At 40.0% G+C, this 58,390-nt stretch overlaps 3 protein-coding genes across 4 annotated transcripts; 2 read left to right on the forward strand and 1 right to left on the reverse strand.

The window, feature by feature from the left end:
• Positions 1-818: 818 nt before the first annotated feature.
• LOC119745340 (zinc finger protein GLI2-like) lies at positions 819-32,917 on the forward strand. Its single transcript, XM_038221632.1, is given in 14 exon segments — positions 819-951; positions 13,406-13,693; positions 17,627-17,735; positions 18,570-18,754; positions 22,605-22,757; positions 24,051-24,327; positions 24,855-25,077; positions 25,895-26,203; positions 26,810-26,959; positions 27,718-27,882; positions 28,874-29,170; positions 30,126-30,210; positions 30,213-30,497; positions 30,867-32,917. Coding segments are annotated over 14 exon segments (4,029 nt in total). The 5' UTR covers positions 819-869; the 3' UTR covers positions 32,288-32,917.
• Positions 32,918-41,629: 8,712 nt separating this feature from the next.
• Positions 41,630-45,496, reverse strand: LOC119744668 (fas apoptotic inhibitory molecule 1-like). 2 transcript variants are annotated; one of them, XM_038220732.1, is made up of 5 exons: positions 45,388-45,496; positions 44,075-44,210; positions 42,923-43,145; positions 42,380-42,429; positions 41,636-42,036 (listed from the first exon to the last, which is right to left on the reverse strand). In XM_038220732.1, exons 2-5 carry the CDS (start codon positions 44,183-44,185, stop codon positions 41,884-41,886), a joined length of 537 nt encoding a protein of 178 aa, XP_038076660.1. In that variant the 5' UTR covers positions 44,186-44,210; positions 45,388-45,496; the 3' UTR covers positions 41,636-41,883. The 2 variants fall into 2 exon arrangements, with proteins under 2 accessions (XP_038076661.1, XP_038076660.1); XM_038220733.1 differs by lacking the exon at positions 45,388-45,496 and having other exon boundaries at positions 41,630-42,036; positions 44,075-44,200.
• A 113-nt stretch (positions 45,497-45,609) lies between these two features.
• Positions 45,610-55,445, forward strand: LOC119744669. The gene is made up of 10 exons (XM_038220734.1): positions 45,610-45,763; positions 46,955-47,054; positions 47,483-47,577; positions 48,334-48,417; positions 49,096-49,210; positions 50,129-50,380; positions 51,842-52,013; positions 53,030-53,144; positions 54,008-54,087; positions 55,198-55,445. The coding sequence occupies exons 2-8, from the start codon at positions 47,037-47,039 to the stop codon at positions 53,086-53,088; spliced, it is 795 nt and encodes a 264-aa protein (XP_038076662.1). The 5' UTR covers positions 45,610-45,763; positions 46,955-47,036; the 3' UTR covers positions 53,089-53,144; positions 54,008-54,087; positions 55,198-55,445.
• Positions 55,446-58,390: the final 2,945 nt, after the last annotated feature.

Raw genomic sequence — 58,390 nt, forward strand, 5'->3', positions numbered from 1 at the left:
AAAAGTCAGTGTAACTATATTTGCTATATACTTCCAACCCCCCAATTCCATCCATTTCTGAAAATTACAGCAAAAGCAAATGATGTATATTCCCTTTAACCGGGACACAAATGTGCATTTTCAAGGATTGCATTTAAAAAAATTACATTGCACGGGCCCTTTAACAAAGAACCCTACATGTATATATTCAACTTACTGAATTTTTTCATTCCTCAACTTAAAGCCTGATATACCGGTACATGTACATGTAGATGGTTTTGCTATAATTGGATTGTTGAGTGTTGACCCAGTGAGCTGAAGGCACTGTTTCTGTCTCCCGAAATCACCCTGGGGGCGACTCCAGTTGAGTTGTTGAGTTCAAAGTTCAGCTAGGATGCTCATCATGGAGTGAGGCTGAGAGCCAAAAAGCTTTGCGGGTTGGGTTACCACAAAGCACAGACATTGTCAGTGTAGCATTGTCGATGGACATTTACATGGGAGTGTTTCACTTCTTGGCTTTGTCTTAAGATATTGAAGTGTAAATTTTTTGACTTCAAGGTTGTACATGAAGTATGTATTTGATGTATATGTTGTACAGAAGGAATTCAAGGAACCGCATCTGGTGTCTTGGAGTAGTCAGTTGATACGGTTGAAGTTTTCACGTTGAATCAATGTTGCGAATCGTGTTGTAATTGTATTCATACCGGTCGGTCTTAAAAATTTTACCATCAGGAGAACAATATGTATGTTCAAAATGCTTCCCAGAATAGTTACACTGTAAAATGTATACTTAAACATATACTGTACTTATTTTTTTTCATTTTTTTTTTCAAGAAATGCAAGCAGTAACGTTAAGACAGTTGAGGTGAGTGGATGACCGAGGCTGAACGATGGCCACAGTCAGGCGTCATGAAGCCGAGACGAAGAAGAGAAGAACCAGCAGTAGCCCTAGGAACACACCTGAAGAACAAGGTACCGTCACCCCATTGCCCAGAATTAATCAAGAACCAAATTGTAATGCACCTATCAATTGTTAGACGCACCCATATGACCCCCGGGAATGGTGCGTCATTGTCCAACAGTGGGTCATCCCTTTGTGGCATCTATACAAATGTATAGTTTTGATGCTATTTGGCAACCTCTTTGACCGACTTTTTACAGATTGTGATGCACCTACTGAGGAAAAGCGGCAAACCCTATTGTTAGGCCCCCCAAAAAAGTCTCTGGTTTCTGGTATGGAGCTTGCCCAAAAAGTGGTGCGGCGACGCGGCTTTTTTTTTTTTTTACCTGATTTTTTTTGCCTCATATGTCGGCTGATGACTGCAAATGGTGCCCGACTAAACTTAGTGCAAATATATGGGAGTCCAGAGAGGCCACACAAAGCTTATTCTCGATCATAACCCCATCCAAAAACACGTTAAAATTGTGCAGCAGCAGGATTCCAGTCAAACCAGTGAGTTTGGCAGTTTTGAGACATCATCTTTCATTGAGAAAAAAACTTTTTCATTTTGCCGACGCGCATGGCTACAGCGACGCGAACGCATACCAGAAACCGGAGACTTTTTTTTTTGGCCTTAGACACACCAAATCGTGACTTGACACACCCTTGTGTCACAGCCCTGAAAAAGGGGAGTTCATGGGGTCTGCCTTACAATTGACAGGTGCATTATAATCAGTGGCTGTGCACTGAACTTGTAGTCAAGTCTATCACAAGTCAAGTCACAAGTCAATTCACAAGTCAAAGTCACAACAAATGGGATGAACAATAACAAAGGAATATACCTTTGTGGCAGGACCATTTGAATAGCTTGTGACTTGGGACTGAATGACTTGTGATGGACTTGTGAGGACTTGTGATGGGCCGCTCTACAAAATTGATATGTAGTGTACATTGTCCCTTGATGATGTATCAGGAAGATGCACATTTTAACACTCAAGTTTACCTTTCATTCAACAATGAAAGTCTACTTAAGCGCTGTTTGGGCTCCGTGCACAAGTACCCCTTCAACGGCTAGAAAAGAATAGTAGGGGGGAGACCTAGATGGGAGACCATCGCAAGTTAAATTTGAACGTATTCGCATGCCGACGACACCTGATGCTCAAGCGCGAGGGCACTATAGCTTAGCTCTTTGCACATTCAGGATAAATAAGTTGTGCGTACTTTGCGCGCGAACCAGTACAGTACGCACATGTAGTGTCCCGTCCAAGGGGCTCTCAAAAGTGGTAAAAACGCGCCCTCTTTTGTTGGCGCTCGGAGCCCATAGTGTACCCAATGCTGTCTGAAAAGCCGGTTCACAATTTCACCTAAAAAACCATTCGCTGCGAAATTCTCCGGCATTGAAATGTGTTCAACTTTTGCGAATTCGCAGCACAAATACTTGCCACGATGCCACAAAATCGTGTTCACGTTTGCTTTCGCACCGAGTGTGAACCGGCCTTTAGACCTTGTGCGAAAAAGGGGCAGAAGCTGATTGAACTTTTCAGCTTTTTTTGACGTCTTAATTTTTAGAAGTTCTCTAAACAAACCACTAAAATAGCGCCTTTTGAATGGCTGGTTTACGCAAGGCAACCCTCACTTGACGATTCAAAATAAAGCCAAAACTGAGGGTCCCCTTTTCACAAAACCCATGTGCCAACAAAGGAGAAAAAAAATCACCGGAATCATTGCATTTTAGATGCCCCAAGTCATATCACTCAGTTAAGTTCACACCCCTATCATTCAAGAATTAACGGTATTTATTTTATCTTCATGAACTCAGTCAAATATTTAGGGAAAAAACAAACATCCATAAGGTAATTGAAGTGAGCCCTCGTGTGTCAGATAATGTCATATAAGCGTCTATTGTTATTGCTGTTTGTGGAGGTACATTTTACAGTTGCGGTAATTGTGTTTCCGAGTAACAATTTTTTCGCTCCCACCTGGCCAGTTGCCATGGATGGCAACCCATCCCGCTCCCGTCATTTATCGCAATCGTTGGCCGAGATGAAACAAAACAGTAGACGGTAATGGTAGGGTCAAGAAGTTAATGCCATCCGGTGGGGATTCATGCTCCTTGACAACTTGGCATCCAAGACTCGGTATTCCCTCTCCCCCCCCCCCCCTTCTGTCTAAGACCCTTGCACTTGACTACTGTTGATAAACTGCGGGTCATAATCGTTGGGAGAGTGGTTAAATTTAACAGTTTACGACTGTGTTGGTGGATTGAAGAATCTCACGTGGATTTATGTTCGGGACTTTTTTGTTGTTTGGGGAGGTTGTAGTGATAAATCTTGCTTTCCTTTGCTGATGGTTGCAAATTGCTGTTCCTTGCTCTATGGGTACATGTAAACTTACAAAAGAGCGTGATGTTTGTAATTTGTACAAATTTTGTAAGCGTTTTTTAAAAATGCGCCGTGAACTTAAAGTTCTGTTCTGCACTACTATTTGACATCCCTTTTTGGTTAATTTGATTGAAAAGTGCACATCTTTAAACATTTAAAATTGTCCATACTTTGAATAACTGAGGGCACTGCTGGTGTGATGTCATTTCAGGAAGACACTGTTCAGTTTAGGGGTTTGCTGTTAAAATTGTGAACCCGGAATTTGCTCATTAAATTTGTAAGAAAGGTTTGCTCATCGGCTTACTACATTTTGTACCATGTACTGACACAACAATGAATCAACGAAGAAAAGAAAATTGACGACAGCAAAAATATCCAAACTTCCAGAAACTATTTGTGCTGAAATAGCTGTAACATCGAGGTTTCTGCCCGGAATGACTACACAGTTTTGCTCATGAATATGGAATTTCGCATTATCATAAAAACAAGGCACCAAAATGCCCTTGAAAATAGCAAAACGAAAATTAAAATAAGGTTAAGCTGGACACAAAAGTGCATTTTCAGGGATTTCATTAAAAAAATTATATTGCATGGGCCCTTTATAATGTCTGCAATGTTGATGATGTTTTGAGTTAATTGTTCAGCAGTCCTGTTCCATCCACATTCCTTCCTTCAAACCAGTCCATGGCGGCTTGATCATGTTTACTGACAGGGCTCAACCACCGGTATTATTCACTGACCATATTGGTCCAGTCCAATTGCTACTGGATCAAAAGATTTCGCCACCCATTGTGAGGACCTCTTGATTAGTTCTTGATCAAGTGCTAGCAGCCGCTCTTTAAATACGCTGAGCCATCCTTCTCTGTTTGTCAGTGTGCGCTCGGCAAACATGCTCTGATCTTACCACTGTTTGCCAGGATCTTTTCCATGAATGGATAAAAGCTCATGAATACTTTCGGCATTACACAGCGTGAGTGGATTTATACTCTCCACTCTGCCATAGCACAAAGGATGAAGTGGGGTTCTCAATAGAAACGTTTTCTAGTGGAGGATCGGTGGCGACGACAGGACGTTCCGCCTACCTTCTTGCTCCAGTGTTACTGACTGTGCTTCAGCCAGCTTGGTCTTGTTTGGTCAGTCTGAACAGTTTGTGTAGTGGTACTGTGTTGGGTGCGATCGGTCGATTTGTGCTATTATTCAGTTGTGCGGAAATATGTTTGTGCGATTTTCCTGTAGGAAATTTCAGACTTTACCTCCCTTTTACAAAACAGTCCTTCAGAGTGGTGAATTAGACAGAAAAAGTGGTCGATGGGTGGCAAATGTGATCAACCTAGAGCGGAACGGTCGACCGATAGCAAAGTGCGACAGACTGGTAGCGCAGTGTGATTTGGGCGTAGACCTACTGATTGCCCCCAACAGTTACACTTGTAGACAGAGTTCGAAAGTTGAAGTTTAAGTGGCCCAGTGTTGTTTGCACGTTGTTTGTCAGTGTCTCGAGTCAAGTCGAGTCATGACGTGAGAAAAGTATTGAGCAGTCCGTCTGTGACGGTCCGTCCCAATGTTTTGTTCAGTACATGTGCATGTAAAATCTAAATCAATAGATTCGGTGTAAAAAATAAGTGCAGCAAACAATCAAAAACTGCCTTCAACAGTTTTAGTGACGAGTTGGCCTGGGCATGGCGAGTAGTGGATTTTTCTACTGGGCGAGTAGTGGATTTTTCTACTGGGCAAGTAGTTTTCCCAAATTCTCATAAAAGCAGGAAAATAGCATGCAAGTCACACCACGTTCTTCAGCACTGAGTTATCCTTACTCTGCGACGTTTTTGGTCATTTACTTGATTTTTTTTTTAATTTTTGATTCATGGAATCCTAGGGAGAGAGAGGTGGAGGGAGTGATTCCCTGTTTGCAGGGGACGTATTAAGCCGTGAATCCTTAACCCGGTACCGGTACCTGCTTAGACTCGCGCCAGGACGAGCACTCGAGTAGATGAAAAACCAGGAGTAAAACAACGAGTATCATGAACTACTCGCAAGTTCTCGAGTAATCGACTTACTCGCCCAGCATTAGTGACGAGCTTCCAATCTTTAGGCCTATTACGTTTCTGTTGTGTATAAAATGTTAAATCAAGTGCCTCATGAAGTCCATCAAACTGTTGAAGTTAAACCTGTTTATAGAATAAAAAGGATAGCCAGTATCATTTGTCTTGATCCCAAAGTTGACACCAGTCTGTTTTGCGGGGGCTTCCTTTCACTGGGTCCGTAATCCAGTGTAATTTTTGTTGACTCTGGGTACCGCGGACCCAATTTGTGGCCACTTCACCAACTGCTCCTGTTTGAAGTGCAACCACTTCCCTGTCAGCAGCCTGGAAGCCCATTAGGACTATTTGTTATAAACTTATTCTCTGTTTACCATACCGATAGCATCATTTGGGTTTTTTAAATACGCAGGACCCCGACTGACATGTTTATGAGCTCGGATGATACAAAATCACTTCAGGGAGTATAGGGGAGGCTAACTCTAGTAGTAGAGAAATAAAAATGTGGAAGTTTCAGTTGGAGTTTTGGGAATGAGGTGAGAGATTACGGGTCAAAGGTCGCCTCATTCATTTCCCAGCGTTAACCCCGGGTTAGAATCAAGGCAGGGGACCACCCAGGTGTTTGTTTGTGTGTGGGCCCTGTGTCCTGAAGACTGGCTGTTTTTTAATAGTCCAGAGCACAACATCTCCTGTGCTTCTTTACAAAAGAGGAGACCAACAACAGAAGTTATAACTTGGGCACAGAGGACGGTGTGGTTTGTGCACACCCACACGGATAGGAATTGATCTTGGAACACAATGGATTTCCTGGTCTTCTTAATCAGCCGCCTCAAGGATACAATACTAGGCGGCAGGCGCTGCCTGGCTTAGTGATGGAGGCCGACATTCCACTGTTATATCTCACAACCGGCCACTGGAATCGGGCACAGGTGCTTAGCTGATTATCTCAGCTTTTCCTGGATCAATAATAGAAATCATCGAGTCAATTTCTTCTGGAATTTAATTTTGTTGTTGAAAAGGGAACAGTCATCCTGTGTCACCATCATGGGATAAACACAAAACATCATCATAGTTGGATTAAAATATAACTGATGTTGCGTGCCCAGGGGATCTTACCGTACCTTTGATGTCAGGAAGCTGTTTGTCCATCTGTATTGAAACGTACAAAGGGAACCTGTTTAAAAAAAGTGTTTGCGTCAGATTAACAGGTTTTCTGATTTGATTGTGTGTCAAATGCTGAGAGAAGTTGCATGTGCTCATTCAGTGCCATTTTCATTTGTGGAAGCTACTTTGAAGCAGTTCATCGAGGAGCTTCTTAAGTATCATTTTAAGGATATACCGTGTCCTCTGGTTGGACTTCTTGAGTAAGTATCCTACATGTATGTTTCCATTGTAATCCTGCAGGATCCAGTATAAAATAGCAATCAAAATTTCTTCATGGATTTCATAAGCATTGAGCTTTAATATGGAGTTTGTTTTGTGGTACTGGAGTTTGTTTTGTGGTACTCAAGGGGCTTCGGACTTCATTTTTTTATTTTGAGGTGGAGAGGAGAGGAGGGTGGGCACGCTGAGAAATGGGGGTTGGTGGAGCACTATTTTTATGCACAACATTTACATTTAACCCTGTAAAGTTAGTCAAATTTTATGTGCACATAGATCTCGTCCATCTACAAATAGTAGCGTTCTTTTATAGTCCTACATGTAGCTGCTAGATGTTGTTAGGGGGTACTCAGCAGGCTTCACAATTTGTTTTAGGGGCTTAAGGGTTTGGGGAGAAAGACGCCTTATTTTCTACAGTTCAGGGGGAAGGCCGCCTATTTTCTCGTTGCCTAGGCCAAAAAAAAAATAGTTCTGCTTCCGATTACATGGCATTCGAAAATAGGGTACCGGTAGGTAGGTAGGGATTTTTTTTTTTTTTTTTGGCAATTTTTTGTGTTTACGATCATATGGAGGCGTCTGCGTGTAGTCAAGGGTAAATGGTATAATGTGATGGTTTTGGGTGTTTTTTTCTAATTTTTCCAATAAAAAAAATTAGGGTAGGGGCTGTCAGAATAGGGTAGGTAGGGAAACCGGAAGCAGAACTATTATTTTTTTGGCCCTATTATGACTTAACAACCTGACACCTAAACTACATGGTACATGTACATGTATCTGTTCATGATGTTCTTCACTCGTTTGCATTCCTTTTTTTCATCAACTTTTTTTTTTACCCTCAACCTAAATCAATGGGGATTGGTTATTAGCCACAGCTAACCACTCTAATAATGTTGCCTTTCTTTCCATTCAATGCCGGCAGTCTGTTCCTTGTCACGTTAACACCTATAATCCATACAGCATTTGTAAATAATCAAGGATCCACATATGCCACCCAGGGCATGGCGTAACCTAATACAGCCTGGGATTTATTTACTACTTGGAGTGCCTCAATCATGACGGCTTTTACTCATGACCTGTGCAACCAAAAAAAAAGGGGACCTTCAATGACTTCAAGACTTGCGAAATAACAACTTGTAGACCACAATCCCTGAGAGAAATACCGGTACAGTGTGTAATTGCAGCAGGGTACTAGTGTTGTACTACAAAAATAACATGTGGTTGAGAAATCGATGAGTACCATAAATGTACATAACATGTACCAGTATGGAGTGGTATAATGATTATTATCCCTCGAAACATACATTCTGTGCCAAGTAGTCTTTTCAGTCAACATCAAACAAGTGACCATTTTCAACATTTAAGAAATCTCAGACTACATAAAGCAGGACTGACTGGCTGTGACTGTTTATATAACTCGACACAGTTTTGCTTTGTGCCAACAACCTGTCTGCTTTGTCTATTCATGGTCTGTTGACCCAGTTTGACTAGTCACAGTGCTTGTTTGATATGATCTGACTGCGGGTGACTAGCCTGTGTTAGAAGTATATAGCAGAGGAAGTGGCTGGAAATTTTGACTGTCTGTGACTGTTTAAATAGCAGGAGGGTTAAATAATTGATTGAACTGATATTGCACTCACTCCAGGACCAGCCTGTTCGCGGTCACATTACATTAAAATTCCTAATTAAAAATGATAAAAGTATAACTTAGCATAACGATGTTGACTTCTGACTGTAATTAGTTTACTTAAATTAGAACCCTTTGGATAATGTGCATTAATAATAAAGTACAAATAAAAAGGGTTATTCTGTGTCAATTCAACACGATATTTCACCCGACCCCTAACAGAGTTAAACTATATTTGGTGTGATGATTGGCCTGTATGAGAAGCCCCCAGAACTGAAATCTTTTGTGATTTGGCTCGTAAGTTTTTGAGATACGGGTCAACAGACTTTTGACTAATTAGCATGACCTCCAACTTTAAAAACTTGTATACATGTAGATCTCCAAAACTATAGCACCTACAAAGCCAAGTTGTACATCATATTAAAGCTCTTTGAAAGGCCTCCATTTCATAAAATAAAACCAAAATTGTAGCATGGAGCACAGAGAAAATGCGTACCAAAATGACATTTGACCTTGGATTACAAAAATAAATACGCTTCAAATTCATCATTCATTTTTTTCCCCCTGGATGTTAGCATGATGTAAGAAACAATCTTGGAAAATGTTGTGATGGGCGCTCTTAAAGTTTTTTAATTATGATTTATTTTAGATAGCATGTCTGAGTGCAAACAGTCCCGTTTTTGTCTGAGTTGATTAAAAAAAACTGGTTGTGGGGAAAATATTTTGGATTTTTAGGTCAAACTCATAATTTTGCAAAGTTTGTCAAATGTATACCACCAATTACTGAAAGATTTAGGACACAAGTCCTGAAATAATCTCCATTGTTTTCTCTAGACCTCCATGATAAAATCAAATTTCTCAGAATTTGATTGATTGAATCAAGTGAGCCAATTAATGAGCCAGATGACTTACCCACATGGTATGTGGGAGTTATCCCCAGGCCTGGCCTGGTGGGAGTAAGCTCCCTCTCGCTGTCTCATTTGTAAAACAGATGGTGGAGTTGGGAGGAGATAAGCTGGTTGTTCAAGGTGGAGTACCTCTTCCACGTTTCTATTAACCCTAACTGCCCTGAATCCTTCAAAATCCTCTTTGCCAATGCCAAAGTGGAGGAATTGGGAGAAATGAGGTTACATTGCAACACTGATTTCCTAGGATGCACTTTGTCAAGGTCTTTGGCCGGACCTTGTGTTGTTTTTGCTCAGCCATGCATAAATATAGGCCTGGAATGATTGAAATCCTCAGTACTGCTCCAGGATGTCACTGGCCAAGCCTCAACATATTGACAGTCACTGCCGCATGATTTTGCAGGATTCAGGCAGTGGTCACCCATCCACGATTCATATTCAAGAAATAATGGAGGAATTTGCAGGATTGAGGCTATATGCTATTTTTCCATGAGGCCAATTGGAGGATTTTGCAGGATCCTAGCAAAAAGGCCTATGGAGTTAGGGTTAATATCTTCAGCAAGATTTAATCAACTTGCAGAATTAATTCGTTTTGTTCACCAAACTTTCAGTCATTTGTAACAAGAGTAGCATGGTAATTTTTCCTTAGAATCGGAGTGGAAATTTGGAGGTTGTGTCTTTTGCCGTGGAATTGCCCCTACTGGTTGTTTCTGAGCAACTTCATGCGAAAACTTGACTGTTTGAAAGTTGAAACGACGCCAAGTCTCGTCAATGGAAAATTACACGTACTAGAAGTTGGCCTGTCTGATTTCAAACGGGAACTCCAAAGAGTACAGAGAAAAAGTGTCACTTTTGCTTAAAATGTACATGATCTGTAAAGTTAGGCTAAATAATAAAGTGTCTTGTACATATGTATACAAATGTGAATGTACATTTAGGACTGACTTTGTTGGCAGTGTGTAAATGGTATGATGCACATGATGTATCATCAAAGAGCCCACACTTGCCTCTCATGAGGTGGTCATACCGCCCTCTATCGTTCTTCTACGAGGCGAACTGAAAACCATGGACCTTACACTCCTGCACTTGACCCTTTATCTCGTTTTTTTTTTTGGATTGGACTTCACTTTGTTATCTCTGTACAGTCTGCACATGGCACAAGTAATTAACAATGTAAGAGCCACCAGGACACCTAATGATGAGGTTGTTGACTTATTACTCTGGGACCCTGATCTTTCCCGAATGAAAAAAGCACATGAGTTTTTCAAAAAAATAACTTAATCAATGACATCTGTTTGATCATGGTTTTGATTCATAGGCTTTGTTACATGTAAGTGGGGGTCTGTGGTTGGTGTGTTTTGGAGTACCTTGAGAAAGTGAAACTGTGGACAGCCTATCCATTGCCACATCTTTCTTGGAATCCATCTTGGCTGTGGTCACTGACCCTACTAATGACTTCTTGTGGTCGGCCCATTAAAAAAATAAGCTGGATTTTCTTGCGAAAACACAAAGGGATGGGCAATTCCAGTGTAGTGGAAGGAAGCCTAAAGTCAGTGACAGAGCCAATTTATCATGACATCTACACTACTGGTTGAGAGAAACAATCCCAAACTCCTAGTCTGTAATCTCCTTGACCATTACTAGAGGACGAATGTATAAAATTTGAAAAATACATTTTCAGGTTTATTCACTGAGCTCTACATGTATGATGTAAAAGATTTTTCATGGACTTTGTGCTGGAATTGCGCCCGTGTGTGTGGAGCTATAAACATCCCCCATTTTGGTGGATTTTGGTGGACTTGGTCCTGTTGGCCTGGTTTGACTAAATACTGATGGAGTATGATGGACTTGGGTCTGGAGGCCTAAAGCAAAGCATGCATTGGAAGCAGTGTGATTGATGGATTTTGGCGGACTTGGTCCAGTACTTATTAAAAGACAACTTTAGGGTTAGTCTTCAAAGATATTAAATGAAAATCTGACAAGGCAAATGAGGGAAACCATTCAAATATTTAATACAATTGTTTTTGTTCACTGTATGGAAGTCACTTTGCAAGTTAGGCCCCCCCCCCCACAAGTCTTCGGTTTCTGGTATGGAGCTTGGCCCAAAAGTGGTGTGGCGACGCACTTTTTTAAAAACTTTTTTCTTCTTCAAATGTCGGCTGATGACTGCAAATGGTGCCTGACTAAATTCAGCGCAAAATATATGGGAGCCAAGAGAGGCCACATAAAGCTTACACTTGATCGTTACCCCTTCTAAAAACATGTTAGAATTGTGCACCAGCAGGATTCCAAACGAACCAGTGAGTTTGGCAGTTTTGAGACATCATCTTACATTGAAAAAAAAAAAAGTTTAATTTTGCCGAGGCGCATGGCTACGGCGACATGCACACCAGGTGGTCTTAACTCTTTTCAAAGCAAAGAAAGAAGACAAAGTTGTGTGAAAAAAAGCCCAAACCATCAAATTCTCTTTATTGGGTTTACATATAAAAATTAAATTATTCTGGAGGAATTAACAGAATATTTCAAACTGAAGAAACAGTGTTAGAGCGCCTTCTCCTTTGATTCTGCTTCCACCTGTCCCCCCCCCCCCTCCCACCGACTAAAAATTAAAATAACAGCCAGATAAGATTTGTGCAACTGAATTGCCAAATGTTGATAACCCTCGGCTGATAGAGCGATAACCTTCACAAAACCTGCAGAAATTCTGTGTGTCTGGTTTTCAGTAGTGGAAGCTAACTTGAACCTTGATCCCTTGCGAGATTGTCAAAATGTGCTCCAGTTTTTCAGACCTTGCCCTTGCCTGAAAGACGGTGAAGAGTGACTTTGATTTAGATCAAAGTGGTAGTAAAACTAATGTTTTTGTTATGTTTTTTTAGGTTAAGAATAAAGAGTCACGTAAGCTGTGAATTAAAAGCTCACAATGAACGAGTCTCAATAGACCATTATCGTGCTGCCACCATTTCAGTCATGTTCCCCGTATCCAATTACAGTACTGAATGATAATGTTGTTTGTGCAAAAAAGAACCAGACTAATTTTCCTTCCAGCCTCCCTTTGGTTACGTTGATTTGAATGGGAAAAAAATATCAAGACGGCCGCAACATGATAATGGTCTATTTCTGGTATCTCTTTAGTCTTGAGAAAATAACCTGCTATAGAATTTCCTATACTCTAACCCGAATTCCCTAGGCATTTTTGCTAGGATGCAACTTCAATCCTGCAAAATCCTCCAACTGCCTCCATGTAAAAATAGCAAACAGCCTCAATCCTGCAAAATCCTCCGTTATTTCTTGAATGTGGTCCTTGGAGGGCTGACCACTGCCTCAATCCTGCAAAATTCTCCAGCACTGAATCACTGCCAATACGTTGAAGCAGAGCCAGAGACATCCTGGAGCAGTGAAGAGGATTTCAAGTATAATCTAGGCCCACAATCTTGAAACAGTGCATCCTCCAAAATCAGCCACACATTTTTGCCATATAGCCTCAATCCTGCAAAATCCTCCATTTTGCAAAGAGGATTTTGGGAAGGTTAGGGTTTAATGGCTTCTTTGAGAACTATTTTTACTAAAAATCAATTTTAAAGGTACCTTTTAGTCACTTTTTTGGTGCTAACCCTTCCCAAATCAAAAATTTAATACAACAAACAGAAGCACAAAAGACTCAACAATAAATTCTCAGGTATTCAGCAGTGTTCCTAAATCATTTGGTGTTTTATTTTCTCAATTATTTTCTATTTTTGTAAACCTTTAGTCCACAATGAATTTTCACTTGAGGTTCTCACCTTTGACAATTCTTGACTTTTATCTTACAATTTATCTTACAACCCTTCAAAATCCTACTGCATGTTTTGTTTGATTCTGTTGGAGTGAGTACTGCACTATTATTCTTTACATGGGGTTAGGCATACCACCATAATCAGAGTTTAGCAGTTTGGTGTTGAGTTACCATAAATGGTGCTGGATTTTGCAAGAGTGAGAAAGGTTCCTAGTAAATCACTCAAAAGGGGTAAGGGTTAATGCACCTTCTGATGACAATTTCTTGATTAAAGTTCGTCGTAGGCGTGTGATTTCAGAAAAAAATTCTGACAGTGACAGGCTGACAGCTCTTCAGAAACTGCAAAATCTAACATCAGACTCCTCTTGAAATCTTGGTGTCATTCTTTCAGACAAAGAGCAAGCAAGGCAGGACACCCATCGGAGCGGTGGTAGCACCACCAGCCGTGGGGGCCTGAGCACAGTCTGCGAGGAGCCCGCCTCCACCACGGATGAGGACCAACACAGGGACAGCCAACGAGCTAAGTACCTGGCCAGCCTACATGTACGACCGGTCCCCCTGGCTGCCTCGGTTCACCCACACCACTATCACCACCAGGCCCTTCACCATCACCATCATCACTCCCCGCCATACCTCATTGACCCTACCAACGGATGGGCGACCCTAGACCCCCGTTATGGTGAGTTGTAAACTTTTAGAGGTCTTAAAAGCCATGTAGGAACATTTGCAAGTATCTGGAAACGTACCTTTGATTTAACGAGAAGTTCCTTGCTCAAAGTGAAGATGGAACCGGTACCGAAACCCCCTTGAAATTATCCCACCTGAAATGGTTTCATTCAGAAGAAAGCAATCATTGAAGATGGTTTTAAAAAATGGACCCGCGATTTTTTACGTGCGTTAACAACAGAATAACTTTACAAAACCCCCAAAATTGTGATATATATTTGCTCTGTTTTCTCAAAATGTTTAGTATCCACTGAGCTGACACTCCAACAAGTTAGTTGTTATGCACCCTTCTTAAGATTGCGAGCAATTTTGTTGTTTCATACAAACAGATGCACAAAAAGCAAATGTTCCCATGTACATGTACATTACCTTTTACATGTAGTAGGCTATTTATAACCTTCAGTCACCCTAAATATCTTTTTACGGTAAGGAAATCCCACTTTCTATTTAAGGAAACAATCAACTCCCCCCCCCCAAAAAAAAAAGAAAACGCAGTTTGTTTCAAGTTTGAAAAATGCAGGTTTTTCAAACACTGACTTTGTATTTGTGGTTTCATACAAACGCAATACACAGCTCTCCAAACTTGGAAATAAATCCTAGAATCTCAACACATTGAGCGGCCTTGAAAATCGACTAACGTTTTTGCTGAATTTGTGATCTGATCAAAGTTAACTGCTCAGCCACCACTCCCACATCTCGAACCATTGATAGCGGAGACGTTTGGTTGAATATTAATTTTTGATATCACATCTTTCCACCCACCCTCCCACTCCAAATCTAATTTTGTGCTTTATTGACAATTAAAATTGTAGCCAATGGCTTAAAAAGAAAAAGAAAAAAAAGAGAAAGCATTGTTGAACAATTGTTAGATCCAAACTCCTAGTTTAAAGTCCAGTTATTTATTCCCTGTATCGCACGAGACCACGCCACTGGATTATCTCGCCAAGGGCCTCTCCAAAATTGTCGTTCGGGCTGACTTTGAACTTTTCAGAATGATTAGATCAGAGAGCTGGACACAAATTTGTACTTTGATTCTTTGGAGTTTTGAGGCCGCCCAGAGTGTCGGCAATAGTACCGGTTCTAGGCCATTGCGTCAGAAAGTAATAATTTGATGGCATTGTGGGTCAGAGAGACGGTAATTAAAAAGGGGTTTTGAATAAGCTGTCACCGCTGTCATGGAAGTTTACGGTGCTTGCATGCAAGGTATGGTGAAATCATTAGACTTTTAAAGATCTGGCATAAGTTAGTTGGCATTGGACAGGTACTTGTATATGGGGTTATACATGTATGTGGCTCTTATCTGAACCTTGGGTTTAGAAAAAAATCTGTGCCAGAATTTGTGCCAGAATTTTGTTGCTGTCATAGATGAACAATTAAAAACGTCTCAATCACAGATAAGTGATATTGTCAATTGTTCAGTTCCGGTATGTCAATCACTATGGGCTCCGTGCGCCAACGAAAGAGGGCGCCCGTTTACCTAGCAACGACGTACCATAGGCGGGACATTTAGTTGGTTGACGCGCACCGTAATGTAATGTACATGCAGTGGTACATGGTACGGCCGAGCGTCGCGGCAAAATTGCAGTCAGGCAAGATGGCGTCGGTCGGTCAACTCCCAACTGTGCTTTCTTTGCCGGTGAGGGGGTACTTGTGAACGGAGCAGATACCCCCTGTATCACTAGTACACAGTTTCTAGCATTATGTAAATGTCTGTGACAGAACTTTTAAGAACTCAGTGAATTAACCTACAAACTTGGTTTTTTTTTAGTTAAGGAGATTGCAGACTAGGAGTTTTTGGATCATTTTGTTGAATCGTCATGGTTAATGTCATGGTTAATGTTATCTTTGGGATCATTACTGACTGTTATGTTTACAAATTGTGTCGAATTTGTCTTTACTTTTCAGTCTCTAGATGTATCAAAATAGCCAATTCAAATTAATGTTAAATGTTGAAAATGCCATTGTTTTGTTGACATACTCTCAAATGGCGACAAATAATACTCAAAACATCCTCCAAATTTTCTGTATGGCAACGAGAATTTATACTCGAGCAGTCCTTACAGAACTTAAATTCTCCCTTTAATCCCGCCATATGAAAGTCTTCACTGCAAAACAAAAGGCCCCCATTCTGAGAGAAGTATACTGATGCTTGAGTTTGTGGGATAGTAAAGTGACCCAGGCCTGCCCTAGTGCCAATATGGCAAGTGATGAGGGACATATTCCAAATGGTGTTAAACTGATTCTGGGTTTTATACTGTTTAGCTGTGGACATTTTATGGTTTACACAATGCCAGAGCCTGTGGGATGTAAGTATTTATAAACAGATGAGAAAGTGGAATTCATCCTGTACCAGAAGCAGTATTAAGGCTTTCTTAAAGGGAAAATACAACATTTGCAAACATCAAAAAATAAAACTACCAAATCATTTTGAAATACCTTGCTGGACTGTTAGTGAATGACAGTGTAAAGCATCCTGTAAAATCATGGCACCTGGTATACTGTCATTTTCAAGAAAAGTGGTATTTTTGTATCAATTTCCAACGCTGATCGGCCGATCAGCGTTGGAAAAAACTGGCTTTTTTTCAAATACTGGCCCCAGTTGACCATCGCACTTGTTTGCAATCGATTACACACCTACACGTATGAACGGGTACAAGCCAGCTAGACAGGTTCCCTGACCTTACAATTCCCCAATGTATGTAAACTGCTCTGTTTCTTCTTAAATGGAGTCAGGGAACCAGACTACAGGAAAATGATTGTTTTTCTTGCTTTTTATAGCATTTTTGAACCCAAAACCTCAAAAAAGTCAGTGTAACTATATTTGCTATATATTTCCACCCCCCCCCAATTCCATCCATTTCTGAAAATTACAGCAAAAGCAAATGATGTATATTCCCTTTAAGTATGCATTAAAGAACTGAAATTTGAAGTCTGGTTGAAAAACAAAGTAAACTCTGTGATGCACAGTCGAGATGGATTGTTTTCAGTGAAATTGTCATTGAAGACAGAAGCAGTATGAAGGCTTTCTTGTATGTGCTAAACTGAAATTTGAAGTCCGGTTGAAAAGCAAAGTACCGGTAAAGTCTGTGATGCACAGTTGAGATGGAATGTTTTCAGTGAAATTGTCATTTTAAGACAGAAGCAGTATGAAGGCTTTCTTGTATGTACTAAAGAACTGAAATTTGAAGTCCGGTTGAAAAGCAAAGTAAAGTCCATGATGCACAGTCGAGATGGAATGTTTTCAGTGAATTTGTCATTTTAAGACAGAAGCAGTATGAAGGCTTTCTTGTATGTGCTAAACTGAAATTTGAAGTCGGGTTGAAAAGCAAAGTAAAGTCCATGATGCACAGTCGAGATGGAATGTTTTCAGTGAAATTGTCATTGAAGACAGAAGCAGCATGAAGGCTTTCTTGTATGTACTAAACTGAAATTTGAAGTCCAGTTAATAAAACAAAGTAAAGTCCGTGAAGCACAGTCGAGATGGAATGTTTTCAGTGAAATTGTCATTTTAAGACAGAAGCAGTATGAAGGCTTTCTTGTATATGTACTAAACTGAAATTTGAAGTCCGGTTGAAAAGCAAAGTAAAGTCCGTGATGCACAGTCGAGATGGATTGTTTTCAGTGAAATTGTCATTTTAAGACGGAAAGTTGAGTTCTTTACTGTTCTTGCATCTTCAAGGACAATTGCAACATCTTACATGTAAGATAAGGTATTGATTTTTTTGGTTAAATTGTCCTGTGACTGAGTCACTGACTGAGTCACTACTAGCCAAGTCTTGTCTTGTTAAATTTTAATGAGTATTGATACACAAACTTTCATTGTCAATAGTGTAAATTGAGTTATTTTTTTGTTGACTTCTTCCCTCCCCCCCCCCACTCTTCTCAGTACATGCCATGGATGGACGTCTTAGTTTCCACCCACCCATTCCTGTAGACGCAAGGACGCATGAGGGACGCTATCACTTTGACACACCGATCCACCACCCGCTGCATGGGTAAGTTGAAAGTTTCACTCAAAAAGGGTTCAATGAAAAATTAAAGTTCAAAGTTTCACTCCAGAAAGGCTCATGAAAAATTAACATGCACCTGTGGAGCATGTTTTATGGACACAGTTTCATGGTCAGAGCTTACGGAAAGATTATGAAAAAAAAATCCTCTGGTTTGTATTGGCAGGATTCGAACCCACACAATTGTCTACTCACTGTCACAAACTGTTCTGGATTTGGCAGAAAAAAATCCGCCCACTTTTTGTTTGTGTACATTTCTTGCCGCGCTTGTGAGTGACTTTGGCCGAGCTGCCTGGGTCACCTGACCAAAAGTCGCGATCTAATTAGTCAGTGCAAACTGTTTGATTGACAGACAGGAGGATCGCTCGTTAACATTTTCCCAACCGAAAAAAAATTCCCATCACAAGTCAGTGAATTCTTATATTATTAATTTTTATCATACAAACTAAATAATATTCATTATTGGTGGTTTTTTTTGCCCTTCGCCGATGTATTTTTGTGAAGGGCAAAAAAAATCAATATTGAATTTACATCACACCGACGCAAATTCCCTCGTATGAATAACTTAATTATTACTAGCCCCCTTGGACTAAGACGTTGACAAAATTGGGAACTGCCAACATAGGGCTGGATAGCTCAGTTGGTAGAGCACCGGGATGGCAATCCGAAGGTCGCAGGTTCAAGCCCCGCTCCAGTCAATTTCTTTGTTCAACTTTAAAATAATAATGCACCTAGTCAGTTTCCTTGCGTGGTTTATTTTTAAAAAATAACAATAAATAAATGAAATAATTTTTAATTTATTCCATTCTCCATCCATCTTAGGCATGCATCGGGCAGCAGTCCTTCTCTCTCCGATGTCTCGTTGATTCGGCTGACCCCCCAGAGGGGGTCTACAGACTCCCCCAGCTACCCTCTCTACATGCAGCACTATGTGGACCAGTTTAGGGGCAGTCCTGCCATGTCTGCGCTGTCGCATGCACGGGGAATCAGCCCCAGCGGCTCCTATGGTGAGTCATGTTGTTAATTGGTCAGATTTTTTGTACCAAACGAAGGCACTGTATCGTCGCCATTTTCTGGCTACAAACAGTTAAAATAAAACGTTTATTGAAGAAAGTTAGCAGCTTTACTAATATAAAATTTAAGAAAGTAGAAACAGGTAATTACTTTTTAAATCAAAGTAACAGTGTACCCCAAAAATTGTGTTATTCCATTCCTGGCCTTTTCGCTAAAAAAATATAGCCTATCGAGGAAGTGATTGAAACAGAAATTATAGTCCAATATTGGATGTTTTCAAACCCCATATAAGGTAAGCTTATTATAGGGTAATGTTCAGTCCCAAAAAATTATATTTCTAATTTTTTTTATTATGATAATACCACAAAAATTTGCTCAACCCTAACCGCCCTGAATCCTTCAAAATCCTCTTTGTCAAAGTGGAGGAATTTGGAGGATTGAGGTTACATGGCAAAAGTGTGTTACTGATTTCGTAGGCTGCTCTTTGTCAAGGTCTTGGGCTGGACCTTGTGTTGTTTTTGCTCAGCCATGCATAAATACAGGCCTGGATGATGCTTGAAATCCTCTGTACTGCTCCAGGATGATACTGGCCAAGCCTCAACATATTGACAGTCACTGCCGCAGAAGTTTGCAGGATTCAGGCAGTGGTCACCCCTCCACGGACCATATTCAAGAAATAATGGAGGAATTTGCAGGATTGAGGCTATATGCTATTTTTCCATGAGGCCAATTAGAGGATTTTGCAGGATTGAGGCTAGATCCTAGCAAAAAAGGCCAAGGGAGTTAGGGTTAAAGTCAGTTCCAGTTTCAAGTTCTTCCTATTCCAGACTAGGTGATCATTATTTAGTTTAACGTGATCCTCACAGTTTTTGTATTTGTTTCCAGTCAAATTGGTGTACTGTACAATGTCAGTGAATTCTAAAGTAATTGGATACATGTACATTTAACATGACACGGACACTCTGCATGCCTCAACTGAAATTGATTTTGCTATTTTTTTTTCTTCAGAGCAGTTTTCGTACGTCTCGAAGAGTTTTGCTTGTTTTGATTTTTAACTGGAATTTATTGGAATTTATGTGCACTGGGAATGATTTTGTTTGTCTAACGCTCGTACAAAGTTCATACCACACTTAACTCACATTTTGTAAATCAGGTCAACAAGACAAGTCATCACGAGTGAATCACAAAAAACTCTGTCACATGTCATCCACTGATAGTGGTCCCAAGTCCAGTGACATGCTAGTATTCCACAGAAACTGTGACAAGGGCATTCCTTTGTCATTGTTTACTCCTCTGTTTACTTGTGACTGACTTGAGATTGAACTTGTTGACATGTGATTGATCTCTCGATTGATTGAACATGTAACTGTGTAACTTCATTTAACCCTAACCCTCCCAAATCCTCCAAAATCCCCTTTGCAAAATGGAGGATTTTGCAGGATTGAGGCTACATGGCAAAAGTGTGTTGCTGATTTCGGAGGATGTACTGTGTCAAGGTCTTGGGCTGGATATGTGTTGTTTATGCTCAGCCGTGCATGCCTAGATTATACTTGAAATCCTCCACACTGCTGCAGGATGTCACTGGCTCTGCCTCAACATAATTGACGGTGATTGTCGGAGGATTTTGCAGGATTGAGGCAGTGGTCACCCCTCCCAGGACCACATTCAAGAAATAACAGAGGATTTTGCAGAATTGAGGCTATTTTACATAGATGCAGCTGGAGGATTTTGCAGGATTGAGGTTACATCCTAGCAAAAATGCCTAGGGAGTTAAGATTTAAATCAAATTAATTTGATTTATATCACCCCGACGCAAAATTCCATCTTATAAGAGTTAGGGTTTAAACCACATTTTCACTGACATTTAACAAATGATTTTCAGGAAAGTTCCTTTGCGTGTACATACATGTACCTCTATGACTTGCTTTATCGCTAGTTGAAAGTCCAACATGCTCGTTGTGGTAGGATATTTTTGTAATGAAGCAGTCTTATCTTTTCCATAATTGGATTTTGAACCTTCCAGTCCTGCAAAAATAACAAATTTTTAATCTTGTTTGAGAAGTTAACAAATCAGAGTTAACATTGGGAGTTTTTCTAGTTGCTACCTCAGTGTCATTTTTATTTATTTATTAATTTTTTTTTTTTCCATGGCATAAAATTGTTGGGTGTTTTTAACTTTGGGCCATGTCAACTGACACTTCAACATCTCTTCAAATAAAAACAAATCTTGTAAAAAGGAGATTTACTAAAACAAAAGAGGAAAAAAGACAGAAAAAAAAGGAAAAACACATTGGGTCAGTCTCTTATGGGTTAGTATGTGATGCAAGTGTGATGGTACATGGTGCCCTCTGGAGACATGTGCACAATAGGAAACAAAGATTGTATACATCTCCAGCAATTTCTAAAGGTGAATACATCTCCACAAGGTTATCACGAAATAGAAATATGGATTTTACTCAAAAATTAGGAATTTCCAAAGTGTGTTGACTTGTCACAAATTGAAGTATTTTATGTAAGGGATATTAAATCTGAATTTCAGCCCAGGAAATTAATTCTGGTTAAAATAGGAGCATTTTGAAAGTACATTTTCAAACTCCAAAACTTTAGTACACGAGGGCAAAGAAATGACTCCACAAGGATATAAATTCCAGAATGTGTGTTTGAAAATGTTCTTGTTTTAGCACTACACTGTGAGTGATTAAATAAACATGTACGTATCATTGGGCGTCTGAAGTCTGTACATGTCTGGAATGATAGAGTGATTATTGCTTGACGAAAGACGAAACCCTGAAAGTCATGGAATATAGACCAAGAGATAGTCACATACATGTAGTTTGCATTAAACTAGGACATGAACAGTTTATCTGAAGAAGATATTCATTCATGTACATGCGATCACGTACTGCCTGTTTCTGTGAGGACATCACGTTGGCTTCAAGATTGACCAGAAATTTTCTTCCAATACTTGACCGATAACATTTGCGACTGGATTAGGTTGGGGTTGTAAGCGGATATCAGAGAAACAGTCCTCTCCAGTGGATGACAAGCCCTCCGGCTTTAGTGGACATTCTTTTGAGGAAGCTTGAGGTCAGAGGTCACTGTAAGGTGACCTGAGCTCTGCTGAGGAGATTTCTTTTGACAGGAGAAAGAGCGAGAGAGAACGTGCATGTAATGTAATTTCCTTCTTAGATTTTTGTTTAGCACAGCCTATTAATAAGGGAATAAATATGTGCTTGGTCAGTATTAAACACTCTGTTTCAGACCAGTTGGAGTCTGGATGCTGCTAATTACCCGAGCCGAAGGTGAGGGTAATTATCACAAGGCGAAGGATTGTGAACGTTCACGGGATTTCATAGTACATGTACTAGTAGTCAAAATTTTATGTGACACTGGAAAAGTGTATAAGACCAGCCAGCCATATCTTTATCAACCGTTTAAAACCGGCCACGTGACGGGCTCTCGACCAATAGGAAACTGTATTTATTAATACAGTATAACTGTTGGTTGTCTTGCAGTTAGAAACTATGAATTTCTCAAGAAATATCTTGTAGATTATTCTTAACAACCCCCTCCCTTTCCAAAGAAAAGAATTACTGTAAATTAACTGCTTTTAACCACTTGCTGCCGGGATTATTTTTGGCGGAAAAACACCATTTCTTTTTTTAACCTACGCTCAGTTAGGATATTTCATGATAATTTGACTGACTTTCATGTTTGGATGTTTGCATTATTCAATTACCTCTAAGGTCGATTCAGGTAGAATGGTATACTAAGTATTTTTGTCTCATGAAAGGTCCGTTAATGTTATCTTATTTTTCTCTCGATTTGTTATTTTTGTTTCAGGCGAGGGCGCCATTCCGCCCAGCCATCCCAGCAGCATGCCCTACCACAGCCATCTCAGTCAGCACAGTCTCATTGCTCCGGAGTTCCTCAGTGGCCCGCCCAGCACAGCCGGGAGTATCGAACACCCGGCGCTAGATGTGGGATCCATTGAAGGTAGTTTGCAAATGCAGCATAGACATAGATAGATAGATGATACAGAATGGTTTAAGGGGAAGTGGTAGTGCGAAATTACTGTTCCTGAGGCGTTAGCCAATTTGACTACTCATAACGCGAAGCTGATGGAGGAAGTCAAAATCAGCCAAGATCAGATGGACCACTTATTTCGCACTTCTTTCCCCCTCCCCCAAAAGAAAACTTTTTTTTTTTAAAAGACATGTTTCGTAAATTAAAAAAAAGAAGTTTTGTTTGTCTTTTTATACCTCATTCATACTTAACTTTCACTCTCAAAAACTGGAATAAATTTTATAATAAATCCGTATAATTGTAAGGTTTTTAATACGTTACAACTAGCAACGGTACTTGCCATGGCTCGTAATACGCCGTAGAAGTGGTTACGTCATACGCCACTGAAGTCACGCATTGCCCGGGATGATGTGTCCACACACACACGGCCTAACGTAGCAATACGCACTGTGTCCACTTTTTCATCAATTTTTCATCCATTGGAAAAGAAAAATAACCGCACCCGTCACGTCGTGAGTGACGACTACAGTCAGCTACGAAGCACTGGTCCAATTGTCCAGTCTGAGATTTTTCAACTAGTATATGATCATCTAAATTGCTTGTGTAAATCGTATGGTAGACATGGCGGAGGAGACATTGTTTTGACACATCACTATTGGAGATGACCCCGCGTGACGTCACACTTCTACAGTGTATTACATATCCCTTTTCACACTAGACAAATCTCGGGATTGACACAGGGTTGACGCAGGGTTGAAAACATGCATCGTTCATACTTGAAGAATTTCAACCCTGCGTCAACCCTGCGTCAACCCTGCGTCAACCCTGAGATTGATTTGACCCGGGGTTGAACTCAACCCTGCTCCAGACCAGTGTTGAGATTTTCAACCCGGGTTGAAATTCTTGCCAGGGTTCAAAACAGTGGTAACTGAGCATGATAAGCTCAATTTGCATGAAACAAGTGTGAAACGATGCAGGGTTGAATGCGGGGTTGAAAAATCAAAAACTCAACCCGGGGCAGCACTGAGGTCGCCCAGGGTTGAGTTCAACCCAGGTTGAGAGGCTCCAGTGTGAAAAGGACTAGCATATGCACATGTCAATGGAAGTGGCTAAAGCGCTCCCATAGACGTGTGTGTTACTGCCATAGCCATAGCCATAGCCTTTACATTGTAACCTTTCATTGATCTATTGCTTCTAAAGAAACCTTTACACGCAAGTGCTCACTGATGTCAAGTTGCCTTTGTCCCCCCTCCTTTCTCCAAGGTTCCCGTTTTTCCACCCCGCGTCCCAGCGATCGCCGCAGCCGCAAGAGGGCGCTGTCCATCTCCCCTCTCTCCGGCGAGTGCCTGGACATCAACGCCATGATCCGTACCTCGCCCAACTCCCTGGTGGCTTACATCAACAGCTCCCGCAGCTCTTCCAGTGCCAGCGGGTCCTACGGCCACCTCTCTGCTGGGGCTGTGAGTCCACTGAGCTGGCACCCCTCTGCAACGCCAATAGCGCACCTGCAGCAGCTCCAGCAGCAGCTGATGAGACAGAGGCAAGTCTATATAGATAATTGAATGCCTGGTCAGACCAAAGTTCCGGAATTGATGCGGCGACGCGGCTTTTAAAAAAAAAAATGTGCCTTTTGTTTTCTTCCAAGCTTGGATTGTACTTGGATGGACTACACAAAATTCAGGGATATTTTAGGTACTATTTTGCTTTTAGATACTATTTTGCTATTTTAGGTACTATTTTGCTTTTTTTGGGGTGTCCTCATGTACATTGGTGTCCTCCATAATTTGCCTTGGTGCCCTCGATCATTTGCCTTGATGCAATTTCCCATTCCTTGGTGCTCTTTGGTAAAAAAAATTGAGGATGTGCGGCAATAGAGGGCGCTGTTGGAGCTACCACAGAACATTTTGGAAAAAAAAAAGGATTGACGCGCATGATTAAAATCGACGCGTGCGCTGACCAGAGACCGACTATTTTGTTTGTTTGTTGCCTAAAACAGTATTAACAGAATTATATACACCTTCAGCTACCACAAAATTTCTCACCCATGAAACAATTGCCCACCTACAGGTCCGGCATAGGAAATCCTTTCATGCCGTCTGGCATCCCGCCCCCGTCAGCAGCCGTACAGCATCATCCGGCGATGGCTACCCTGCTTGCCCGCGCCCACCCCCACCCCCACCCATCGGGTAACGCTAACGAGGAACCCACAATGCCAGCGATGACGGTTGACGTGATCGGCAAACACGGCATACGGACTGGAGCAGATAAAAATTCCACGGACTCATCCCAGGTTAGCATTTTTGTTATGAGAATTTCAGCGGTTAGTCCAATAATTCTTCATGAATTCAAGTATAATCTTACTTGAGCAAAGATAATGTTACAACATCTTTTGCATGTTTTTTGGCCCACTTTCAAGACTTGCAAACCACTTATATTTCAAGAGATATATGTACTCTGCAGAAGAGAACCATGTTCTGAAAGTTTGCGTCATGTGACCATGACGCAAAATAAGATCTAGAACTCTCGGTTAAAGTGGAGTAGGCCCATATTGTGCCTAGTACAAGTACACACAATTTCATCGGTATCACGTCAGTCACAAGTCGGTCACATGTTAGTCACAAGTCAGTCACATATCAGTCAAAAATCAGTCTCAAGTCAGTCACAAGTCGGTCACAAGTCATAAGTCAGTCACAAGTCATAAGTCAATCACAAGTCATTCATGAGAATACCGTGCATTCCAAAGATGGCTCAGACTGGAATTCAGTTATGCTTAGAATTCAATTACGCTAAGCTTCTGCTTGCTGATTGCTCAAAGTTTTGTTCTTCAATTTTACAACTCTAGCATGTGTCTCTGAACCTTTCCAACAACTGTTGGTGGACAGAACAGGCTTTACAATAATATATGTGTGAGTGAAAGTGAAAAGCAAGCAAATTTCATGACGTCAGCAATCAAAGTTTCATTGTGACGTTTGTCGTTTCCCTAACGAATTCACTTCGCACTGAAATTTGCATGAAGTATTAACCGGCATTTACATAGATCTTAATCACCTTATGTTCTCTGGGTTGATAACTCCTGCTCTTCGTTTGTTTCCCGTCATCCTGTACAGGAGGGACACAGCCCTCAGAAGCTCCTAGAACCCAACAACAACAACCTGGTGACCAGCAGCCTGGATCCCGCCGACAGAAACCACAGGCATGACGCCTCTCCAAATATAGTCTCCTCCACCTGTCACGTCGACAACAAGAAGGCGTCACCGGGCGGGTACAGGGGAGGGTCGGAGAGGCACGGCAAGGAGGCTGGGGTCGGGGTGGAGGATGGCACCAAGGGACTGATAGAGGAGGACATACCAGTGGTGACGGATTGCGAGTGGAATGACTGCCAAGCTCGATACGACACCCTGGAGCAGCTGGTGCAGGTGGGCGACGGGTTGATTGCAGTCGTAAGGTTGCTTGCGGAGTTTGCGACTGAGACTGCCACTCCTTGGTCAGCCTAGGGATCCTTCCTTTCTGTCAGTCAAACAGTGTGCAAAGGCCAATTAGATCATGACTTATGGTCACCTGACCATTGTAGCTTGGTCAAACTCGGTCACAAACACTGTGAGAAATGCACACAAGCCAAAGATGGGCAGGCTTATCCAAAACACTCTGTTCAGCAACAACTTGAATTTTGGGGTCACTGGATTCTTGAGATCAAAACTCTGTCACACAGTAAACAGCATTGTAGGTATTACAGTTCATTCAAAGTCTTGTATTCCCTGCAATATCCCATTACTTCTGCCTCTGTTTAAGCAAGTGTTGCATGTGGCTGAGTTTGGCAGGGTTTCTAGCCAAAATGCCCTGGAGGATTACTTAATGAAGAGTTCTTGACAGTTGATAATAATGCCTGCAGTGCCTACTTTACTCCTGCATCCAAGAAGTTCCATGAAAAAGTCTGTCTGTCAATCTTGCCGTAAATTTTTATTCTGAGAAGAAATGAAACTGGGATGTTATTGATGAGTTTTGATGGCTTGTCTTCCAAACAGCACATCCTGAATGATCACATCCACAACGAGCGGAAAGAGTTTGTCTGTCGGTGGCGGGGCTGCATCCGGGAGGAGAAGCCGTTCAAGGCTCAGTACATGCTGGTGGTCCACATGAGACGACACACCGGGGAGAAACCCCATCAGTGCACGGTGAGTTGCAAATCATGAACCCGAGGAAAGCAAATCAGTAACTCCTGTTCAGACGGGCATTCAAGAGTTCCCCTTAGGATTCAGTTTGACCTAAGGGCCTGTCTCAACTCATATCCGAGATGAGTTCCAGACAACTTGCAGGTAGAATCATTCTATTTGTCTGGAAGAAGCTCTGCATTTGTCCCTGACATGTTCTGGGAAAATTTTCATGAACAACTGCTTGACTCATCAGTTCTGATAACTTCATTCCAGAAAAATTGCGGGGAAGTTGTTCAGAATCCTGCAACTTATACCTAATGCAATGTCTGGAACTTGTCCAGAACTCGTCCCGGTTATGAATTGAGACGGGTTCTAACTAGAGCTCAGTTTCACACAGGCAAACTCTATGTGCTCCTTTTCCATCAACCAAACTTTTCCATTTAGGTACGAAAGGACTGCCAGAGTCAATGTTTTGCAGAGAGTTGCTTCTAATTGTTGCAAACGTCAAACTTAATTCTGATCTTTGGAATAATTTGGTTAGGTGCGACTGTGTCATGTTTTCACTGAAACCTCTCATGAGGTGGCTTCTGCGCATTGCATGGATCAACTGAGCACCAGAAACTTGACTTGAACTTTGTTTTAAAATGTGCTAAAAGCTTGGCGGCCACTCTGAGCAGTTTTAGTTGATTGGCTTACTTGATTGGCTCTCTGTAAACCGAGGTGTGCATGAGTGGTTTAAGTAACAATGTGAGTAACAATTTCCATTTGTCTGGTGACAGTTTGAGGGTTGTAAGAAGGCGTACTCGCGTCTGGAGAACCTCAAGACTCACCTGCGGTCCCACACCGGAGAGAGGCCTTACGTCTGTGAGTTCCAGGGGTGCACCAAGGCTTTCTCCAATGCATCCGACAGAGCTAAGCACCAAAACCGAACACATTCCAATGCCGTAAGTACTTGCCTTGCTGTCGTCATCTTTATTTTAGTACAGTTAATTGGACAGTACCAATTAAAGTTTTTTTAAAAGATTTTTAAGGTTTAGTTGAATCCGATGTATAGATTTTGATATATTAAAGGCATACAAGATTGTTTGCTTTTCGTGCATTGTTTGCATTTTGTTCGTTTTTAATAATAACACTACTCAAAATCCAAAGTGAATGTTCAAAACCTAACCTGTTGAAGTTTCAGCTCAGTGGATGTTACACTTTTTGAGAAAATAGTGAGAAACCATGCACAACCTTTTGATCATGATTTCATTAAAATGCCTCTTGATTGTTTATTCTCAACAATCAGTCAATTCCCTGATCGTTGGAAATCGCTTACATTTCTTGATTTCTTCTAAATGACAGCAAGCCAGATGCAATCATTTCACGGGGTGTTTAGTACCAGTGTGATCTTTAATCCAAATAAGCTTTTAATAATAATTTGCTAGGTTATGTTTGGGATAAATGCAACTGAACCTATATGCTTTAATTGTTTTGCAGTCCATTTTGCAATTTTTTTTTAAAGTTGAGTCGAGGTGGTTGTGATTGAAGATTCGTCAATTTCCTTGTGTTGATGGAAGAAGAATTATCACAACTGAATATTTAGGTGGTCAGTTGGGATTTGTTAAGGGTTGGGGTATATCTATTGTCGTCTCTTGTAAAGGTTTAATTGAATGAGTTTTTAAAAATATTTGTGTGTGAAGATATCCTAAACCCTAAAAGGGCCAATTGAGTGAAATCTTTACCTGTGTACTCTTCATGAAAGTCTCATCTAGCCAACAAAATTTCATACAAATCGGTCATTGAAATTATTTCCTAGATAGGAAAAAAGTGTGGTGGACCCTCCCCCCCCCCACCCCGTGTCTGTAAGATTGCTATTCTAGGGTAAAGTACTCGTATGTTCAAATTTTTCCCCATTATCATAATTTAATTTTCCCTCCCCATTCTTTCTCACAGAAACCCTACGTGTGTAAGATCCCAGGCTGCACCAAGCGTTACACGGACCCCAGCTCCCTACGCAAGCACGTCAAGACGGTGCACGGTCCCGACGCCCACGTCACCAAGAAGCAGCGCGGGGACAAACACGACCAGACGCCGGGCGGGGCCGGGGAGGGCCAGACTAGGGACCAGCAGCCCGGCTCGGTCAAGTCTGAGAGCGCCGAGAGTGTGGACGGCAGCGTGGTCAGTGTGGGTCGTCGTAATGACCGACCGCCCAGCCTGCCTCCCTCTGACTTGCACATTGACGTGGTGCATGTACGTATATCTCTAGTCCTTTTTGGACTATCCAAAATCTCTGTGTTGGACCTAGACTTGATGACAAGTCGTCAGATAGTCGTATTGTGTCCATGAACTTCAGTCGAACTTCGTCGGCGTGGCTGGTATAAGACTAGTTTGAATCGGCAGGGTTGCCACAAATCTAACGACTTGACGATTACGTTCTCGCACCGTTATTCATATATGCAAGCAGCGCAATACATATGCAGTGCATTTTGGTGGTGAGATCCAGTCGTGCACCACTATGCAAATGAGGACTCATTCATTCCGTTACATGGCGAGTTCTTCTCAATACGTCAGGGACATGTTTTTGCAGATCTGGCGACGTTTTAACGACCAATACACTCAGCTTGGTCAATTGTGTATAGAAATAAACTGTGTCATTGTGATATACTTGATGTATTTGAGTCGTATATGCCCTATAATGAGTTTTGTAATGTTACACAACAAAAATACAAACCCTGAAGGTAATGAGAATGATCTTCCGTGGTGGCCTAGAATACACTCTGAAATCTGAACCAATCAGAGTGCTCGCATAGAATTCCCTAGCAATTCAAAATACTCCCATATGTTGTGTACCAAAATTGAAAATGTTTTTTCTAAGTCGGTAAAAAATCTTTATGCATATGAAAATGCACTGCGTTCCAAGTGTAGACCTTGGCCGAATGATTTAAGGTAAGACACTATTATTAAGAGGACTGGCATCATTCAATGGAAGATTTTGTTATAAAACAGCAAGTGAAACAGCAGGATGCCTCCCATGAACAAATTTATGGAACTGTATAACCTAAAGCTGTGTCTGAACAGGGTCTTGAAGTTGAAATGCGCGAGGCCATTAAAGTACAGATATTTTAAGGGAGCGGTTTTCCTTTTTCATGAAAAACAACATGTATGTCAGTCTCCTTTTTTTTCTGAACGAAACTGCGCAATACAGGACAGCCCGGCGACTGAATGCCTGACGCTGCAACACGAGTACAGCTGCTCCCCGCACAACGACAGCGGCGTGGAGATGACCATTCCCGGGGAAGCCTGACGGATCTGACCGCCATCGAAGACGATAAGATCCAGGATGACCACATCAGCTCCAACATGGGTCCGTCCAGTCACGGACGGCGCGGCGGTGGGGGGCGGACCAGAGGGTCCGCGCTGACCACCCTGCCGTCCCAGACGGTACGGCCCGTCAGTCCGTTGGTCTGTAAGCCGTCACGGCAGAAACTGAAGGTGAACGCGCCGGCAGTGAATCGATTGGCACAGAAGGTCAAGACAGCACAGGGGTTACCGCAACTGCCGCAGATCAATACAAGAAGTGAGTAACACTATAGATTCCAATAAACCTCCTTGTTTGCAAGATTGCTTTTCGTTTCCAAAACTCTAATGGCTTATTAGAATTTGAAAAATGTATAAATGGTGTCCAACCCCCCCCCCCCCAAGAGCTCCTGTTCCACCAGGAACTCCCTTCCACACCCCAACCCTTTCAAATGTGCAATACCTGGGAAATGTCAGATTATGCCATATTCATTGACCCAGTTGTTGACACAGATTTATGCTGCTGCTACAAGCAAGTGTGTGTCATCATTTTTAACATAATTGATTATGGGAAGAACAGATTTGCAGTTTGAATAGTGCAGAGCATAGCTAACGTGATGTCTTCGACTTGTAATATTTGTTTTGTTAGGAGGGGCTATCATCAATACCTCCAGCGAGTTCAAGCCCAAAGATCGCATCATCGTCAAGCTGCAAGCTGAGGAGATGGGTCGTTGTGACAGCAGCCAGTCGTTCCTCGGTTCTATGGATAACCTCGGCATGCGACGCGGCAGCAACGGCAGCACCGTCAGCTCCTACTACAGCAGCCGACGGTCCTCTGAGGCTTCGCCATTCCCTCTCAGCCAATTCTCAAGCCGACGGTCCAGCGAAGCCAGTACCTACTTGTCCTCTCGGAGGGCGTCGGGCGCCAGCTCGCAGTATTCAAACAGGCTCGGGGCCACCAGCTCCACCTATGACCCCATCTCCCCTGGGTCGTCTCGTCGCTCGAGCGGAGCCATGAGTGGCATGAGCGGACCCACAGGCCTCCCCGGGTTAACTCTGCAAGAGCAGCGACGCCTACAGGCTAAGTATGATCAGGTGACCGGACAGCACAATTCCTGGGGCGAGGAGAGGTTTGCTCCCTCCCCGCTACCCGGGTACAACGGGAATCGACACAGCAGCTTTCCCTGTCGTACCCCGTTACCCCACGAGGTACCCGGTGTGGGGATCCGGAGGGCTAGCGACCCGGTCCAACAGAGACAGCAGGAACCCGTCTTGTACCGCTTCAACAGCCTGAACAACATCAACCCGTTGCCCGTACCCCAGAGCATGACCAGCTTGAAGCAGCAGCACCAGCAGCAGCAGCAGCAGCGATCGCGCCCCATGGAAATGCCGCCGGTGATTAACAACCAATGGCAAGATATGGCCGGGGATAACTCCATGGTTCCGCACGGAGGCACGATGGATATGATCGACGAAAACCCAACTGGCGACATGATGCCCATGGAGAAGGACATGTACCAACCGATGATGCCACCCACTCAGAACCAAGGCTACAACAACGGGTACCCTGAACCCAAAATGATGAACAGTGGTTACGGGGACGGCAACGAAATGCTGCAGCCAGGATTAGGGAACGTGAACGGTCAGTATCAGAGGAACCAAATGCAGATGACTGAAGCGCAGTATATTCAGCTGCAACATCAGCGGCAACAGCAGCAACAGCAGCAGCAAGCGTACCAAAACTCACTGCCCAATTCCATGGAGATGTCACCACGATGTAACCAGGTCAGCAGCACGGTAGACAATCCCTACGACCAGCAAGCAATCCCCCAGATGGAGTGCGACGACCCGATGGCCACAGGACTGGCCGCCCTGTCCGCCGACGGCTTGGACAATGTCCAGCCGCTCATCCCCAACCTGGTCAGCCCCACGGACCTAATGAACGGCATTGGCTGCGACAGTCCAATGGTGCCCAACATGAACCCTGTCTCCAATATGGTCGTCAACGACATGTCTTCCATGCTGACGTCGCTGGCCGAGGAGAATAGGTACTTGAATATGATGAGCTAAGAGTTCCAAGCGTGGAGTGAACCACCACAAATACCCCCATCAACGGTGCAAAAGACGGGTGTTCTGATGTTGCAGGATACTTGACAACTTTTTTCAGTATATCGTGCCAGCATTGGTCTTGTATCAGTATTCATGCAGAATCAGTGTGCTGTTTATGTATTCAGTATAACGGCCTCTCGGGCCAAACACATTTGGCGATGGCATTCTAGGCCTCTATTAACTCTAACCATACAGCTAGGCTCTAACAGTCCTGGATCCTGCAGTTGTTATAACCGCTAGTCATTAAGGGTTAAAGAGCTCAAGATTAGTTTTATTGCTCTGATCTTTTCCCTGCTTGGACAATGTGCCCCAGCGCTTGTTTGCAAAATTAGCGCAGTGCGCGTATTTTACTTCAGTTCTTATCTTATTACCCTAACCCTCCAGGGTATCTTGGCTAGAAACCCTGCCAAAGACAGCATTATGCGACACTTGTCTAAATGACAAGCCTGCCCAGTGTAGCAAGATCCATCAGGTAAAAAGTCTCAAGACCAACTTGCCTCAGAGTTGGTGGTTACGGAATGTAGCAGGATACAGCTGTGGCATTGTTCAATGGGATTAGCTCTCAGTGTCTCAGAAGCAGCTGTTTATGCACTGGTGTTGGTAGCTGAACCCATCAAAGTGCACCAGACTTTTCCACCTGATGCACTGTGTTGCGTCTGGCAGGGTTAGGGTTACGACTTTGCAAGTCTCAAAAAATTCTAATATCTGAAGAAGAAAAATTTGATGTTAGAAAGACTACTTAATAGTAAAACTTGAGATGCAACTATCACTGCATTAGTGCTCTGAATTCATGAAAAATATACTAATTTATCTCTGGAAAACAGGTTGGTTAAAAATGAATTCAAGGAATAGTGAACAAGATTTCATTTTGTAAAAATATTGTACAGCTGTGAACCATCTCTCAGGGAAACATACGTGTTGACATTTACTTGAAACAACTTCATACTTGCTATATACTCAACCAATTAAACAAAAATTTCAACAAAAAATACTATCCCACCAGTGTACATGTACCTTGTAATTTGATTTAAGATCTATGCAAAGTTGATTCCATCGTGAAAGTCTTCTTCAGTTGAGATAAATTCATCTATTTAAATTTTTTTTTTTTTTTTACATTTTTTAAACATTTTTACATTTTTATAATTTAACAGATCGCTGTTAAGTAAGATGCTTAAAATTGAAGGAATTTGATTCATTGTTCAGGATACATTTTCTGGACATCAAAATCATTAATTAAATTTGCTGAGAAATGCCTTGTTTTTAAAACAGTTACATTTAAAAAAACTGTTCAGCTGAAAGCAGCTCATTTGTAAATAAAAGAGCTGATTTAAATAGAACTGTCTTTTACTTAAATATAAAAATAGAATATTTCTAAGATATTGCAGTCTTCCCCACCTTTAAGTATTATATTGAAACTATGCAGAATTATTAACTTTTCAAAATGTAACAGTACTTAATGTTACAAAGTACGTCAAGGTCACTTCATAAATATTACGTAAATATTTAATATGAAAAAAAATCTCAATTATAATATAAGTGCCTTATCAATTGGAATGAAAACAAGTCGCTTGGACTTATTACTGACAAGTATTTTAAAAATCTGATCAGGTTACATAAAGATTGACTATTTTTGCACTTGCATTATGTTGATAAAAAGAGTAATTTTTCAAACCTATGTACATATTCCTCCTTAGACAATTAACACAACTCTAAAATCGATCATTTATACCTTGAAGCTGCCTTGGAAAAAAAATTGAAAATCAAAAATTGAAACATCAATAAAATGATGTGTTTATGTATTCAGCTAGATTTGTAATGCTGTAGACTTTCTGCTAAAGCGCAGCAACGGAAATTGTTGTACTAGAGAGCCTGAACTTACGAACTATGAATTTGTTTACAGTATGAAAACTGTTCAAGGCAGAAATATCTAAACAGCATTTAAATACTATAAATGCGTTATCTGTTAGTTGTGTATTTAAGCTTACCTACGGGGAGGGGCAGTGTTGCTTAGGACAAGTTTTTCAAGTAAGCTAAAATGCATCCTTATAAAGCAGAAATGTTCACACTATTTTGTGAATTGAAAATAGAAAGGCTGAACAATCAAACAAAAACAAAAATTTAGTAAAAAAGCTTTAAAAATTGATGCTCTGACAAATTTTAAAAAAATGCTTCTTTGCTTGAATGCTTCATGATCACCAATCTTCATATCAGCAACTTTTGCAAGTTCAAAGTTTTGATTAAAAAAAACGATATCTTAAATGCATTACAAAACTGCTGAAATGTTGTTCCCTATAAAGAAGCATAACACTTTTTTTACCAGTTGAAGACTATATATATGACAGTGTGCTGCTATTTTTAAACCAATTTATAAATTCCCGTGTCGAAGATTATCCTTTCTAAACAAAAAAAGTCCATTTGTTATCGTGCTATTAAAGGTGCACCGAAAATACTATGCAATGGAAACGAGGCTGAAGAGTTTATATAAATAGTTTTTATAGTACAAAATTTATCAAACTAACAAAAACTTATATTAACAACTTGTACATAAATAATATGGTACTTTAATTGACGGTACTGTTTTCCATAAGAGAGTGTGCTCATTAATTAGATATAGATTTTCAGAGAATTTCTTTGCATTCTTCTTACTGTTTTTTAGAAATCATCTATGGAATATTTAATACTTTCAAAACCATTTTGTGCGGATATAGTTGTTTCCATTTTGGATTCAAAATGACTGGTTACTTTTCCTTCTGTAGTAAAGCCTGCTGGAAAATCTTGGACTTTGTTAGAACAAAGGGAAATTATAACAACAAAAGAACGAGGATAATTTTCTGTGGAGTGTTGAGGAGGAATTGGAAGTGCCTATTGGTATTTGGCCGTGTCTAATTTTTGTTTTTAATGGCCAACACTGTTTTTTAGCATTTTCTGCTAGGCCTGGTTTTGAAAAGATATGGTACGTTTCCCAACTTATCGTTTCTCTAAAAAAAACAGTTTTGAGTGTTTTAAACAACTTTCAGGTAAGTGAGAAGAAAATCGAAAAATAGATTCAAAAATCCGAAATAGTGTCTCTAAGGCCTTCACAATACAATTAAGGTTAACAGGAATTTCAAAGCAAACGCCGATTATTTTTTTTTTTCAATTGGAATTGAAATCTACTTGTTACATTTTGTTTTAGACTAAAGTCCCTATAACATCACTGAAAACAATTTTCCTCAAAAAATGTCATTGACACTTTGTCAGTTGGTGTGGTGTGAAAGTTTGACTCTATTGAAATACGGACTGATTGAACATGATTTAGACAGTGACAGGTCACGTGTGGGGGTAAGTGTCCATATAGGGCAAAAGAGACCATATTTTCATAGGAGTCCAAATTTTGTATGGCACCGGCATTTCATGGCTGATCATGTAACCCAATCAGAATCATTTTTAGATGGCGGAGTGAAGTAAACCAGTTTGTAACAGGACTTTCTATAGGCTGGAATATTTGTTTTCCCTCTGGAGAAGTGGAAGTAACAACTGTATAAGTTTTATGCGTTGCATGTGAGAAATATTGAGTGGACAAGGGGACGATTCCTAAAAGTAATATACAACATTTGCTTTTGCTGTAATTTTCAGAAATGGATGGATTTGGGGGTAAGTATTTTTATAGAAAATATTGTCACACTGACCTGTTTATAGTTTCTTGTTCATAGATGTTGGACAAAAACAAGAAAAAAATGCTGTTTATATAGTCAGGTTCCCTGACCCTACTTCAGATGAAACAGAGCAATTTATGAACGTTGGGGAAATGTCAGGTCAGGGAACCAGACTAGCAGCTTGCACCCGTTCAAAATGTGGACAACTAAATTTGGTAATGGGGGCAGTATTTGAAAAAACGTCAGTTTATTTCCAACGCTGGTCGGCTGACCATCGTTGGAAATTGATACAAAATTCCATTTTGCTTGAAAATGACAGCACACCAGGTGCCGTGATTTCACAGGATGCTTGAGACAATTATTCACTTACAGTCAAGTAAGGTATTTCATTATAATTTGGTAGTTTTGTTTTTTGATGTTTGCAAATGTCGTATATTACCTTTAAATAGTCGGGAAGTTACTGTTCAAAATCATTCTATGCAATTGGTTTAAATCAGTCGCATAGTAATGTTGAAAATAGTACAATCTTAATTGTTTTTAATTGCCTGGATTTTTTTGAATATCCGTCCAATCAATTGTATTGTACTTTTTGGCATATTGTAGTCATGACAATTTATTGCACTGAGTTTTAATAGGCATGGATTATTTGACCAAACATTTTGTCTATTCGACGATGAAATTTTGTATATATATACATACATTACTGCTTAACTATGCATGGCCAAAGAAATGTGTAAGAAAAATATTACGAAACCTTTGTTTCCTTTTTCTGTTAATTTTTTTTATAATGTTAAGTTTTTGTTTTTATCATAGAATCATGTAGATGAAGAAATCAGTTAATCTCGTATTAATAGTGTAGGTTTTTTTCTTGCCATAATGGAGATGCATACATGTACGTCAGACACTGTATGTGGGAGTTATTTTCAGTGAGAATTTAACAGCAATATAATAAACGAATATTGCATATTTTTGAAATCTGGATAGGTTTTTAATTTTTGTTGTTTTGAGTGTTATGCCTTCCTAGACATCTATGGTAAGAGGTTTTGTTTCAGTTATTCGACAAGATGGAATGAATTTTAAGTATGGTTTCGCAAAAGACAAAGGGCCCCCCAAAAATAGTAATGACACATTGGCGTGTGCCCTGTCAAGGAACCAAACGTGTAGCAACAGGAGGTGTTGCCTAGCAACCATTCAATGAACAAATTTATGCTGTTTTCCCCCGGGAATCGATATTATCAAAAAAGCCATTAGATAATGGACCTGTTGTACATGTATGTGATTGTGTGAGTGGCTTGTCCTTTTACAGCTGCTTGTACCGTGAAAAAAATTGTTCCCTTGTATTTTTCTCTGAATGAATTCCAATCGCGCAATTAAAACATCCTTTTTGAAAATTGTATACAGCGGTATTGCAGGAAAAATCTAAAGCAATTTTTACGCGCCAGCTGTAATTTTGCCATACTATAAAAGTGATATATCCCATGACAAAAAAACCCAAAAATTAAAAACAAACCGTTTCAGTCATTGGCTAGAAATTAATGTTCACAACATACAATCGTAAATTCTGCTTGCATAAATTCCAAATGTTCAACTCAATATCCATCCTGTTTTATTGTACATGTCCATGTCGTCATAAATTAAAATCACTTGGTAAAAATAATACAGTATAAAAACATCTTTGCAAGAAACACAACTGTTCAGCTTTGATGAATGAGCATTTTAGATCACACGCTGAATACGGATCCGTGATTAACCAAAACTTTACTTTCATTGTAACCCTAACCACCCCTTACCCTTCAAAATCCAACTGCATGTTTTGTTGGAATCTGTTGGAGTGAGTACTGCACTAGTAAACTGATTATGCTTAACAAGGGGTAAGGCATACCAACATAACCAGAGTCCAACAGTTTGGGTGTAGGGTTTACCATGGTGTTGGATTTTGCAAGAGTGAGAAAGGTTCCCAGTAACTCACTCAAGGGGTTTGGGTCAATGTCATAAATACATAAAACAAAAAATATCAGCCACAGCAACAATGCAAATGCTTTAGTGAATAACACAGTAAATTGTTAACAATAACATTGCTCTGTTTTTATTCCTTTTAACCCCAAAATCATTTTGTTTGGGTTTGCATATTCAATTGAATATTAATATTAACCCAGCACATTTTTTTTCTTGGTTTTTCTGCAGTCTGCCCTATTTCAACACAGTGCAATAAATCAAATGTCGTATTCTTTACTAAGCAACAAATAAAGGAAAACATTGCATCTCAAGGTGCTTGATTTTTAATTGTCAATAAAAGTATGAAAAGTATTCCCCCCCCCCCCCGCCTTTTTTTAAATGTACGTGCAAGTGCAGGATATTAAAGTAAATATAAAAAAGTGAGAACATGTACACAATATTTTCAGGGCAATGTTACTGGATAAAATAAGAATACAAAACCAATAATTTTACACTCAGAAAAAAAAAATCTGAGCTTTAGGCCAAAAAAAAAAAAGTCTCCGATTTCTGGTATGCGCGCGCGTCGCCGCAGCCATGCGCGTCGGCAAAATGAAAAAGTTTTTTTTTCAATACAAGATGATGTCTCAAAACCGCCAAACTCACTGGTTTGACTGGAATTCTGCTGCTGCACAATTTTAACGTGTTTTTAGATGGGGTTATGATCAAGAATAAGCTTTATGTGGCCTCTCTGGACTCCCATATATTTGCACTAAGTTTAGTCGGGCACCATTTGCAGTCATCAGCCGACATTTGAAGCCAAAAAAAAAAAAAACAGGTAAAAAAAAAAAAAAAAAGCCGCGTCGCCGCACCACTTTTGGGGCAAGCTCCATACCAGAAACCGGAGACTTTTTTTTTTTGGCCTTATGATATAGCAAGCAAAGCAAAGTCATATGCAGCACATTTATTTAATACCACAAAAATATGAATCATAAACTATGTGCACTACTGGTAGTCTTTCAATGACTACAACATTAAGTTGAGAAAAAGGGGTGTATTTGCACAGAAATGACCTTAGTTTAAAAACAAGTTCGATCGGAAACATTTAGGAAGCTGCGGGCCAACAAATTCTTGTTCATGCATGAGTCACGTGATTGTGCCTTGTAATTTCTGGAAGTAGTGTTTTGAGTAAAATAAAATCAGGTTTTTGACCCCAGTGACCCCATGATGACCTTTGACCCCAGGTTGGTCATGTGACATGTTGGGGCTGGGCTACTGATACTTTTGACAAAGTTTGGTTGAAATTGGTTAAAGTATGTATGAGCAATAGACAATGTCAACGTTTGTTACCAACTGATTTACTAACAGAGAGATATGATGATTTGTTGAACTGCTATCCCGCAGCTAAAAAAGGCATTTAAGTGGCGAATTTGCATGCGCGGGGGGGGGGGGGGGGGGTAAATTGTATATGTAAATGTACATCAACCAAAGACAAAATGCAAATTTTCCGACAGAAATCAAAGAATGAGTGTGAACAATTTTTAAATCAGTGATCAGAAACTGGAACAAAATTTGATCATTTCGTCTATAAGAATTAAAGATAGCATGATGTATTTATGAAAATTTGACTAAAAACTAACTGCAGAGCTACAACATAGTCAGTTTCTCACTTGATGATAAACATTTCTCTGTACTTTATATGCTTTTGTTCTTGGGCTAAAGCCTTGACTAAATATGGGCTTAGTCTAAGTTTTACGCATCGAATTTGCAAAAGAGTTAAACACATTCGCCGTGAACGTTGGCATCAAATTCGCTTGCATTGGCATTTGCATGACATATGAAGTGGCGTCATTACTGGGGCAAAAGATGAGAAGATTTATATGTATACTATATGTACAAGCAAATGTCCATGATTTGTTGTACCACAAGTATGAATGACAAAGGATAACGTGAACAATTTCTCGTCAAGCAAACTTGATGGTTCTAGTGGCCATACAATATAGACCCTGCAATATGGGTCATTTTATAAATGTTGGGTCCATCTTTTTCCTGTCCCTGTTTACATCTGACATCTATGATTGTATAATAATGATGCACTCCTTAATGCAGTCGTCCTCCGAGAGTGATTATGAATAGCAAACTACCTACCCAACAAATAAAAAATGGTTTGAAGTCGTTCTTAGTGGCAGTGGTGCGTGAATGGCAAATTAAGACAAGATAAGTTTGCGGTAGCACCATGTGAATAAATCTCTTTTGTGAGCATGTGTGGTTTTGAAACTTGTCTTGGTATCTTTTCCACCATGCAAACCTTCAAATGTCAAATGTCAAATTACAAATTACTATGGTAACAGGGACAGGAAAAATGTCACACTTTGGCTCCTACATTTATTGAATAACCCACGTGGGATAATACCAACTGTTGTTGCCATGGACTGACCAATCAGAGTCAAGGATTCAAGTTTGCTTGACGACGATATTTCAAGTACACTAAATACTGCACGTGCATGTAAACCAGTGATAATTATACATGTCAAACTTTCAACCCCATGTTTGATCATTTGCCTCAAAATGACGTTTCTTGTTTCACGCTTAAGTTTTTTAACATATACGTAAAAAAATCAGCAGTTTTGTATTTAACGTGTATAATAAAAAGTACATTAACCGTAGTACTAAAATTGTTTGTTATGAATTGTTCATTAGTTCATAAATATTGACATTTCGATTACAAACATGGTACTGAATACGTTTAGTATTTTACAGAAAAAAACATACGTGTGTATCTATATATTCTATATTTTCAGTATCTTACAGTAAAATCGTGCTTAGAAAAACACACCTGAAAGCAAACAATACCAGGAATCTGGCCAAACACAATATTCCAAAGAGGCAAATGAAATTATCATCTTTTAATTAAAATATACAAACATTTTCGCTACCTAAATTGTTCTGTAGAAAAATCTTGACGACTGCCATTACTAGCACTTCGCTTTCCAAACTTGTTGCATATTTTGAATTGCGCCCTCTCTTGTACACTCTGCAAATCACCACTTGGGACATGATTCTCATTAAGCTGGTTTAATAGTGTACGTGACGTCCTTGTCCCACTACAGGGTGTTCTGAAAACAATGGTGCATGTAAACCCCGCCATTTTCGCCAATTTACAACCGGAATTTACTGCAAATGTTTACACGATCTTCAAGGTTACAGATTTAGCTTGAGATTACCGTTTGTTTAATTAAGATTGCTTTTGTAAATCCAGAGATATGTTTGAATAACCGCAAAGCCCAAAAAAATAATTCTGTGCCACTTTTAGGAAGCGAGTGCTTCAAAGATCAGACAATGCCAGTATGGCTCTTTTGATAAGATTATCCCTATGGGTGTAAGACAAACATTCCATTCACACGACAATATAGGGTTTTGTTCTTATGTTGAAACAATTTAATAGTACAGACAGGTTCACTTCTTTAAAACTTCAATGAAAAGAGTTCAATTCAATATAAATAAATATTGTACACTCTGCTTAAAAATGTTAAAATCACTAAAATACAGTAAAGTGATTTGGTTTTAGACTAGGACTATACTGATTTTAACTGCTTCAAAGAAAGTTTCTTGGCTTTGCCGTTATTCAAACATATCTTTGGATTTACAAAAGCAATCTCAATGAAACAAACGGTATTCTCAAGCGAAATCTATTACCTTGAAGATGGTGTAAACATCCGCAGAAAATTTTGGTTGTAAATTAGCAAAAATGGAGGGGTTTACATGCACCATTTTTTTCAGGACGCCCTGTAGGTGGGTAGTTTTGCAGTATTTATCAAATACTTTTCAAAACCACCGTCAGCGACTGTTTTCGTCCAAACGCTACCATTTCATTCGGTACCAGTCCTACCTTCACTTTGAGCAACTGCCTACAATTGGCATGGTTAATCTCGGATACAGTAAAAAAACAGATATTGAAGTACTATAAATGAGGACTTTTTAAATAGGGATTTACTCGAGGGTCTCAGGTATTTCGTTGTCGTTGATGACCAAGGAGTGAATGATACCTTCTTTCTTTTTGCCGCTGCTTACCGCTTTGATGTAACAAGCCAGGCCGTTCGGTAAGGTGAAATGCGTCTCAGTGCCGTCATCCACAAACTCGCCCTGCAGAGAATGCGACAGGCACACTGGTTGAAAACTCAATGAAAGAATTTTAGTCTAGTTTCTTTTCCCGTAGATTACAAAATGTAACAAGAAGATGCGAGATTCAATTTTTTGTGGCAGTATTGTAGTCCAGTCTATAACAAGTCAATTGCAAGTCAATTGCACGTCAATCGCAAGTTAATCGCCAGTCAAACGCAAGTCAATAGCAAGTCAATTTTGGTTTCATTTGTGTTTCAAATCTTGATAAATTAAACACAGTTCCTGGTATTTTTAGTGGGTATACACCATTTTGTTCTTTATGTTATTTGTCTTCTTTACAACATATAAAACTAATGTAACTCACCGCCGTCTCCAAAACTTGACCATTGCACCAAACGTCCATGCTGTCTTTTTCTGCAATAGGACAAAAATCATAAGTTTTTAACAAAAAAAAAACATGTCCTCATAGGCATCTTGGTTATTCTACAAATATGGGGTCTACTTTTTTTCCTGTCCCCATTACATCTGACATCTATGATTTTATAAGTCTGGATGTGAACGATTGTGAACGTTCAACCAATAAATCGGTAAAATGTGCCAGATTTCATGTGACACCGGAAAAGTGTCTTTATCATCCGCTTCAAACCGGCCACGTGACGGGCTCTCGACCAATAGGAATGCCTAAACTGTCTTAGGTATTTATGCATGATGCTTTAATGCCAAATTACAAATAAACAGGATAATGGGAACAGGAAAAAATGTCACACGTTGGACCCTAAATTTATAGAAAGACTCATGTGTTATTTGCCAGAGCGAAGTCGAAATGTTTTTCAGAACTAATATGAATTGGCAAATTATGATTACATTTTATTTGTAAAATTTAATGACTTTTCAGCGTGGCAAGTACCTAAGACAATCCTGAACTCATATCCCTCAATGACTGGTAGCCAGACTTTTGCCGTTTTGCTTCGCTGTTCTCTCAACTCCTTCAGCGTCTTGCCGTTCACCTCCAGGGTGTACTCGTAGGAGAAGCCTCCCGACGCATCAATGTTGATAGATGCTTTGAAGGCGCCGATCTTGAAGTGCTCTCGTCCGACGAGCTTGAACATCCAGTTCCGATGCAGTACTTCCTGGGGGAGACAGCAAGGATGTTTTTTTTTTACCAGCACTTTATGAAAACAAAATTCCCTGAGTTTTTCCATGATGTTTCTCTGAGATATTTCCAAAACTCCTTGAGAAGTATTTTCAATTTAACGAGGTTGCTGGGAAGCCAAGAGGTGATTGCAGCGAAGCTGCCAATAACCAATAACCAATAACACACAGGCTACTTGCTGACGAGAAATGGCCTCCCTTCTCACCTTATCCAGTTCCTTAGTGACTTCGTCATACACGTGCGTGTGCACCACTGATTACTAGCGCCCATTGGATTAACACTCAAGTTGCGTTAGCTTCTGGTTCCAATGGTTCCAATGCTACTTAATGGGCAGTGGTAGTGGTTTAAACTGAACGGACGTCACACTAACGAACCGGATAGCTATCCTTTCCCTCACACAACTTGGACACATGGCAAACGACACACACATGCCAAACTGGCGAAAACCTTTCCCTCCTGGGTCACTGTCAAATTCTCTGACTTTTCTCTGATTTTTTGTGTGTTTTTTCCCCACCCAAATCCTTAAGTTTTCCCCAACTGGAAGTATGGAAACTTATTTTCAAAGTTTTCCCTGATTTCCAAAGTGGCTGGGAACCCTGTACTTAGTGCAGAAAGTCCACAAAAACTCACAATTGTTGTTCCACTACAGGGTGAGTAAAGAAAACAACGAAACCCAAATGTCGGGACCATTGTTTCAGTGAAGTTCTTCTGCATGTAGCACTTTCAAAATCTAGGATATGAAAGCCCAATTCCTAAGCTTTCTTTTAGTACAAGAATCATTCAAGATCATCATCCTAGATTGTGAAAGTGCTACATGCAGAACTTCACTAAGCAATGGTCCCGACATTTAGGTTTCGTTTTTTTTTACTCACCCTGTACACCAGCTGTGATTTTTGAAACCCTTACCTTATTGTCCACACGAATGATTCTCATTCCCGACGTCGTCCCATGTTCAAATTCCACTTTGTGCACCCCGTCACTGAGTGCGACGTCCCAGACGGCTACGAGGTCTGCCATCACTGTTACCTGGTCTTAATCAATTCTTCACACAAGGAGAGACGAAAGTTAACAGTTATTTGCATCCCATGCAACTAGCAGAATTTTGAAAAATTAACTTTGCTTTAGCTCAGTTGAAAATATTTTTTTTCAAATACATTACGATTATTTTTATCAAATTACTCTCCTGAAGACGGTCAGAGCATACTGACCGGAACGTCGAGTTTACACCTCTGGTTCTTTTCAGAACCATTCTCTTAGTTGAGAAATTATTCGCACATGGTGTTTCCGCAAACCTTTCATTATTTAGTATCTCCACCATGCAAAGCCTCAAATCTTACAAATTACATCAGTGCAGGGCAAAACCCACTGGACCCCTTATTAAAGATGTCCATCAGCTCCCTGATGTAAAATTTCCATCTTATACGAATGTTGATTGTTTTCAGTGCAATCTCAGACTTAAGTTAAGTGCAATATCAGAATATATACTTTTCTCGCACCTAACTTGAAGGCCTGGTTTTACTTTCACTTCAAACTTATGTTAATTTACGTTACTTAAATCCTACTAGACTTATTAGTAGGGTAGGCCCTAGTCCGAAAATTTGGGACTCTCCATACTGTGTATGACTCATAGTATGAGAGTCCCAAAACTTAAGGTATTGAAAACATGCAATACAAGATGAAACCACCAGTCCAACACCCCTTTTATAGTACTGCATCAATCAACTGTGTCAAAAGAAACATCTGACATGTCTGGTACCTAGCTCTATTGCTACAGATTCTCTATGGTCATGCCACTAGACTCCTGAAGGGTCAATCTTTTCAAAAAGTTTTGCGATTAAAGAAAAACACCGAAAATGTCGAAAGAGCACAACAGGGGTTTCGACAATGGCTGGTAATTATGATCTCTCACTTACAACCAGACGGGCCATCGATTCTGCACACTTGCTGCTCGAACGATAGTGGTTATTTAATACCTTATATCATGTAGGCCTAGTCGTCTACGCATCAAACATGCCAAAGAGGACCCTGTAAGATCACTTCGGCTTAATATTGTTTACTAAAAGAAAGCCGGTTCCGGCAATATATCCACTATCTAAAATCATACCCACCTGTCTCATGTGTCTTCACAGTGCAAGGAATTTATAATATGAAGGACAGCTGTTGATTTATAAAACAACATAAATCACTTAAATCAATATGGTATATCATGTATATCCTACCTCCTGTAACTGAAGAAATGATTTCGGTCTTAGATCAATCATCAATAAAACTTAATATCCCAACCGGCGCGGCACCGGCGTCGATGATGCCAAGCTAAAATTCTAGGAAATCTACTTTCAACCCGTTATATCTAGCATCTGTGCCGCTATGGTTAATTATCCGTGTGTCGATACACTCACATTACGAGGTACCAGACTATTTCTTTGCTCGGCAACAATAAACAATGCGCGTGCGCAAATATGACAACCCGCGGTCATGACGGTTGATTGACATGATTGATCATGATTGACAAGTTGTGGTGTGTTCAAACAAAAAACCCAAGGAAGAAATTCTGAATTGTGCTGCCAACTTTCTGGACTGAAGGAGCTGTGTTTTGTATGTGAAGTGGTAAACGTTTTTAGGGTTAGCAGGACCTCGTTGGAAGTTGTTTTAAAACGCCAGTTGACTGTTGTTTTATTTCCAGGGGGAATTCCACGATTGCCGTCGCATTTTACTAGTTTCGTGAAAAAAGTTACCCCTATCCCCTCCCGCCCCCCCCCCCCCCAAACAGGGAAACTTCAGGAAAAGAGTGCGATCTTGTAGTGTAGGGCACCTCTTTAGTTTTGGTCAAATAAGAGTCAAGGGTGTTTTTTTATCATTCCAAAATGACTTTTTTTAACCTCAGACTTCTCTTTTATCAGTTTACTTTTCTTCTAACGACACCTTTTTCATGTTAATTGTTATAAATTCTACTTTTAAGACAGTTTCTTGGTGTAGAAATTGCGATTTTCGTAGGCCTACGTGCTTTATGGTTGGTGCCGTGAAATTCAGCGCGATATTTTGTTTATATTGCGCATTCACGGTACATCGCGGTGGTCGCCATCTTTATTTTCGTGTTGTGTTTTGTTGTCATCTTTATTTTACCCCAAAATGTCCCTCAAAAATTCAAAACCCTGCCCTCTTTCTATGAAAAACCTGGTTGTTCTTAATGTCGCCAAATAGTTTGGCAAGTCAAATGACTTAAAACTGGATTTTGTTCAAAAAAATAGGATATGAAGGGTTGATGGCGATTTTTTATTAGTGCCTATATATTGAACTGTTATGTTAATTGAGAATTTCTTGAAATGTTATTTCAGAATATCATTGTGTTTGTAAACAATTTAACCTGACGCTTGAATACACAGTGCCAGCGGCACCTGGTTGAACCTATCGTTACGGCAGTCGACCGTCTTGTTTCCTGACCTGACAATATTCAATTTCAGGATCTTTGGCTCTTGGAACCAGGCTAGTATCATCTGAATGGTTACTCAGACTTTATTTTCCTATAAAAAAATCCTCCAAAGCCACAAATCACCAAGGAAAAAAAATGGAAATCTAACGTTGCTTCAATAAAAAATAGGATTTGACAAAACATAAAAGTAAACAAAACTATCAAAAGAAAAGGAAAAAAAAATTCACAACGCAGATTCAGTTCCAGAGATCCTGAATTGAATATTGTCAGGTCAGGGATTTAACCAGACAGTCGACTGCTGTAACGATAGCCACTGCATTTAAGTCATATTTTTCTGTTTCTACTTTTTGATGTAGCTTTGCAAGTCATGAAACTTTCAGCATGTTCAGTAGAATGTCATGCCCTCACAGATGAATCTGACTGAATAAAACACAAAAAATGCCACGTTCCAATGAGGTAATTTGTTTTTGTATGAATGTCTTCAACTTTTGCAACCTGTTGTTATTTATATTTAAAGCCATTCGCTTATAAAAAAAAATCAACTAGTGATTGAATTTGTTATGCCCCAACTACAGCGTTGGCCCCAACTATAGAGTTGGGAGTTGGGACAGTTCAAACAAGTCCCAGCTATAGTATAGTTTGGCAACTACAGTTGAGACAATGCTAGAGTTAGGATGTAGCAAAAAAAATGAACTGAATTTGTTCAGTTTTTACTACATTTGTAACAAAACAAACCCTGTTGTGCACGTGAAAGCATTGCCCAGAAGAAATGTTCCCATAATGTGGTTCACGTGAGGTAAATCAATCACTGTGTAACCATTTATAATTTTATGCTTTTAGTTTCAATAACCTATAAAAGTTTTCCTTAATCATCACATTTTCAGAGCGAGTATGCCTTGGTCCTTCGGCAACTTGATGAAATCACCAAGTCTGTGCTGAGTGACTTGCAACAGCTAAAGACAAATCCACTACTTGCCAGGTAAGACAAGCCAGAATCGTGAATTTGATCTTACTGTCTTACTTTCAAATTTTTTTAAATTGAACAAAGAAATTGCCTGGAGTGGGGTTTGAACCTGGGACCTCCAGTTTGCCGTTCCGGAGCTATCTAGCCCTATGTTGGCGGTTCCCCATTTTGTCAATGTCTTTGTTCATGGGTGCTAGTCAGAAGCCATAAACCCATATATGCCATGTAGGGGATCATGCCCAAAGTCACGATGCTAGCAACATTAGCAATGCTGCAAATTAAATCCGGGAAAAAGCAAACACGGATTAATCACAGAGGATACGGCTTTTTATTACAAATTTTCTAGTGGGATCCCTTGATAAAATATGAGGACAGAAATTACGGTTAAACTAGAAGTGGGAGGAAAAGCCAAAATGACCATGGAATGGGGCAGGGACTTAGAACCCAATCCACGTGTAGGGGTTCAGGCGGGGTTCGAACCTGGGTCACAGTGTTGGAAGGCGACAAAATTATCTCATCCCTCTATTTGTTTAGAGGAAGGGTTTTTTTTGGGGGGGGGGGGGGGATGGAGTTGGCTAATAGCCCTAACAGTCCTGAATCTTCCAATTTCAATATGATTTTGCACACCCCCTAGGGAGTTTAGGGTTAAGGCATAGTTCTGCCGATTTTTTTATCAGTACCGTTTGGACAAATGTTTACTTTGGTTCTGGTGTGAATTGGGGATGAATATTACATCATTAACATTTGTTATTTGATTTTCTGTGTTTTTAGTTCATCCACAAGCTGCCGATATGTGGATCAGATTGCCAGTAAGACAGAAGAGGTCATACATATTGTGGATCAGCTCAGTGCCAGGTAGGCAGACAGAGAAAATTAGAAATAAAATTGTCAGAAATTTAAATTATAATTTCAGTGTGAAAAGTCTCCAGTCAAGAGTGTAGTACCGGGGGACCTAGCAAGTAGCAACCAAATTGCATGTTTGATTTAACATGTTTAAAGACATATTGACCAATCCCAGCACACTGTCAATTCTATCACGAAGGCCCCCATCAATGGCGAATGCATCTGTAACTGCAAAGTGGCATCTGTCAATAAAGCGCCACAACGATTAAAATAACATCACAGTTGTTGTTTTTGTTGTTGTTTTTGTTTTCTTAATATTCAAGCCGGCAAAAAGCTATTTGAATAATGGGTTAATGATCAAATATTCGAAATATTCGGGACAGCCCTAAACCTTACATTGTTTCCTCTGCGAATCGTTCTGGAAAACATGGTTTCATTTCTAGGTCTGGTTTTTGTTCTGTTTTGGTTTTTTGTTTTTTTGCAGCTACCCTGCACGCAACTCTGAACAAATTGCCTCTACTGTCAAGTGCAAGGGCGCATATTTTATAAACCAGCTTTAGAAAGCAATATTTCACCGTAAAGCATTTTACTTTTGAGTCCAAATGAAGTCCAATAAGCTGAGTCTGAGTGTATTGTATCGAGTTACTATTTTTCAAGCTGTATCAAAGGATGCGATTTCTTGATTTCCAGAGCCGTTCCGAGACGTAAGGAGACGAGATCCTTGAAACAGAAAGATGCCGCAGCAGTACCTGTGCCAAACATCTTGCAGAATGTTTCAATGCAGCAATACCACGATATGGAAATAGTAAGTAGGACGTAAAAACAATATAGTGGGCATTTCCATGAGCATATGGAAATGGCTGAAAAATGGAACAATTTATGAAATCTTCAAAACTGCGAGCGTCACAACCTCAAATGTGTCATCAAATTAAAGGGGACAACAAGCACTTTCATTTGAGTAATTTGGAAGTGAGATGGATTTTTTGTTTAAAAAAAAGAAGCTTTTGGGGGCTAAAATTATTGATTTCAGTTTTATTGTGAGTTTTTGTTTTTAAGACAGAGAGAAAGGTTCATATTTTATGCTCGTATTTATTTTTTGGGTTGATTATTAGTTTAATACTTATGTGTTTTAACTTGTACCAAAGATGGGTGAACAAACTGTAACATGAGTTACCGTAACGTAACTTAACAAAATATAGCCCACTAGGGATTTCATGATTGAATTTTGATAATTTTTTGATAAATTGAAATGGTAGCCTATGACTTACACCTAATGATGTAAGAACACTACAAAATATTTTTCCATCAGTGCACAGTATGAGGAACATTTCAAATGCAGGGTGTTTTAAATTTTTGCCATGTCCTGTTCTTGTAACGTGAGTTACTGATAAAAAAAAACGACAGAACTTTATTTGCCAAAACAAAACAGAAGCTTATTTTGTTGGCCTCTTTTTTGTAGTTTGGTCACTTAATTTCAAGGGATCTTCTATGAGAAAAATCCACCATTGATGCTGTGACTTTTTAGAATAACAAAAAAATAACAGCACCACAGTTGACATGAGACCCCCTCCAAAAGTTAAGTGAGTTATCATGGAATTACCGTAATATGAATTTCTTCAATATACATGTACATGTATCGGTCTGTTATCAGGTAATTGCAAATTGTCGTCCCTACTTGTTTGGTTTTGCAGACACCATTATGGTCTCTTTATTCTCCAACCAGTTTACAAAACAAATTTTAGACGCAGTCGAACTAGGTGCTTCCCTCAACTTGCCCATGGAGAAATCTCCCTACCGTCATGCAAGCGACGGACACAGTCACAGACAGGGTCACAGACACAGTGAAGGACGGACGCACAGACACAGTCATCATCACCACCGCCACAAGCACAGCGCTTGGTGCCAGCGATCGTATCACCACGTGGTCCCAACCCTTGAAAACTGGATTCACTCATTAGCTGAAGCTCGGGACAAGGTAACGGCATATGACAGTATTTTTTTGGTTTTGCCCTAAGGCCAAAAGAAGAAAGTCTCTGGATTCTGGTATGGAGCTTGACCCAAAAGTAATGCGGCGGCGCGTTTTTGTTTTGTTTGTTTTTTAACATTTTTTTTTCTTCAAATGTCGGCTGATGACTGCAAATGGTGCCCGACTAAACTTAGTGCAAATAAATGGGAGTCCAGAGACGCCACATAAAACTTATTCTCGATCGTAACCCCATCTAAAAACACGTTAAATTTGTGCAGCAGCAGAATTCCAGTCAAACCAGTGAGTTTGGCGGTTTTGAGACATCATCTTTCATTGAAAAAAAAACTTTTTCATTTTGCCGACGCGCATGGCTACGGCGACGCGCACGCATACTAGAAACCGGAGACTTTTTTTTTTGGCCCAAGCTTTACTGACGTATTTTCATGAACACTGTAGACCTAACTCAGTATTGTCAGAGGGTAAAGCCTAATATTAAAATTAAAATCTTCTCAATGCAAAATTCATTCATACAAATTCATTCAGATTCAAACCAGCCAGCCGCCCTTAGAGCTCGGTGGTCAAGTGGTAAGACGTCTGCACTAGAATTTAGAAGGTTGTGGGTTTCGAGTCCCAGGCCAACATTGAGTATGCAGTGTTGATGAAATTTCATCTTTAACTGCAGAGATGCCAACCATTACTCTTTTGGAATTATTATTAGGATTTTGAGGCATGTTACTACTCTTGAAATTTCCAGCTGTCTTATACGCCAACATTGTGGTTACTCTGAAAAGTACTGTGGTTACTCTTAAACTTGACTGTTGTCCTATATATTTACATTAGCATTACTCTTTGCAGGAAGAATCATTACTATTTTGTAGTCTGTAAAGTTGGCATCTCTGTAAATGGCAAGAACCCAATATTAAAAGAAAACTTGTTATTCTTTCTCAGGAGCTAACTGCATAGAGGAATAGAATGAATGATAAGTTTTTCAAATGTCATAACTTTCCAGGAGAAACATTGTAAAGCTCGAACCATATTTTAGTACATTTCATATTTTGTAATACAAGTGGTGTATACAAGTGAATGCAAGACAAATAAATTCTCAAAGAAGTCCAGTTATTTATGCATGGACACTTTGGGAGGCTACCAACATTGGGCTGAATAGACAAATCAAGGCATGTTGTCAATTCTATCAAAGAGGACCCCTTCAATGGCAAAAGCATTGTGCTAGCTATTGTTCATATAAGCCGCCAAGGGCAGATGCTTGGAACAATGGCATGCACAATGGTTTCTTCATTGAAGGGGGCCACGTGACTTTACCATGATGTGACTGGCTTCGTCTATAATAGAGCTCAGTTGGTAGTGCCCTACCAACTGAGAGGTCACTGGTTCAAATCCCACTGCGATCAATTCATGCGCTCAACCTAATGACTAACTTTTCGGATTCCTCTGTGCGGACATTCATATCAGGCACCATCCGCTGTCAGGGCGGACTCGGAGCACAGCAAGATGGTGGCGCATTTCCAGAAGCTGTTTGACGTGCCAACAGAGGGCGGTGTTTACACCAGGATGAACGAGCTGTACTCGCGGGTGGGCGAGATGCAGAACGTGCTGCATTCTCTCAAAGACATTCTTGGCCTGGGTGAGTCTAAGGCTGCATCCAAATTACGTGGCTGTGGCTTGTAGTGACATAGCTATGGAAGCGGCTGAAGCCTCTTCCCATAGACACGTGTGTATGTCAGCCATAGCCAAGTCATTAGGTAGAAGTGACTAGACTAGAGACCAGGGATGCGTTCAATAGCGCAGTACGTATGCCATTCCCGCATACCTTCAACAGTGAAGGTAATACTGGCATACGTATTGTACTATAGAATGTGCCCCTGTCCTTACATGTTGAGTGCTGTGGCCTCGTGGTTAAGGGCACTGGATTCGTGGTCTGTGGGTAAAGCAGTGGGTTGTGGGTTCGAGTCCGGCCGGGGTCATGGTGCGTGTGCCCTTGAGCAAGGCACTTTGTCACTCATTGCTTCTCTCCACCCAGGAGTAAATGGGTACCTGTGAGAGCAGAGATGGTTATTGTGATTGAATGAGCTTGCTTGCATCTAACAGACAGCATCGAGCTGTATACTCCCCAGGGAGCTGAGATGGTATTTGGAATGTTTCATTAGCTCAGTGATCAGGGGTAATAATAATACTGTAAGCGTTGTGATTTAGTTTACTAATAAGAGCGTTCTTAAATGCCGATTATTATTATTAAAAGCAACCCCTTCATGCTGTAGGAGATTTGGGTGTTAGCTGTGCACATTGACAATTTGTCCCCTGCGACAGTTCTTATCGTCACACCTCAAACAACTGATTTCCTATTTAACCAACATCCACACCTGATTCCGGCACTTCTCTTGAAACCACCGTGCTGATTGAAACACCAATTGTACCCCCAACTTTTCTTCCCTCAACCATCATACCATCAAAAAGAGAAATCTTTCCCTTGGTTCCACCACAAACTGTCTACACTTTCCACCATGCTTATCTGCAAATCTTACCTAGCTTGATTCGAGCGTTTGAGACAAGTCCATCGCAAGTCCATCGAAACTCAAAAGTACATCATGAGTCCTATCACAAGTCCAGTCACAAGTAACAGAGAATTTCTGTGTTTCACAGATGAGGACGCGTCAGCCAGCAGTATCGTGATGGCCACAGCGCACCTTTGCGAGTTGTAATCAAGCTCTACTACGCACCTACTGGGCCAACTTTTGCAGCAGGAAAAACTGGACAGGTAGAAGGGAAATTTCATTCCGGATTGTTTTTTAATCAAATAAACTTCCAGAAACATTTGAAAAATTTGGAGAAATATCAAAAAGTAAAAAAAATGGACATTTTGTCGGGTTACCAATCTTATTAACTTCCAGACTTTTTTGAACCATAGGAAATTTGTGAGTCGTGAGACAGAACCGGGCAGAGGTCGAAATGAGGATTTGTGGGTATTAGGAACACTGTTTGTTGCACTTCAATGGGACATTCCGTTGACAAGTTATGACTATTTAACATTTGCAGGAAACATGTCAAAAAGTAAAATACTGAGAAAAGGGCCTTTAAAGTTTCAAATTTTGTATTCATGAAAATGTAATATGCCAATTGTTTTTCCTTAAAAAAATGTTTAATTCCACAGTTTTTAAACTATTTCTTAACAAATTTAAAGATTACAAATATCAATAAGTTTAGAAATCAGAAAAAAATTTACTCCATTTGTCAGAAAGCCTCACATTTGTGTGCCAAGATGATGAGCTAGAAAAATGTTATTCATTGACATCAAAAATGTAAAAAAAAAATTAGGGAGGAAAGTGTAGGGTGTATTGCTTTAAGCCTTTGTCCTTCACAAACCTGCAATTTTATTGCAAGATTCAGGAACTCTTCTGTACCGCCGACAGATTTTTAATTATTGTGTTGATGCATGATGGATATTTGGTTGAGAAAGGGTGATGGCAGAAAAAAAAGGTGCTCAGCCACGGTTCTTGATCAGAGTTGCTCTTGAGTCTCATTAGATGAACAAGTTTGTGAAATGTTATGGTAGCTGTGGAATAGTTCAGCACTATTTCTAATTTGTTTCTTTTTCAATCCTATGCTCTGTTTTTCTTTAAGGGTTATCTCACGAATGGAGCAGTATCGGAAGTTTTTCCCCGTCTTTGACACCATGGTGAAGGATCTGATGGAGATTCTTGGTAAGTTACACTTTGAGAGAAGTGAGTAGTAAAGTCACAATGGGGCGTCTGTGTCTCAGAGCAACTGTCTGTGCAATTGTCTGAACCAGAGTGTCATTTGTCAGTGTGGGGAGGGGTGGGGGTGGGTGGGGACTTTGACAGCCAGCTGGTGGCTTTAGTATTACTGTGGATAGGACATACTGTGATATACAGTATGTCCTATAAATTTTTGAAATAACTACAAAACCGTGAGGTAAATTTTTAAAATTGTTGGTTGTGCAGATACTCCTAAGCCTTGGTCTCAACCCCTATGAGTTTCATTTAATTTCAGTCATGCATCACTGCACAATGGGCAATTGATCACGACAACATTTTTGGACACTGTGACCAAGTTCCTTGCCTTATTCAATTTCAGTACTGTGTAAAGTTTGCCGTGCAAAATCCTTCATGTTGTGAAAAGGGCTGCGGTTGGGATTGGAATCATTTGCCTGGCTATCAGTCATCATGGCAAGACCTCAGTTTAATGTTCAAGGGCAAATGATTCCAATCCCAAACCACATCAGCCTTTTTTCAAAACATGGAGGATTTTACACATCTTATATAAAACAGCACTGAAATTGATGATGAGGCACAGTATTAAAAAATATTGATGTGATCATATCAATTGACAATTGTGCAGTGATGTGTAACTGAAATTAAATGAAATTCATTGGGGTTGAGGCCAAGTCTTAAGAGTATCTGCACAACCAAAATTTTCAAAATTGACCTCATGGTTTTCTAGTTATTTTAAAAACAGTCAGACAGACACTTTTTGGGGGGACATATTGTTTTTCTGATTTGCTGGATCCACCTATGTTGGCTTTGTGTATGTCATATGAAAAGGCAGACTTCACTCTCAACCAAACTTGGTGACAATGATCTTTGGTAGGGGGACTTCAGACAATTTGAGACATTTGAGGTCAAAGGTCATCTAGGGGTCAAATGAGGTCATTGTTTGTTGATTTTGGCTAGGTACACATAAAAGTGTACTTGCGCATGCCGGGGGATCGCGCAAGTTTGACTTGCAGTATTTTTGATATTAGAAAGCAATCCTCATGAATTCGTGTTATTCTCTTTGATGTAATTCGACAGGTGTTGCAACAATGGACAGGATCCTACCAGCTGTGAGGGCGCTAAAACTGCTGAACACTTGAGGCCTCCTCATTTTTGGAATAAAGTTATTTTTATCTTCATCAAATATTCAAGTAAATTATGTGAGACCTCAATGACAGATATGCTACTGCAACATTTGTGTAAATATTAATGAACTGTTGCCAACACTGTATTTTGGGAAGAAATCTCTGGTATATTCAGTCGAGTCTCGTTATAACAAACTCACTAGGACCTAGCCAAATTGTTTGTTATATCAGAATTTTGTATTAAGAGGAACATCAGTCCCATTCATTGTGCATATAAATGCACAGTCGGGACCAAGGCTTTATGTTTGTTATAACCAGAATGTTGTATTAACAGAGTTTGTACTAACGAGAGTCGACTGTACATATGTATGTACATGTATATGTTTGAAGTTTGTACACATGAAATGACTGAGGTAGCTTGGTAGCTTTGCAGTGTAAGAATTTTCCTGCAAGTCCACAGAAAAATGGGCATGTGTGTCATGTCGTTTTGTTTTTTAATGCCCATTATTTTTGGAGGTTATTTTTTTATGCGGAATATATCCTAGTCTGTATTCATACAGTGGAATTCAGAAATTGTTCAATCTTTGTTGTGTTTCACTGTTTCAACACTCATGCCAATATAATGTGTGTGTTTTTTTTGGGGGGGGATTTATTTTATTTTTTTTAAGCATAAAACCCACAAAAAGAAGCCACAGAAGAAGTTAAGTGAGTGGAATAAACCTAATTTGTTAGTAGTTGTTTTTATTAATAAAATTGATCAATTAAAAAAAAATCCATACTTTTTCATAAGCGAAGTGGGGAAGATAACATTTTGCAAGTACTTTTAACGTATCAGTATTATAATAAGGAATCAACCAATAAGCCTGCATACTGAAATTTGATTGTTTTAAATTGCCTTTTGATATTTTAGAAACAAAAATCATTGTAGCCTTTGCCATACAGTTCTGTGTGTCATGGTCAGTGGATGAGGACACTACATCTGTCAAATGCATTATTTTCCTAGATGTTATGTTATTTGCCATATTGAATGATGTACACATTTTAGCTTGCCTTATTTATGATGAACCTTTAAACATTTGGGGAGAATTTGACTAGTTTTATTATATCATGAAGCATTTTTTGTGTGGTTTCAATATTGAATGTAGGGAACTTTATGAAATTCTAGGGAATTATGAAAGGGTGTTATATATTAAATTTCCTAAAATTAGATTTTAATTTTTTTTAGTTTTCTGGTTGTATTTCTCTGAGAATTTATGAGTGCATTGAGAAATCAAATTTTCAGTTTTTCATTTATTGTAAAAAATTGTTTTAAATGAGGGGGCTAAAGACAGACTTGTGAGGGGCAAGCCCCACCCCATTGAATTCTAATCAATGTTTTGAGTTTGAAGATATGCTTTTAAATGTTTAATATACAATATGCAGTGCCCATGTTGAATTTGCGCAGGGTCCAATTGAAATCTTTTGTTTGTGTATATTGCCTGATTTTTCTTACCAACCCAGAATTTGAATATTCTTGATAAAGAATGTGAATATTTATATGAAATGTGTGCGTTGTCTTCCATTAATTTCACCTTTATTATTTTTCTATTTTAATCTGGATTCTTATCTCAATCCTAATCCCATCTTAATCCTAGTCCTATCTTAATCTTCATCCTGTCACTTTTATCCCAATCCTGTCCACATCTTAATCCTGTCTAATCCTAATCCTGTCTTTATCATAATATATTCCTGTCTTAGAATCTGTCTATTATTAACCCTAATCCTGTAATCCTAATCCCATCTTAATCCTTAACTTTATTCTCAGTAGGATGTTGTCTTTGCCTAATGGGTTTATCTCTGTTCACATACTTCACCAGTTATCTTTGCCTTCTTAATAGGAGTCGTCTCGTGCGTTATGGGGCAAGTTTCTTCTTTCCCATATTATTTTATCTGTAAATTCTGCATTTTCTGTAAAGAACTATGAAACAAAAATACATGAATGATCCCCTGCTTCGGTATTTATTCTCTCTGGTTTTGTTTGTTTGTTTATTGGGGTGTTTATTTGTTTGTTTATTTGTAGGGGGTGTTTGTTGGTTTTTATTGGGTTATTTGATTTGGGGTGTGTGTTTTTTGTTTGCTTGTTAGGTTGTTGGGTTGTTTGTTTTACCTTCTTATTAATTTCCTTGTAAGTAATTTTCTTAAATTTTAGAAAAATAATCATGCATTTGTAGAGCGCTGTGGTCCAATGGTTACGGTGTTCGGCTCACTTGCCAAGGTACGTGGGTTCGAACCCGAACGGGGAACATGGTGCTTGTGTTCTTGGGCAAGACACTTTACTACAATTGCCTCTCTCCACCCAGGAGTATAGATGGGTACCTGTGAAGGTAGAGACCAGATTGTGCTGATCTGGAGCTGCTGCAGAAACTGGTTTCATGGCCTGATGAACAGGGGTAATAATTGTGAAGCACTTTGAGACCTTTGGTATAAAGCGCTATATAAGCACCACATTATTATATTATTATTATTATTAAAACATGAACTGTAGGAACTAGTATTTAGTACGTTGAATCACAATTGAGGAATGTGAATTCCTTTCTAACTCCCAGGCCATTATCTTTCCACAAACAAAATGGGAACGGAAATCATCCAGGAAATTATACCTCGGTCAGAGCTATTCTGTTTTTACCCACCGAAGTCTCCATCATGCTTGCCCACTAACAATCCAAACCGTGACTTCCATACCCTAATCGCAACCCCGCGCTGCGCCGTTCTACTTCCTAAATAAATATGAAACAAACAACTTAAATACACGGGCGATTGTTTGTAATCTGTAACTGTTTTTTCAGCTGTGTTCACTTGTGGTATTTTATCATATAATCGATGCAGCGTCACAGCTAGACTCGGAAGTTTCAATGGCCGCAAAGCCGCAAAACAGTACTTCATCAAATTGCAAAGTAATTTAAGCCCTGTTTTTTTTTGTCCTCTCTCAAAAGTCACGTTTTTCACAGTGCGGGGATACTGTGAGTGCAAACACATGTTCAATTTCTGTTCCGCAGGTAACAAAGAAGATCTGGCGCGCCAGCTTTTGTTCCCCGTACTTTATAATTCCCGCCAAATCAATAAACCCGGAAGTTTATTGTTGCGCAAGCGTAATCGTATCAAAACAT

Source organism: Patiria miniata, unplaced genomic scaffold (genome assembly GCF_015706575.1).
Source record: "Patiria miniata isolate m_02_andy unplaced genomic scaffold, ASM1570657v1 HiC_scaffold_7, whole genome shotgun sequence".
NCBI classification, from domain to species: Eukaryota; Metazoa; Echinodermata; class Asteroidea; order Valvatida; family Asterinidae; genus Patiria; species Patiria miniata.

Excerpts from the sequence above, each read along its gene's own strand:
- LOC119744668 (XM_038220733.1), bottom strand. The coding sequence starts at position 44,185 with ATGGCAGACCTCGTAGCCGTCTGGGACGTCGCACTCAGTGACGGGGTG. Across the intron at positions 42,430-42,922 it reads TGAGTTCAGGATTGTCTTAG|AAAAAGACAGCATGGACGTT; the intron begins GTACTTGCCACG and ends GTCCTATTGCAG. Across the intron at positions 42,037-42,379 it reads GTCAAGTTTTGGAGACGGCG|GGCGAGTTTGTGGATGACGG; the intron begins GTGAGTTACATT and ends CATTCTCTGCAG.
- LOC119744669 (XM_038220734.1), top strand. Across the intron at positions 47,578-48,333 it reads ACAAATCCACTACTTGCCAG|TTCATCCACAAGCTGCCGAT; the intron begins GTAAGACAAGCC and ends CTGTGTTTTTAG. Across the intron at positions 48,418-49,095 it reads GTGGATCAGCTCAGTGCCAG|AGCCGTTCCGAGACGTAAGG; the intron begins GTAGGCAGACAG and ends CTTGATTTCCAG.